This window comes from Petaurus breviceps, unplaced genomic scaffold (assembly GCF_028583685.1).
Source record: "Petaurus breviceps papuanus isolate PSGF00001 unplaced genomic scaffold, PetGlider_PUasm1.0 120, whole genome shotgun sequence".
Lineage (NCBI taxonomy): Eukaryota > Metazoa > Chordata > Mammalia > Diprotodontia > Petauridae > Petaurus > Petaurus breviceps.
This window is the reverse complement of record NW_027185627.1, coordinates 4,319,307-4,385,605: the sequence shown is the minus strand read 5'-3', so window position 1 is coordinate 4,385,605 and position 66,299 is coordinate 4,319,307. Positions and strand designations below refer to the sequence as shown.

At 39.8% G+C, this 66,299-nt stretch overlaps 2 protein-coding genes and 1 pseudogene across 3 annotated transcripts; 2 read left to right on the top strand and 1 right to left on the bottom strand.

Moving 5' to 3' along the window:
- The first annotated feature begins 5,564 nt into the window (after nt 1–5,564).
- On the top strand, nt 5,565–30,769 carry LOC138162758 (ectonucleotide pyrophosphatase/phosphodiesterase family member 7-like). Its single transcript, XM_069090168.1, has 5 exons — nt 5,565–5,628; nt 6,816–6,961; nt 19,141–19,767; nt 24,073–24,310; nt 30,561–30,769. The coding sequence occupies exons 1-5, from the start codon at nt 5,565–5,567 to the stop codon at nt 30,767–30,769; spliced, it is 1,284 nt and encodes a 427-aa protein (XP_068946269.1).
- An 843-nt stretch (nt 30,770–31,612) lies between these two features.
- On the top strand, nt 31,613–43,732 carry LOC138162566 (protein-lysine N-methyltransferase EEF2KMT-like). Of its 2 annotated transcripts, XM_069089869.1 has the most exons (9): nt 31,613–31,759; nt 33,860–33,922; nt 36,398–36,478; nt 36,884–36,985; nt 37,925–38,058; nt 38,157–38,449; nt 40,160–40,309; nt 41,481–41,557; nt 42,530–43,732. In XM_069089869.1, exons 1-9 carry the CDS (start codon nt 31,682–31,684, stop codon nt 42,710–42,712), a joined length of 1,161 nt encoding a protein of 386 aa, XP_068945970.1. In that variant the 5' UTR covers nt 31,613–31,681; the 3' UTR covers nt 42,713–43,732. The 2 variants fall into 2 exon arrangements, with proteins under 2 accessions (XP_068945970.1, XP_068945979.1); XM_069089878.1 differs by lacking the exon at nt 42,530–43,732 and having other exon boundaries at nt 41,481–42,104.
- Nucleotides 43,619–52,544, bottom strand: LOC138162750 (chitobiosyldiphosphodolichol beta-mannosyltransferase-like; annotated as a pseudogene).
- Nucleotides 52,545–66,299: the final 13,755 nt, after the last annotated feature.

The following is a 66,299-nucleotide window of genomic DNA, read 5'->3' as shown; positions in this document are numbered from 1 at the left end:
GAAAGATGTTCTGAGATAGCTGCAGGACACCTGCCTTCAGGCTTTTTACCCCTGAGGCTAAAAAAGCTACAGATTTCACACTTTTCAGGCAAAGTCAGTATAGACATTTAATCCCTTGACAAATGAGTAGTTATATAAATATATTTTAGATGAAACAGCTTTCCCTAAACCCTCTCATCATAGTAAATCCTTGTTGGCACTTAACCTCACAGTCTCCATTTGACAGGCATTTAAGATGACAGCAAAATCTGCGCACTTAGAGACTCTATCTCCCTGTGATTTCTGACCCCATTCTCCTCCCTCCCAAAGCACTCTGCAGCCACTCACCCTGATCAGGTTTGTTCACCACAGCCACAGAAACAGCAGGAATTTGGGGCTGCTTTTAAAGAAACAAGATAGTTACAAAAGTGCTCTTTATTTGCATCCCCTCTATACTTCCTTTTGTTTTCCTCAGTGCATTTTTAAAATATTTTTATTTTTGCCCTTTTTTCCTTTGCAATAGATAATACTACCCACTAATTCACCGACCCCTGGCGTCCAAATAAAAGTCATCCCTTATAACAAATTAGATGAGATTGAGATAGATGTAGAGAAGTAGGTATAGACTTAGATGTAAATGTAGAGGTGACTATAAATTAAACATAGATGATATAGATATAACCAATGTTTGTGAATGATTAAGGTCACAACTTTTTCTAAAAGACAAATACTGTTTTTAAAAAAGAGATATAAGTTCTGGAAACAAGAACCCCTATTCTAGGGTCCTAGCAACTAGTTTTGGAAATACCCATTTGTCTACTTAGATAGAATGAAGAATTAATTATGCTGGGAGAGTCTTAAAAGTGCTACTTTAATTAATTAGTTTAAACTGGGAACTCCCAGTATAAAGACTCTTTCCACCAACAGAGATCAGTAGCACATGTAAATGTAACAGAGTTGCCTAGGAATTGACAGGCTAGGTGACTGGCTCATTGTCACAGAGTTACTGTGTGTCAGAGGCAGGCCTGGAACATAGCTCTTCCTAAATCCAAGGTCAACCCTTCATCCCCTATACCACACTCTCTCCATTCATTTTATCATCTGAAAAGAAGAGGAAGAAGTCATAGGGTCAGAGCATATTAGAGATGGAAGGGCCCTTAAAGATAATTCAGTGCAACACCTATACTTTATAGATGATGGGCACAAAGACCCAGAGAAAGCAAAACTCCCACCCATACTGCTTGTATTGTCTGAGGATGGACAAATCATACAGGATTCCAGTTCATACAGTAAATTTGTCATCAAGTTGGGACTTAGCACAGGTTGAAAAATAACAACAAAAAATTAGCTAATTTGAAAGACTGAATTGCAGGGGAAAGGGTGTAGACAATCAGAGGGTATGTCCACACTTGTACTTACATTTGTACGAAAAGAACTAGAAATCTGTTCCTAAGGCCTGAATTGTTCATCCACAGAGTTCTCTCAGGTCCTTCTGGGTGGATGTGTTACTGACTTTTGGCTATTTTCTAGTAGAAGCAAGGTGGCAATATGTTAACTTACACTTGATGACTGCTACTGTAAATCTGAGTGAATAAAGGAGAAATAGTGAAGCCAAACTTCTTACATCACCTGCTGTGTAGATAACAAGATTTTAATAACAATTTAAAAGAAATGCAGTGAATATTTTCTAAAATATCAAAAGATGGAGATATTACTCCATGAAAAATGTTTTTCCTTGCTGTGAATGAAGTGTTAATCTTCCCAACTTTGAAGATCAAGAAATAAAAATTTCAGACAAGACTGAAAAAAAAAAAATGACGCAGAGAAACAGGACTTCTGCGGGGCTCCAGCTTCCACCTCCCCCAATTAATGTAAAAATTGACTCTGAACAAACTTTGGTGCTACAGAACCCACAAAACAACAGAGAGAAGCTAACCTTCCACTGAGAACAGCCTGGCAGGAATTGGCCGGGGCAGTGCCCTGGGAGCCAAGCCCAGCCCCATGGGAGCCGAGGTTTTAGCCCCAGGGAGGGCCTGATCAACCACCGGCTGGAGGGACTCCAGATTACCAGCAGCTGTGGCAGTTTCCAGAATTATCAGCACATAGATGCAAAGGACAAAGTGAGAGGTCAGTGCAGTGTGGATTTTGGGATCCAGTAGTTGGGAGTACATTGCCTTTTACCCCAGGGCATGAAGATGCTGAGGAGCCAAGACGATGCAGCCACCCCCACGTGGCAGCTTCAGCTACTGGCCTGCAGAGTGTAGGGGGACAAAGTGACCAGTCTGAAGGGTATTCACTCTTGCTTTAACCTGTTTGGATCTGGATTTCGGTCTACAGTAGAGGTGCTGGGGTGTGCAACCAGCTTGCCAGAGTGTGTGGAGGTCTCAGAGAGGTCACCCAACTAATACCTTCAGCAGCTGAGAAAACCCCAGCATTTGGTACGAAGCTCCCCTGTCTGGTGGCAGAGTCCTACTGTGGCAAAAAACCCAAAAGTCAGGTAATTGAGTGGCAACATGACCAGGGAAAGGAAGCAAAGCACACAGAAGAATCCAACATTAGACTCCTATTTTGGGGACAAAAAGGAGCAAAGCATGGAACAGGAGGAAGACAGTGAAGTTAGAACTCCTGCACCAAAAGCTTCAAAGGAAAATACAAGCTGGTTATAGGCCATAGAGGACCTTAAGAAGCAGATAAGAGAAGTGGAAGAAAAATTGGGAAGAGAAATGAGAACAATGCTAGAAAATTATGAAATGAGAGTCAACAGCCTGACTGAGGAAAAGAACAGCTTAAAAAATAGACTAACTCAAATGGCAAAAGAGGCTCAAAAAGGCAATGAGGAGAAGAATGCCTTAAAAAGCTGAATTTGCCAGATGGAAAAAGAATCTCAAAAGATCAATGAGGAGAATCATTCCTTCAGAATTAGATTGGAGCAAATGGAAGCTAGTGACTTTATGAGAAATCAAGATGCTGTTAAAAAGATCCAAACAAATGAAAGAATAGAAGGCAATGTGAAATATCTCATGGGAAAAACCACTGACTTGGAAAATAGATTCAGGAGAGATCATTTAAAAATTATTGGACTACCTGAAAGCCATGACCAAAGTAAGAACCTAGAAATCATCCTCCAAGAAATTCTCAAGGAAAACTGCCCTGATGTTTTAGAACCAGAGGGCAAAACAGAGGCTGAAAGGATCTACCAATCACCTCCTGAAAAAGATCCCAAAAAGAAAACTTCTAAGAATATTAAAGCCAGGTTCCAAAGTTCCCAGATCAAGGAGAGAATATTACAAGTAGCCAGAAAGAAACAATTTGAATATTGTGCACACACAATCAGGATAACCCAGGATCTGGCAGCTTCTACACTGAGGGATCGAAGGGCTTGGAATATGATATTCTGGAGGGCAAAGGAGCTGGGATTAAAACCAAGAATCACCTACCCAGCAAAACTGAGTATCCATCATGTTTCAGGGGAAAATATGGTCATTCAGTGGAATAGAGGACTTTCAAGTATTCTTGATGAAAAAAACAGAGTTGAATAGAAAATTTGACATTCAGATACAAGAAGCAAGAGAAGCATGAGAAGGTAAACAGGGAAAAGAAATCATAAGGAACTTATCAAAGTTGAACTATTTACATTGCTACATGGAAAATGATCATTGTAACTGATAAAACTTTTCTCAGTATGAAAATAGGTGAAGGGAATATATATATATGTCTATATAGGAAAGTATATATAGGGCATATGAATATATATGTGAATGTGTTTATATATGTTTACAGGTATGCATAGTTAGAGGGCACAGGACCAATTTAATAGGAAGGGATGATACTTAAAAGGAGAAATTAAGAAGTGAGAGAGGAATATAATGAGAGGAGATGGGGAGAGACAGAATGGGATAAACTTTCTCATATAGAAAAGGCAAGGGGAAATGGTTACAATGGAGGGGAAGAACAGGAAGGCAAAAAGGCAAAACCTTATTCTCATTGAATTTGGCTCAGGGAGGGAACGAAATATACACTAAATAGGGTATCTCACCCTGCAAGAGAGTAGGGGGGAAGGGAATGAGAGGGGGGATGATGGAAGGGAGGGCAGGCTGGGGGGGAGGGAAGCTGGAAGCACCCACTTTTGAAAAGGGATGGGATCAGAGTAGAGAACAGAACAAGTGGGAGGTGCGATAGGAGGGGGGGGAAATATAGTCAGTCTTTTACAATATATCTACTATGGTAATGTTTTGCATTAGCTACACTGGTACAACCTATACTGAATTGCTTATCTTCCCAGCAAGAGTGGGTGACAAGGGAAGAAGAGAATAAATCTGGAATTCAAAGTTTTAAAATCAAATATTTAAAAATATATAAATACTCTTATTAACACTATTTTACATGTAATTCGGAAATAAGATATACAGGCATTGGGGCATAGAGATCCACCATGCCCTACTGGAAAAGTCAAAGGGGGTATGGGAGAAAACATGGGAGAGAGCAGATTGGAGGAGGGGATATCCTGTGGGACTGCTATTTTGGGGCAGTGGGTAGAGGAAAACCAGGGAAGAAATCTGTAACTCAAAATCTAGCGGAATGAATGATGTAAACCAGAAGTTAATAAAGCATTTGAAAAAAAAAAAAGAAAGAAAAACATGACACAAAGGCAGGTTTACAAAAAGGCCTGTGCACCCCCAATATTCCTTTTTAAATTATTTTTCAAAATCTGTCATGATTTTTTGATGGTAGGATTATTGTTTTTCAAAGAATTAGTCAACCAATAATCAATAAGCATGTATTATTAAGTGCCTACTATGTGAAAGGAACTGTGCTAGGTCATGGAGATGCAAAAACAAGACAGTCCTTGGGAAGTTTGCATTCTTTCTGGGAAGAAAGCATGCACATATAAGTAAAAGGACACAAACAACTGGAGAGTATTGAGAAAGGCTTAAAGGAGATGATAGTGCTTGAGCTGAGAATTGAAGTAGACTAAGGAATCTATGAAGTGGAAGCGAGGAGAGAGACCACAGAGAAAGGCAATGAAATGCCATGTATGAAGAATAGCAAGAAGCCCACTTTGACCAGAGCATAAGAAATGTGACAGGAAATAAAATAATATGGACTAAGGCTGGAAAGGTATGTTGGGGCCGAGTTATAAAAGGCTTTAAATACCAAACAAAAGAGTTTATATTTGCTCCTATTACCAAAGAGTTATTTGTTGTTCAGTCATATCCAACTCCTCAGGACACCATTTGGGGTTTTGTTGGCAAATATACTAGAATTAGTTTGTCATTTCTTTCTCCATCTCATTTTACAGAAGAGGAAAATGAGGTAAACAGGCTTAAGAGGCTTGCCCAGGGTTGAACACTTAGTTAAATGTCTGAAGTCATATTTGAACTCAGGAAGATGAGTCTTCCTGACTCCAGGTCTGGCACTCCATCCACTGCACCACCTAGCTGCCCCAGAAGATTATCAAGTAGGAGTGTGACATCATCAGACTTACACTAGGAAAATCACTATGACAGCTATTTAGAGGATAGACTGGAGTAGAGAGAGTCTTGAAGCAGACAGACCAATATAGGAAGTTAGATCTTAAGTCCTAAATGTCCACAGTGCATCTCTGTGTCCCAACAGCACCTCAAAGTCAGCATGTCACTAACTCCAAAGGTGAGTTGGTTAGAAAGATATGTTCCAGGATGCTTCAGTTTCCTTCTCTGGAAACACAATCTCCCTCATAGAGAAAGAGATCTGGGAAGGAAGGGAGTCCCATGTTGTAGAAATGTTCCCTATGTTCCCATCTCTGTCCATCCTCAGACAATACTACCCACACTCATCTTCTGAAATAAAATACAAACTATTTTTTTTTCATTTGAAACCCTTCCCAATCGGATTCCCAGCCTATCTTTCCAGTCTGATTTCATGTCTCCCTTTCATAGAGTCTACACTGCAGCCAAACTGGTCTGCTTCCTGTTCCTGATATACAGATCCATCTTCTAACTCCCTGCCTTTTCACAGGCTGTCCCACATACCTCAAACACTCTTCTTCCTTGCTTCCATCTCATACAAACCTTTAGTTCCCTTCATGTCTCAGCTCATCTGCCATTTCCCTCCAGAGGCTTTTTTTGATTCTATTTGTTAATGGTTTTCCTCCAAATCACATTATAATTTATATATGCACCATGTGTATGTGTGTATATCCTGCGTTTATTTATCTATGGACATGTATCCACCCAATAGATGCTCCTTGAGGACAGGGACCATCTCATTTTTCCCCAGCCCCTGTACATAGATGGTTTGTATGTAAAGCACCATAAAAAGGTATCAAGGACATGTGTGACTAGAGGTGGACAACATGAAAGACAAACAGAATGAGTATAGATAGCTCTGCTGTCCACAAAGCATTCAGGCCTAGAGCAGGGGTTCTAACCTTACTGTGTGTCATGGACCCTATGGGAATCTGGTGATACCTACACATCACTTCTCAGAATGTTTTCACATATGGGAAGAAAATATTAAATTTCATTTAGAAGTTAGTGAAAATAAAGATCAGAATTTTTTTTCCCCCATCCAAGTTCACAAACCCACTGAAATCTTTCCACAGACCCCATATGGTTACAAACTTCTTGCCTACAAGAAAGCTTCTTATGCACTGGGTAGACTTGCCTCTGTGTTCCCAGTACTTAGCATAGTGTCTGGCACACAGTAGGAGCTTCATAAATGTCTGCTGCTTGAATGCTAGTAACAGAAAATCTTCTTAATTCCCTGCAGTCTCACGCCCAAGATGTATTCATCGCTCTCCTAAGACCTTGTCCTTCTCTGAAGTATCCCAGTACTTTCACTCCTTTATTCACCAGGTCGGTGGATCGAAGATCACGGAGTCATTCACAACATGATGTTTAACACAGAGACACTCTGGAAGTACTCCTTCAAAGACACACAGAAGAAGTCAGAGTGGTGGGACAATGGTGTGCTGCCTCTCTGGATCACCGCCCAGAGGCAGGTACTGTCCAAGTCTCTAGGAGAACTGCCAGAGACCTCACCTCGTATGTCCATGGCCAAGAAAACAGGCTGAGGGAGCAGTCAAGTGAGAACAATCCATTAACAGTCTGGTGACCATATGTCCCTGTTCCCTTGGGATTGACACCATGTTGACCCCTGATCCCAGAAATAAGTTCCAGTTTTGAGGAATAGCCTAGTGAACCTGGCCTCACATCACTAATCCCACTTGTTTCAGTGAACCCAAAGGCTAGACTTCAATATGACTGGCGTGTTCTGAAACTAATTTATCTTATGCAAATCAACAAGTACTTATTGAGTACAAGGTACTGCCCTAGCTAATGAAGGAACTATAAATATGAACAATGTGCAGTTCCCAACCTCAAAGGGCTTTAACTGTAGTTCTTAGAATCTGGGGTAGAGGGTGATGGGAGGGGAGAGAAAGACATATTTATATGTGTGTATGTATGTACTATACATATATGTGCATGTATTTGTGGTTGTGTATGTATATGTCTCTCTCTCTCTCTCTCTCTCTCTATATATATATATATATATATATATGTATATACATATGTGTGTGATTGTTAGACTTTACCTGAAATACACTTAGCCTCACAAGTATGTACATTATATTTGTATATGTAAGGAAAGAAGGTAGAATGTAGGTCCCATATGTGTAGTGAGGATCCATGTATAGCAAGGATATTGTCCTTCTGTGTGGCTCAAAGGGAGGCAGAACAGACATCTCTAGCCTTTCTCCCCACACCCTCCACTTTCTCCAAAGGAGACTTTCATTCCTACAAAGAAGGGAAGCAGTAGGTTGGAGCCAAAGGTCGCTCTGCTCTCTTCAGAGAGGGGGCATACTAGGCTACAAGTATGTCTATCTGTTCCCTTAAATCTTATTAGTCTAGGGGGTATGATCGGATTTTATTTAACTTCTGATCACTTTGCCATTTTGGGGGGAAGTAGGATCTCAATCTCTATATCCAAGGTTTGACTGCTTTCCCACCTAATACCAGTTCTAATACCAATAAACATACATAGCAAATAGCAAAGAAGTCCATTTATCCAAATAGTAGCAAAACAGAAATCAAAGAAAGTATGCATAGGAGAATATATACTAGACAATACAAAATGGAAGAGTTCTCCCATTGGGAGCAAGGTAATTTAGCTCAGGAAGTGTCCTGGATCTCACCCAAGGAGAAGCTCCCCAAAGTTTCTAAAGTGGCAAACTAGGAATCAGGGCATGATGAAGCCTGCTCACTCCTACCATGTGTTCCCCAACTCTTTTCCTTCAGCAACCTGAAGTGGGGTCAGCTTCTTCTTCTCTCTTGAAGTTGAAAAAGCCACAAGTATTTCAAGCAATTCACCACTTTCTGATTAAGACTCAAAGCTTGATGAGTCCCCAGAGAGGGCTGACCCTAAAGAGCCACAAAGGAAGATGCAAAGTAGACTGGTCTTGAAGAGTCTAGAAGAAGGACTCTGGCTTAAAGAGTCCCCAAGGGGCGGGGGGGAGTCAAGATGGTGGAGTAGAAGTAGGACCTCCCCACTGCTCCGGCTTCCACCTTCCCCAATCCATGTAAAAAGGGGACTCTGAACAAACTTTGGAGCTGCAGAACCCACAAAATGACACAGAGAAGCTAATCTCCCACTGAGGACAGCCCGGCAGGCCAGCAGGAATTGGCCAGCCCAGTGCTCTGAATGCCAAGCCCAGCCCCACTCCAAGGCTTTAGCCCCAGGGTGGGCCTGACCAGCCGCCAGCTGGAGGGACTCCAGATCAGCAGCAGCTGTGGCTGTTTCCAGATTTATCAACACATAGATGCGAAGGACAAAGTGAGAGGTCAGTGCAGTGTGGACTTTGGGACCCAGTAGGTGGGAGTACGTGGCTTTTGCCCCTGGGGCGAGAAGCCGCTGAGACTCCTGCGCAGCCAGCCCGAGCCACGTGACAGCTTCACCTCCTGGCCTGCAGAGTATAGAGGGACCAAGCACCAGTCTGAGGGGTAATCGCTCTTGCTTTAACCTGCTTCGATCTGGATTGCAGTCTAGGGTGGAGGTCCTGGGGTGTGTGTCCAGCTTGCCAGAGCGTGTGGAGACCTCAGAGAGGGCACCCATCTAATACCTCCGGCAGCTGAGAAAACTCCAGTGTTTGGGACAAAAGCTCCCCTGTCTGGTGGCAGAGTCCTACTGTGGCAAAAAACCCAGGGGTCAAGTGACTGAGGGGCAACATGACCAGGCAAAAGAAACAAAGCAGACAGAAGATTCCAACATTAGACTCCTATTTTGGGGACAAAAAGGAGCAAAGCATGGAACAGGAGGAAGACACTGAAGTTATAACTCCTGCACCAAAAGCTTCAAAGGAAAATACAAGCTGGTTACAGGCCATAGAGGACCTTAAGAAGCAGATAAGAGAAGTGGAGGAAAAATTGGGAAGAGAGATGAGAACAATGCAAGAAAATTATGAAATGAGAGTCAACAGCCTGACTGAGGAAAAGAACAGCTTAAAAAATAGACAAACTCAAATGGCAAAAGAGGCTCAAAAAGGCAATGAGGAGAAGAATGCCTTAAAAAGCTGAATTTGTCAGATGGAAAAAGAATCTCAAAAGCTCAATGAGGAGAATCATTCCTTCAGAATTAGATTGGAGCAAATGGAAGCTAATGACTTTATGAGAAATCAAGATGCTGTTAAACAGATCCAGACTAATGAAAGAATAGAAGGCAATGTGAAATATCTCATGGGAAAATCCATGACCTGGAGAATAGATCCAGGAGAGATAATTTAAAAATTATTGGACTACCTGAAAGCCATGATCAAAGTAAGAACCTAGAAACCATCCTCCAGGAAGTTCTCAAAGAAAAATGCCCTGATGTTTTAGAACCAGAGGGCAAAATAGAGGTTGAAAGAATCCACCAATCACCTCCTGAAAAAGATCCCCAAAAGAAAACTTCTAAGAATATTAAAGCCAGGTTCCAAAGTTCCCAGATCAAGGAGAGAATATTACAAGCAGCCAGGAAGAAACAATTTGAATATTGTGCAAACACAATCAGGATAACCCAGGATCTGGCAGCTTCTACACTGAGGGATAGAAGGGCTTGGAATATGATATTCCAGAGGGCAAAGGAGCTGCGATTAAAACCAAGAGTCACCTACCCAGCAAAACTGAGTATCATGTTTCAGGGGAAAATATGGTCATTCAGTGGAATAGAGGACTTTCAAGCATTCTTGCTGAAAAAACCAGAGTTGAATAGAAAATTTGACATTCAGATACAAGAAGCAAGAGAAGCTTGAGAAGGTAAACAGGGAAAAGAAATCATAAGGAACTTATCAGAGTTGAACTATTAACTTTCCTACATGGAAAAACAATAATTGTAACTTATGAAACTTTTCTCAGTAGTTGAAGGGAATGGAAATATACATACATATATATATATATATATATATATATATATATATATATATGTGTGTGTGTGTGTGTGTGTGTGTGTGTGTGTGTGTATATATGAGGGTATATGGGCATATAAATACATATGTGAATGTGTGTATATATGTTTACAGGTATACATAGATAGAGGGCACAGGACCAATTTAACAGGAAGGGATGATACTTAAAAGGTGAAATTAAGAGGTGAGAGAGGAATATAATGAGAGGAGATGGGGCGAGACAGAATGGGGTAAACTATCTCATATAGAAGAGGCAAGGGAAAATGGTTACAATGGAGGGGAAGAATAGGAAGGCAAAAGGGAATGGGTCAACCTTATTCCCATTGAATTTGGCTTGAGGAGGGAATGAAATACACACTAAATAGGGTATCTCACCCTCCAGGAGAGTAGGGGGAGAAGAAGATGAGAGGGGGAATGATGGAAGGGAGGGCAGGCTGTGGGGGAAAGAAGTTGGGAGCACCCACTTTTGAAAAGGGATGGGATCAAAGTAGAGAACAGAACAAGTAGGAGATGTGATAGGAGGGAGGGAAATATAGTCAGTCTTTTACAATATATCTACTATGTTATTGTTTTGCTTTAGCCACACATGTACAACCTATACTGAAGTGCTTATCTTCCCAATAAGGGTGGGTGACAAGGGAGGAAGGGAATGAATCTGGAATTCAAAGTTTTAAAATCAAATATTCAAATATATATATATGTATATATACTATTATTAATACTATTTTACATATAATTGGGAAATAAGAATACAAACACTGGGGCATAGAGATCCACTGGAGAAGTCAAAAGGGGTATGGGAGAGAGCAGATTGGACTGCTATTTTGGGGCAGTGGGTAGGGGAAAAACGAGGAGAAAATTTGTAACTCAAAATCTGGCGGAAATAAATGATGTAAATCAGAAGTTAATAAAGCATTTGAAAATTTTTTTTTAAATCAGAGCTATAAAAATAAAGGAAGAGAGTTAACTACCTAAAAAAAAAAGAATAATGAACTTCTGTTATAGGATTCAAGTCACCTGGTTGTTTCTTTTTGGGCATTCAATACACACTAAATTTTTGCAGGCCTCAGCAGCATGCATGCATTACTCAATTGCCCAATCTGTATCAATCAGTAAATCTGGGTTCCTCAAGGATTACCTTTCTGTAATTTCTGGTGGTAAGACCTTGATCCAAATAATGAGCATAAATTATATTTGTGTTAATAAATATGCATTCCTCAGACATTTGTTCAATACATCTTTGCTAACATATTGTTAGTTGAATTCTACATGAGGTGCCTTTTGTTTCCACCCTTGGATTTCATTATTTCATAACCTCTATCTGGAAATAAACTCTCGAGTCTATATTTGAAAAAAAAAAAAGAGTCCCGCACTCCTCATGCAGGGAAGGGCATTCATCACCCAATAAAAAAGAGTCCTACACCAATTGGCTAACAGGCTAGGACTGTGTAATTTTTCATCTTTGTATCTTCAATACCTACACATATGATGGTTTAGGGTGTATGTGGTATTCACAGAGGACTAGCGCCTCTGTCATTCAGCTGTCACCTGTGGCTTCAAAAAATAGCATATGCAGCGGTGTGCCTCACTAATATCATGGTCTAAGTTTAAACTTACTCCTCCCATGGATACTCTGTGTATTTATGGGAAGGAGTGAGCCAGGTTCTTTAGAGAATGTTTTATATTAACTGTCTTTACTATGTTACCTCAGAGTAGTAGTAACTGTCCAACATGCCAAATCCAGCAGAAGTTGGGGAATGCTGTCCTTTCTTTCCTTCTTTCTTTCTTTTCTTCCCTTCCTCCTTTCTTCTTCTCTCCCTTTTCCTTCTTCTTCTCCTCCTCCTCTTCCTCCTCCTTCTCTTTCTTCTCCTTCTTCTCCACCTCTGATCCAGCAATACCACTATGTCTTTATCCCAAAGAGGTTATAAAAAAGAAAAAAGGAGCCACATACACAAAAACATTTATGGCAGTTCTTTTTGTGGTGGCAAAGAAGTGGAATTTGAGGGAATGCCCATCAATTAGGGAAAGGCTAAACAAGCTGTGGTATGGGAATGTAATGGAATACTACTGTTCTATAAGAACTAATGAGCAGTCAGATTTCAGAAAAACCTGGAAAGACTTACATGTACTGATGCTGAGTGAAGTGAACAGAACCAGGAGAATTCAGTACAGAGTAACAGCAACATGGTGCAATGGCCAACTTTGATAGACTTAACTCTTCTCAGCAATGCAATGATCTAAGACAATTCCAAAAGACTCATGATGGAAAATGCTATACACATCCAGAGAAAAAACTATGGAATCTCAATGCAGATTGAAGCATACTATTTTCTCTTTTTTTAATATATTTTTTTCTTTCTCCTAATTCTTCCCTTTTGTTCTGATTCTTCTTTCACAACTTGACTAATGTGGAAATATGTTTAATATAATTGTAAATGTATAGCCTGTCTCAGATTGCTTGGGAAGGGGAGAGGGGAGGGAGGGAGAAAAAAAATTTGGAACTCAAAATCTTATAAAAGTGAATGTTGGGGCAGTTAGGTGGCACAGTGAATAGAGCACAGGCCCTGGAGTCACGAGGACCTGAGTTCAAATCCAGCCTCAGACACTTAACACTTACTAGCAGCATGACCTTGGACAAGTCACTTAACCCCAACTGCCCTGCCTTCTCCCCTCCAAAAAGGAAAAAAAAAAGTCAATGTTGAAAACTATCTTTACATGTAATTGGAAAAAATAAAATACTATTAAGTAGGGGAAAAAAACAAAAAGTTCTTAGCTTTCAAGCTAAAAGACTGTTTCCAGCTTAGAAGGAAAATCTAGGACTTGTCTCATGAATGATAATACCATAAGGATATCCAAGTAGTTATTCATCTGTGACCTAAAAAAGAAAGAATTCAGACCTGAGCAGGCTTTCCTCAGTCACTAACCCTTAGGTCCAAAATCTTTCATGTCACTACTAGTTATAGGATCAGAATTTTGACTATACACCATCCTTCAAGGGATACTGGTAAAGAAGACTTACTTTTGCTCTGTTCTTTCAGTCTAATGCTTTAGCTCTGACCTTTGAAAAACCACCATGAATTTTTACCCTAAAGGATGCTTTTCACTTTGGTATTTGTTGAACTGACCTCAGACAGTCGACATTTGAAGAGACTCTTAGGGGAGTTTTAGGTCCCAAAGATGAGTTTCTCTCTCTCTCTCTCCTCATATTCATGCCATCCCTACTTGTTAGATTCCTTCCTCTTGTACCCTTTCCCTCCATTTTTGAACTTAAAAGACAGAAAATTAAAAACAAATATTTTCTTCAAATAGATTAAATTATACCTAAAAACTCTAGTCCCAAAATTTTAAATATAGCATGACAGGCTTTCTTCATGGTGTAGTAGAAAGAATACCAAGTCAACAAGCTTTTATTAAGTGCCTACATGTGCTAGGTGCTGTGCAAAGCTCTGGGATAAAGGGAAAAGTAAAAAAAAGAAAACTGTCCCTGCCCTCAAGGAGCTAACAATCTGATGGGGAGGTGGAAGACAGTAAGTAAACAGCTACGTAAAAACAAGTTATATACCGGATAAATCACAGATAATTTCAGAAGGTAGTCACTAGCATTAAAGGGGATAGGGAAAGCCTTGTAGAAGTAAGAGTTAAACTGAGATTTGAAGGAAGCCATGAGGCAGAGAGAGAAGCGAGAGAATTCCAGGAGTGTGGGATAGCTAGTGAAAAAGCACAGAGCTGGGGTGGCTAGGTGGTGCAGTGAATAGAGCACCCAGCCCTGGAGTCAGGAGGACCTGAGTTCAAATCTGACCACAGACACTTAACACAAAAGCTAGCCGTGGGACCTTGAGCAAGTCACTTAACCCCAACTGCCCTACTTTCCCCCCTCCAAAAAGCAAAAAGAAAAAGCACAGAGCTGGAAGATCAATTGTCTTATACAAGGAACAGCAAGGGAGCCAGTGTCCCTAGATCAGAGAGTACATACATAGAGGGGAATAAGGAAAGGCAGAAAGGGTCCAGATTACGAAGGGCAAAAGCAAAAGAGAGGAATTTAAATTTGATCTTGGAGGTAATAGGGAGACACTGGATTTTGGTGAAAATGTGAATGACATCATCAGACCTAAGCTTTAAGATTACTTTAACAGCTGAATGGAGGCTGGAATGGAGCAGATAGAATGTGGAAGCAGAGAGACCAACCAGAAGAACAAGCATGAAGTCCTGCCCAGAGTGGTAGCAGTATCAGAGGAAAGAAGGGGGTATATGGGAGAGATGTTACTTGGTAAAATCAGAGGAGTCAGAGGAGCCAGATTCTATTCTTGACTCTACCACTCTAGAGAACTACGTGACCTTAAGTAAGACACTTCACCTCTTTCTGCTTCCATTTCCTTATATATAAAATGAGCTGATGGGACAGAAGATTTACAGCATGTTCCAATTCTAGCATTCTTTAATCCTCTGGACTCTTAAGTGGGACTTGAATAGTTTTCCTTAATTTACTATTCATATCCTTTGGCCTCTCTGTTCTCTTACTCCAGCATTGTTCTTTTGCTATCATTTGTCTTATTCATAGTGTTTGTCTTATTGACATCTGAGGAGTTCCAGTGCTTTTTTTTCCTTCTACACATCATTCATATGCTGAACTTTCTTCCTCTGTGCTGAATTTGTAAGTGGCTGTGCAGTAAGAATATCTGTTAGGAGAAGAATGGATTGACGACTTGCTATTCATTTGGAAGATGAATGTCAAATTGTTGAGTCTCGCTCAACTGTCTATGGACTCTGCCACAAAGCCAGGGCAGTTAGCCAGTTCCCTGAGGAGAAAAAGCAAAATCTGCCACAATTCGTGTGAACTCATGGCCATAGGTCAATCTCTTAAGAACAATGATCCTTCGTGTCCCAATTTGGCTTTTGAGAGCATGTCCACATTGTCAGGCAAGTCTCCACCATGGCTGCTGGGCTGAGGGTAGTTTGCATCATCTCTATCAACAGGAAATCCATCCCTTTACAGAACCTATTCCAGAAGAATTTTGTGAGACTGATACAGGAAACTTTGATATGGCTGAAATATTTTCCTTCTATGAGACTAATGTTGCAGGAGTCTATAAAGATGCATGGTAATTGATGGGCCCATGGCTTATGAAGCTTAAATAATGATTGAGTCCCCTGATTGCCTTTAGGAGTGGACATCCCATCATTCACAGCACACAAGTGAATCTATACTCTGGCAAGACCTTGCTAATGGTCAGGTACAAAGAATGAGAGCATTTCATTTGGAGCAGGCCCAGACTTTAAATGAAGGCACAATGAAAAGAATTTGATGAATGGCAGGGATATTTTACAAAGTTCTAAATTCCTGATCTTCAGAGAAACTCATCCAGCCATGCCTATGAGACTCAGAAACCATAAAGACATAAAGGAATGTTTCACCTGTGTCCAGAAGATTTATATGGAATGTTAATAGGGGAAAAGAGCAAAAGGAATAAGCTGAGTAATAGAATCACAGCTGATAAGTATCAGTAATAGGATGGCATTAGGTTACTACCAAGGGGGGATTTGAATCATGTGTGAAGTCTGACAGCCAGATTTTCATTTCCTAGCACTAACCAAATCTCCAAGAAAATCCCATCCTAACTCAGTGAAGCAGGGAAGCAAGAAGGAGCCAACAGCTCCAGCCTGGAAGAATGTTAATGCCTATATAATGCATCTCAATGTTGGCCAAAGTCCTTTCCTTATTGTGAATAATAAAGGCACTAAAAATAATGAGCTGACCTCTATTTAAAAAAATTTTTTGGAACCAATCCTTTAGATTCACTACTACCCATCCAATTTGAGAAGGCTGAAATTGAACCAACAGTCCAGAAAGAGGGTCTGCTAGATACAGTGGATGGAGTACTGACCTTGGAGTCAGAAAAGACCTAAATTCAAATCCTACTTCAGACACTTATTAGCTATGTAATCCTGGGCAAGTTATTTAACCTCTCTCAGTCTCACTTCCACATTATCAAGCTATTCTTAGGCCTTACTGAAAAAAATTCAGGCATTAAAAATAGTGCCACTTACCCTTGAAAAGGAGAGGTAGACAAAGTATAAAACCAATATGGAAACCTACTAACATATTTGCTCTGAATAATTTGACTCTATCAGGAGAGAATGCTGGAGCTTAGAAGTAAAAATCAGCAAAACTCATTTTAAAATAGCAGTATAAAGGAAGAGGAGGAGGAGAAATAGAATGAGGAGAAAGAAAAAGAGGAGGTAGGGAGGAATGGGAAGGAGGAGGAGGAGAAATGAAAGAAAAAGAAAAAAACTACTAGTGGTAGTCATTGTCTTCATCATCCTGGGAAAGTAAATTTATATTGACGATCACAATATACTAACCTTTAAAAATTGTAATCTTCTATACTTATTGCTAATTGATATGAATACCAATTACCTATTTGATGGCCTTGGAAACCCAAATAACCATATAAATTCTAACATCAGGAAGCATTTTCTGTGGTACCCATATAGGTTACACAGACCAACGCATTCAGAGGCCCAAAAGGAAGAATTTAAGTAACCACTGTCATCATTTTGATTAAAATGAAAATGAGATGTTTTGGAAGCAAAATATCTCTCACCAACAGGCAAGAGACTAACTCAGCTAAGGCGATGGGCACAAATAACTTCCAAACTGCTTTCCTTGCTTTTCCTCAAAATAAGAAAAGTTTTGATTTTGAACATTAGTCATAGTTTTCCACTTTCACTTACTGACCAAATTTTCAAGCACCCAATTCCTTCTAAATACACAATTCCCTGTTTCCTCAACTTTCCACACAAAGGTAACATTCTTATTCCCTTCTTCCTCTCAACATCTACCCCACCTTCAGTCCAATGAATACTTTTGGTTTGAGAATATTTTTCAACATTTTCAAATCCAAGGTGATGTAGAAAATGTTGCAGAAACGCTAAGTCCTTCAAGTTAATTTGGGGGGGCGGGGGGGATGGAATGACAAGACCTGTGACTTAAATTATAAATGTAAGGTACTTGTGGTATAGAAACATGCTCCACTGAAACAAATCAGAAACTCATCTTTAACTGCAAGTCTTAGAGAATTACTAGGGGCATTCATTGATGGGTTGGTTGCATGAATTGCTTATTGTCTCACAGCTACTAGAGATCAGTCGGGACTTCAACCTAGGTTTTCCTGATTTCAAGGCCATCCCTTTATCCATTCCCACTATACCACACTGCTTCTTCAAACTAATATTCTAGCTAAAACCAAAGAAAACTGTTCCTCTCCAAAAAAAAAAAAGAGTTGAAGTGATTGCTTTAAATCATTTATATTCAGGTGCAGTATTGGGATGATCAATGTATATCATGGAAGAAATTTGTGTTATGCCTTTGTTTATCACTGAAAATCAAGTAATGTTTAATTATCTCTTTTTTGGACAAGATAGGAAATTTCATTAGCATAAGGTGCCCCTGAGGAAGAAACTTCTTTGACCTATATGGATCAAGACCTTCTCTGTAACTTAAGCATCTTAAGAGAGTTTATTTGGGACTGAGAGATTAAGTGACTTACCCAGGATCATATAACCAGTGGAGAAGACTTAAACCCAGGTTTTTCTGACATCTTCCAACTCTGGGAATTTTCACTGACTATCACTCCTGTCTGGAACTCTGTACCTATTACTCTCTGCCTCCTGGCTTTCCTGGCTTCAAGTATCAACAAAAGCCCACCATCTGTAAGAAATCATACCCAGTTCTCCTTAGTCTTCCTTCCCTCTGAAAACACCTCCAATTTATCCTGTCCATATCTTTTTTGTACCTAGTCGTTTGCATGTTGTCTTCCCTATTAGACTGTGAGCTCCTTAAGAGCAGAGATTGGTTTTTTTCTTTCTTTGTATCCCCAATGCTTACCACAATGCCTGGCACATAGTAGGTGCTTGTTGACTTGACTCTGAGATCAGCTCTCTGGCCGCTATGCCGTGTTTACAAAAACTAACAACAACATATCTAGTTCTCTTCTAATGGCTAATGAAGGCAGTTAGATTAGATTAATCGTTTTCATAGTTCTATCATTCTGAAGCTCCATTTATCATTATTATTGACCAAAAGAGCAAAAGAAATTCAAAGCTATAGCCATATCATATGCCCTCAGTGAGTTTAGTACAATGGAGTATTCTGATACAGAAATTGGAGGTCTTAAAGAGTGACTGGTTATATTCAGAGGAATCGTAGACAGACAGATACCTAAGTTCAGGGTCTTAAATATAAGAAAGATCTTTGTGGCAATGATACAAGAAACAAGAATGAATGCCTAGAAGAAACAGTATTATTAAAAACAGGACAGAGCCCTCTCTGTCTAGCAAGTCAGATGCAGTTCTGCCTAGAAGCAAGACGAGTAATGAGATGACCTATTCAGGACCTTTCCCACATGAGAACTTTGTGAAACCTAAAAAACACTTCAATAAAGTAAGTTTTCATGGCTTAGGCAGACCAACCAAACTTTTGCAATGTAAATAGACTAGGGAGAGTTAAAGAATAGAAGGCCTATAAAGTCATATTCCATCTATAACTTGTCTGTGTATCCAGCTGTAGACATCATCTCAAGCAATGTTCCTAATGATGCCCAACTTTGTTTTGGGCTAATGACATGCTTGCACATTAAGCGAATTTATAGTGAAGGACCAATAATTTATATTTTGCTTCTTTTGAATATGACATCAAAAATGCTCCTGTCAAACCATGTTTAAAAATCATCTCTTATTTATAGGGAAGGAAAACTGCTTCATTCCACTTTCCAGGGGGAGGAGCAAACTACAGTGGGGAGGCTGTGCAGAGGTCTCTTTTGGAATCCTTTACCCATCCTGATGACAATGAGACTGAATGGAGGGAAAATATTGACATTGTCATGAACTGGTTCACCAAGGAGAATTTTGATTTTGTAACCCTTTACTATGGAGAACCTGACAATGTTGGACATATGATAGGCCCTGAGACAGAAAACAGAAGAATTATAATCCAGCAAATTGATAGGACTATTGGTTATCTAGTAGAAGCCATTGAAAAGAATGGCTTGAAGGACAACCTCAATGTCATCATTACATCAGATCATGGAATGACCACAGTGAAGAAGCAGCCTAATGTTACAGAGATCTTGCTGAAAAACTACATTAAATTCAGAGATTTGGTGAAATTTGATATACTGGATTATGGTGGTTTTGGTATGATTCTTCCCAAGCCAGGCAAAGAGGAAGACATTTACAATGCATTAAAAAATGCACATCCTCACTTAAAAGTATATAAGAAAGAAGAGTTTCCAGAGCATTTCCATTTTGCCAAACACAGCCGTATTCTACCCATCTTGGTTTATGGTGATCCTGGCTACAACATTAATGGGGTAAGTTCATTCTAAAATATGTAGGTTTGGGGGTAAATTTAACTCAATTTTAAAAATATTATTAAAGAGCTACTATATACTAGGCACAAAGATGTCTAAGAATGAGTCCTTGATATAAAAGAATTTGTTTTATAATGGGAGGAGCAGCCTGCTATGGTAAGGAGACAATGTGGTATAGTGAAAGGAACACCCACATGAAGAAGCCCCAGCAGCTAGAGATTTTGACTTGGAACTCAACAAACAAGAGGAAGGGCTGGAGATGCTGGTTTTGGGAATCTGCATAGATGATAGTGTAGGAAGTCATAAGAATTCATGAGATTGCCAAGAGAGAAAATAGAGAGACTAGAAAAGGCCCAGGGACAGAACTTTGGGGAACATCAGTCTTCAGACAAAAGATAGCCCTCCCCCTCAAGGCAGGTTTTTCAGTTAGCAAATGAAAAGAGTCTTTTATAAAATTTTAGTCTGGGGACCCTGAGACTTATGCAACTTACTTAAAGGAATCATATGATCCATTTTCAGTTTTGTACGGGAGTTCAGGAAACTCAATGATGTGCCTCTTGGCTCAATCATAAAGTGAGCTCTCTCATTACATCCCTACCCCTAATTTATAAAACACAGCCACCCTCGTTCACACCCACTCTCCAAAAGAAGATTACCTCTAGACCTGTGATTCTCTTCAGCACCCAGCAGAGTGCCTTGTATATGTAGGAGGCACTTAATAAATATTTGTTGAACTAAATTAATTGAATTTTCCAGTTTATAGGCACCTTCAAGAGATCAAAAGATCATTTTCCATCACTAGCTTTTACTAACAAGTGGGAGAAAAATTATCATCAAATAGTAGTGTTTTTAATTAGACATGAATATGCTTGAAGTCTGTTTTTTACTAAATAAAAATTCATGGTCCCAGAACTCCAATTTCATCTGTATGTAGAAATCCCAATGTGGAAATTCCCTTCACTGATGCAATGGCAACTAACTTGTAATGTACAGTCTTAAAAAGTTACCTGGAATACTGGAGTTACCTGACTATAAAATCACAGGACTTGTATTCCAGTTCTACCTCAGACACTGACTACCTATGTGACCCTATGCAAGTCCCCTTCATGTCAGGATGGCATACTAGATAGCATACTGCACTTGGAATCCAAAAGACCTGGGTTCAAATCCACCTTCTGTGGATACCTCTGTGACTCTGGACAAGTCACATAACATCTCCATAAAATTAAGGTGCTGGACATTAAGGCTTTATTTCCAGCTCAGAATTTATAATCTTATGATTTGTCAATTAGACAGAGATAATTTCCCCAGAGAAAATTAAACTCCTTATGGGCAGAGATTATTTCATCATTGTACCCAGTGTCACAGTACCTGGCACATAGTAGGCACTTACTATATTATTGGTTATTGAGTGATGGTAACCCAGTTCATACACGTCAGAGGCAGGGCTTAGATTCAGGTCTTCCTGATGTCAAAACTGGCCCTTTATCCAATATACTGCACTGCCTCTCATGCTAATTTCAGCCAGAAACAAAAGTATGAACAGAACTATGTTAGGACAAAAGTATGAGGTCTAAATTTGTTGTTAATGTGTATCATTGCATGTGTATAATGACTATACCTAAAGATGATTCTCTGGCTCTCACTTTCCTCATCTGTAACATGAAGATGTTGTGCTAAATGGTCTCTAGGATCCCTTCCTGTCCCTATAACTATTATCCTAAAAGCTCTGATCCTCAGGAGTAACAACTCATATTTGTAGAGTGCTTTACAGTTGCAAATTACAGCATCTCATTTGAGTCTCCCAAAAACCTTGAGGCGGAGGTGTTCTGATTTTTCTCATTTTACAGATAAGGAAACTGAGGCCAGGAGGTTCTATGACTTGCCCAGGGCCACACAACTAGTAAGTTTCTGAGGTAGGATTTAAACATTGGTCTTCCTAATATAAGTCTAATGTTCTATCTATCCACTGCCCAGACATCTGGCTGCCCTTGCAAATTGGTTGTCATGTTTACCATGTTTCTGAAATGAATTATTTTTAAAATAAGCTTAAATTTACTTCCATCACTGACTCTCCCTTGTGTTACAAAGGATTAGTTCACAGATAACTCAGAAAACTCTTGCCCACTGATCTAGATGTAAAGATAACATTGCAACTGCATTTATGGTCTAGCAATGTCTATCCACACATATGACAATCAGTTATTGCCAGGATTGAGAAGGCAGAGTGAAGCTGTTGCCTGGTCGTGCTGGTGGAAATGTGCCCAGGGTGTTCAATGATACATTCTAGAAGACACTTTCGGAGTCCATAAATTGTAGTCATTTTAATGCTATCCTTGATGATGTGCTGGACTTGGGAAATCATGATACTTAGTAGTCATTTAGCCAGTTTATCTGTTGTTGTTCAGTCATTTCAGTCAATTAAGGGACCTAATTAATTACATTTCTAAATAATCAGGAGAGGAATGGTGTCTTCTACTGCTCACTGTAATCATAGGGGGATATGACAAATGATTTCTAAGTTATATATAAGTTTAGAGGTGGAGGGAACATTAAAGACCATCTAGTCTAACCCCCCTCATTTTACAGATAAAGAAACTGAGACCTGAAGGAGTTTACCCAAGGTCACACAGAGAGTAAATAGCAGGGCTGGGATATGAACCCAGATGTTCCGACTCCAAAACTAATGTTCTTTCCACTGTGCCACAGAGTAAACATGATTGACCAAAATACTTGGTAAAATACAGTATTCTCATTAATGTAATTTTCTGGTTAGCTAAAGATTGGACTGAAAGCCCTTTCTCTTTGCCCCTTCTTGATAAAAAAAATCTATCTAAAATACATGTTGATTTCCTTGCTTACCATATAGGATAAATAGTTTCGTCCTTTCTTGAAAACTAAGGACCTCACATTGCCCCAGAACCATCAAAAACAACCATTTTCATGGACCATAGATATAAAAGTCAAGAGATTGGGTTGAATTCAATTAAATCTTCAACATCAATTTATTTTATTGTGAATCATTTCTTTTTCTAAATAGTGAAGCATATTTTAAAATTACAGTTAATTGATAGTTGAACAGGTTAGTAGGGTCTTGGAAAATCAAAATTCTACTGTACAATCCAGAAATCATCTTTGTTTAATAAGAAATAGTCTTTAACATTCTTTTAGCAATAGAATCTTCACAAAGAATCACTTCTCCTTCAATAGCTTCTAAAAATAATCAACCTTTTTGTATTTTATACCACGGTGTTTCACCACAAAGAAACCCAAGTTCCTTTTAACAACAATATTATGTGCTTATTAAATGCTTACTGTCTGCCAGGTGCAACAGTAGACACGGGGTGATACAAAGACAAAAATCATAATAGTCCCCTCAAGGAATTTGAATTCTATTGAAAAGTGAGAAGGGTCCAAGCTGGAATATCATGTACAAATAAAAATAATTCAAAATATATACGAAGCAATTTCCAGGGAGAATACATTACAAGAAGAAATCAATAATCTAGGAACTATAGGATAGGAAAAGTTCATAGGTTAGAGTAGCAAAGACCAACTCTGTAACACAAAAAGATTACTGACACAAAGCAAGACAAATCAAAGTAGATTTTTGGCCTTCTTTGAATCATCAAAACAACCCCTAAAGCACTAGTTGACTATGTTTGACCCATTATCACAGTGGGACTGCTTTTTGTTTTGTCATTGTAGTACTGCACCTTCCACAAAGTAGTTGCCTAAAAAATAGACAGCAAGTCTATAGTTTGGACTACATAGGTCTAGCCTTTCTGTATTCATCAAACCAGATTGTTTGTTATGATGTGCAGGGCACTGTACTTTCTGGACAGTGAAAAATTTATTAATTCTGGTAAGAGATGAACAGTCAGTGTTTCAGTGCTATTGGAAAATTATGATTTGGATTGCTTGCTGATGTGGGTAAAAAGAAACAGGAGAAAACTGAAACAATTAGCATCAATGACTGTCCTAAGCAGTGATTCTTGGCCTTCATATTACAGGAAGCATATTTTATTTCCCTAATCCCCTCTAGCTTTTTCAAATGAACAGGTACTCTTTACTCTCTATCCCAAAATTATGGGAAATTTTTGTTTCTGGATCCCACAAGAGTGATCTTTTTTCTGGATATCTCTCTGTCCCAGAGAGGAGGAAAGTCATTTTTGCATGATTTTTTTGCATTTGCAAAAATAACATTTGCATGATTCTCAAAAGTTGTAAGGTATTACACAATACCATAGATTAACAATAATATTTCATTTCATTGAACTGTAACCTCTATTGACTTTTTCTTAGAGGTTCATTCTATATGTCAACAAAGGGGATCACGGCTATGATAATGCAGCCATGGACATGAAAACAATATTCAGAGCATTTGGACCAAATTTCAAGAAGAATCATCTGGCAGAGCCTTTTGACAGCATTCACATTTACCCACTGATGTGTAAACTCCTGGGAGTGACACCAGAACCTCACAACGGGTCTCTGACAGTTACACAGGACATGCTTGTGGACACTTTCAATCAGGAGTCAGGTGAGATTTAAAACCAGCAGCTGAGTAAATCTGCAGAGAATCTACTTTAAAAAAAGTTAAGAACAATTGTGTTACCTAATATTTCTGCAGGATGACAGAGATTCTTCAACATTCATTAAGCTCATAATCCCTGCATGTTCCATTAGAGCTCAAGACACTCACTTTTGTAGGAGACATCTTTAAAACAAGAAGCCAGGCAATAATACTTGTCTATACCCCCTGAGCTACCTAGGGAGTAATGGAGAAAGGTAGACTACTCGATGATTTCTCTTCTAAAAAATCCATCTGCCTCCTGACAAATTCATGTGTCCAAAAGTTTGGTGGATGCTTACCATAATTAAAGAGTGGTTCTTTGAAGTGGAATCAGAAGCTTCATAATTTCATTCATTACTGAAAAACAGAACTCTAGAAATCCCTAAATCAAGGGTACTTACCCCGACTTCTGAACACAGATCTATGGATGATTTAAAAGAATCAAAGAATATTCTTCCTAGATGAGTAATATCTCCCTTGAATAGATACTACCAGGTTATTTTACACAGTAGGATAGTTATTTCTTCCCATTCAGGAGACAAGCCCTATAAAGATCCTACCATAGTGTGTTGCACATAATAAGCAACAGAAAGGGGGAATTTTAAAGAATCCATTACTTAGATTGTTTAGATTTAGGGTAGAATTATTTTCAATAATTAATATTAAATAATGACTGCATATTACTTTCCTGGAGCCCCTGGACAGGGGAAACAAACATTTCACAAACTAATTACAAAAAAAAACCTTTTCAAATTTGGTAACAGGAAATGAGACTTGGAGGAAAACCGCTTTGCAGAAAGCTGCTATTGGCTTAGGTGTCATTACAGGAGTGCTGCTCATCTTGTTTGTCTCTGGTGTGGGGTACACAGCTGTCAGAAGAAAAGAGGGGTAAGGACTTTGTGTTGCTCATGGTTCATCAACAAACACTGTCAATAAAACAGTTTTATTCAAGGGAGACATGTTATGGTGTGGTAGAAACAGCGATAGTCCTCTTGTCAGAGAACCTGGGTTCAGATCTTGCCACTGATGTTTACTACCTATGTGATCTTACCAAATCACTTAACGTCCCTGAGTCAGGCTCCTCATTTATAAAATGAAATTGTTTGAATTTAATAGCCTCTGATATCTGCCCTAGATTTATATTCCTATGGCTGCTGACGGGGATGAGTACTTTGATAGCATGGTGAAATGCTATTTCCAACAACTAAACCAATATTTAACTCAATTAATCAACAAGCATTTATTAAACATCTTTTCCTCTCACATGCTAGAAGTTATGGGTGTGTGTTACTATGTCCCATTTTAAGTAGCCTTCATCACTGTTGCACCACTACTGCCTATGTGGTTATAAATTGTCTAAAAAGTTGGAACTTTACTTAACCTTAAACTCCATTTCAAAATCCACATTTAAAGTAATTTATATTTGAACTATAAAAATTTGCTATAAGCTGAAACATGACCTATAAGGTCTCTAAACCCTAAAGCAACATTTGAGAAAAAAATCAATCAGTCGTTTTCCATAGAAACTATTAGCCAAAGGAGAGATAAAGGAAAAGTTCAATTTACTGATTCAACCTCCTATGCCTACAGCATAATTTTTTTAAAAAGCAGTCATTTCATAATGTTAACTTACATTGAATTTTTAATGAAATAAAGCATTGTATACTAACACTAAATCCTGAGTGTAATACATGTACACTTCTTACCAGATATGGTACAATGATCTCTTCTATATAAATATTTGAATTTGGGAAGTTGAAGGGAAACTGTTGGCCCAAACTTTTACTTAGACCTGAACACTGGACCTGTAAAGGTCCTTTAGAAACTATTACTTAAGTATACAAACTCTTCCCTGACTCAGCACATAGAGTTCAAAGTCTAAGGCTATTTCTACTACTACTACTAAGTTAGCATATACTGAAATCTTTATCTGCATGTCAAGACTAGAACCCACAAAAGAACCTCCCCAGGTCCAATCTCCAAGTCTCCAGAGCCAAGAGAGGCTAGAGGGCCTGGGATGTATTGTAATCAAATCAAAAGTGCCTTTATATAGCAATCACATATGTGCCTAATGCAGTTCTTTTGCCACCAAATTCAATTCAACATTTGTTGCATGTTACATGTAACATGCTATTACATGTATAAGATCAGAGGCAGTGTGGTGTATGTAGAGGTGAAATGCCAACATGATATTTACAGCACTGACAGCAACTATGAAAATGCCAGCATAGTTCTGAATCACAAAATATAACTGACTCTCCATATAGAAGACAGAAGCAAAACATTTATCCACACAGCAGAAAGTCGAATCCTAACACCAGAAAGCCAAATCCATCATAGCAACAAAGAAGTTAACAGACATTATCACTGCAGAGATCACCATCCCAAATCCTTCCCACACTCACAAGCCTACCTTTCTCCTTGCCTGCATCTTCTCTCTCCCTCCCCCCTAAATGCTCTGACTCCCATCTTCCTCTCAGTTCTGCTCCACCCATTCAGCAAACTCCTCCCACCACAGGTTCTATGTGATTACATTCGATCTATTGGGGATCAGGGAAGATCTTCTTCAAATTCCCATTACCATTATGAGAAGACAGAGGATAGAGGACTTGTCAGGAAGGCCTCAAGTCCTACCTATGACATTTAATGGCTATGAGATCATGGACAAATCACTTAATATCTCAGTGTTCCCACCAACTCTCTAAGACCACAAGTTCCAGTGGGGTTGCTATTCTGCATTCACTGAGTGGAGTTCCCATACCAAGAGTTCAGATCCTTCTACTTTCCTCCTGCCAAAAGTGCAAGCATCATGCTAAGTACTAAATACAACAATGAGACAGTCCCTGTCTTTAAGGCATTTATATCCTAGTACCAAGGCACATACTTGGTATTGTACACTCTACATGTACACAAATAAATTACTCCAAGATAATTTGAGGAGGAAAAAAGCACTAATAACTAGGAGGCTCCAGTGATAGGTTCCCTAGGGTCAAATACAAACTTCTCTGCATTTAAAGACTTTCACAATCTGACTCTAACATATCTTTCCAGTCTGTTATACATTTCTCGCTTTCAAGAACCCTTTAGTCCAGTCAAATTGGACTTCTTACTGCTCCTCATATGCAGCTTCCTCCCATGCCTAGAAAATACTCCCTCACTTCTGCTTCTTAGAATGCCTAACCTCCTTCAAAATTCAACTCAAATTCCATCTCCTCTATATGAGGTCTTTCCTGATCCCTCCAGCAGCTAGGGACTCTGCCACTCCCCAAAAAAAAAAATCCTCTTGAGTTTGTTTCCATATGCATTAGTGGTAAGAGAGATGAAGCATGTGTGGTCCATATGGAGAAGCCACTCAGCAAGCATTTATTAAGTACCTACAATGTGTCAGGCACTGTGCTGAGCACTGGGAACACAAGGAAAGGCAATAATAATAACAATTACTATTATTATTATTATCTCTGCACTCAAGGAGCTCACAGTCTATTGCAAACATGTGAGTAAACTAGGTAAAAGCAAACTACACATAGGATAGATTGGAGCTAATCTCAAGACAGAATGAACTAGAGTTAAGGTGGACTGGGAAAGACTTTTTTTTCTTTTTTTGCTGTTTGGAGGGGGGAAGGTAGGACAATTGGGGTTGAGTGACTTGCCCAAGGTCACACTGCTAGTTTTTGTGTTAAGTGCCTTAGGTCGCATTTGAACTCAGGTCCTCCTGATTCCAGGGCTGGAAAGACTTCTTGAAGAAGGTGAGATCTTAGTTGGAACTTGAAAAAAGTCAAGGAAACCAAGAGAAGCCAGGAGTCAAGGAGGGAAAGTATTCCAAGAGTGGGGAACAACACATGAAAATGCACAAAGTTGGGAGGTGAAGTATCTTGTGCAAAGAAGAGCAAGGAGGTCAGTGTCACAGGATCGAAGTGTACATGGAAGTGACTTAGGTTTAAGAAAACTAGAAAGGTTGGAAGGAGTCAAGTCATGAAACGCTTTGAACATCAGAGCATGTTATATTTGATACTGGAGGTAATAGGGAGCCAATGGAGATATTGAATAGGAAGTGACATAGCAAGATGTGTGCTTTAGGAAGAACATTTTGACAGCTGAGTGGACAATCAAGTGGAGTGGGGAAAGAATTGAGGCAGGGAGACAAATGAGAAGGCTATTACAATCATCTAGACTTGAGGTGTCTGCACCTGGTTGTGGAAGTCTCAAAGAGAAGGGAGTGTCCACAAAAAACCTTATTAAAGGTAGAATCCACAGGATTTGTCATTGATGGGATATGGGGCTAAAAAAGAGTAAGAAGTCCACCATGACACACAGGTCTAGAAGGATGATAGTACTAGGGCCAAGGCACATGTTGAGCTCCCTTGATCCTTTTTACAAATGTTTTATATATATTTAAGTGGGGAGGAGGGAGGGAGAAAGGAGAGGAGGGGGAGAGACAGAGAGAGAGAGAGAGAGGAGGAAGGAGAGAGAGAGAGAGAGAGAGAGAGAGAGAAAGGAGGGAGGGAGTCTCTCCCAATAGAAAATAAGTTCCCTGAGGACAGAAGCTGTTTCTTCTGTTTTTGTATCCTATCCCTTGGCAAAGTGCCTGGCTGCCTGGCAGATAGTAGACATTTAAATCCACTTAACTGATATACCAAGTACTATGATTTTCAGTGGATTTCAATAAACACATAGAAATGAAATTATATATTAAAAGTTTAACTAATCTGACCCTTTTACTTTCCTCCACAGGCAAAGAAGTAAAAAGCAAGAAAGCAACAAAGATTTACCTCTGACAGTTCAAAATGTGTATTTCTGAATTGAGATTCAGTCAAATCCTCTTTGCTCTACTTAATATATTTATTGAAGGATACTGAGTATTAATGTGTGTATGTGCTCTGAATTGTAACACAGTGTAGGTACCACCAGTTCAAAATCTTTACTTAAAGCAATAATGCCAAAGGGGGAAAAAAGGTGATTTTGTTAAATGGTGTAGTTTTAAATATGAGAAAAACAATTGCACTCAGTTAATTCCCTTTAATGATTTTTCTAAGTAAAATTTCACTTCTAAAAGTATTATAGGTCTTGAGCTGTTCCCTCATCAATCTTCTACCAGTATATTAACATATTTTTTTCTTTTTTACAAAATGTTTTCATCTTATTTTTTTAAAAAATTATTTGTCAATTACTAACAGAGTTTTCTCTTGTTAAAAAAAAGCATTTTAATAACAGCTCCCATTCATATTGTAATCTTTTTTTGCAAAGTGCTTTGTATAGCATCTCATTTGATCCTCACAAAAATCCTACGACAGAGAAGCTATGATTATCAAACCTATTATATAAATGAATAAACTTCAGTTTACTGAGATTTACAGAGAGGTGTCTTTCCCAGGGTCACACAGGTAGTATCAAATGCAGGAGCTCAGTTTTCCCTGATATCAAGCCCAGTACTCTATTCATTATGCTATGTTGCTCCTCAAGAAAAACTGGTTAAACCAACACTGGCCATGTCTGACAATGATGGGTCTCATCCTGACTTGTAGCTAATCCCTTTTCCTGCTTCAACATCAGGCCTCTGAAAGTCACTGAATTGTTCCGACTTCTGGTGCCTTTCAGTGTTGTTTCCCTTTATATTATTGTAGCTATTGTGCAACTTTTCTTTGCTCTGCTTATTTTGCTCTGCTTCACTTCACAAGTCTTGCCATGTTTCTCTTAATTCTTCATATATGTCATTTCTTATCAAAAAAATCACATTCCACTATTTTCAGCTGCCTTCCCCAATAAATGGGAACCCATTTCACTCCAATATCTTGGGTACCACAAAAGTACTGTGACACTATATTACTTCTGGATTTTGCTTATTTAGTGTTCTATCAATTAATATTTCAATTATTTAGCCAGTACCAGTTTTGTTGACTTTGCTGTTCAGTTGTTTCTCAGTTGTGTCCACCGCTTCGTGACCCCATTTGGGGTTTTCTTGGCAAAGATACTGGAGTGTTTTGCCATTTCCTGCTCCAGTTCATCTTACAGATGGGGAAACTGAGGCAAACAAGGTGAAATTATTTGCCCAGGGTCACACAGCTTAGTAAGTTTCTGAGGCCAAATTTGAACTGAGGAAAATGAGTCTTCCTGACCCGGCATAACACTATCTGTCCCAGTTATAATATGGTATTTATCCCTCCTTTTTACATCGTTTCCCTTGAGATTCCGCCCAATAATTGTGTTATTCTCCGTCTAGCCTCCCCCCAGCCTCTACTTTGCCCAGGAGCCTCCTCTGGAGCCTCACATTTTGGAATGGGGCTCCTCCAGAGCCTGGAACCTCTTTCCAGGACCCGTTCCCACAGCACATTGCCTGGCTTCTCTCCGGCCTCCTTTAGGTGGGTCTCTGGGTTACCTGTTTCTTCACGGGACTCGCACCTTCTTCACTACAAAGTGCCCCGCCTCTAGGGATAAAAGTCTGCCCCCAGGGCCCTCCTCCAATCAAATCCCCAATCACAGGTCCCTCCCCTAAAGCGAATGCCCCGCCTCAGAGTACCTATCCCAAGCCCTGCTTACCTCGGGCCCCGCCTTCAAAGCAAAAGTCTGCCCACAGTCCTGGCCCTCCCCCAGCCCCTCCTCAAAGGAAAATACCCACCTCCAACCGAAGCCTCCCAGGAAAGGGCCGACAAGTCCCGCCTCCAAATCCCTCCCTCACTGTCCCTACGGCCCCTCCTCCAAAGGCAAAGATCCGTCCCCAGGCTCCTCCTCCAAAACAAAACTACGGGGGGGGGGGGGGGGGGGAGAAGGGAGGAGGGGGAGAGTCGGGGAGGGGGCATGGGAGGGAGGGAGGGAGTGCGGCCCTCCTCCCACTCCCCCACTCCCCCCCACGTCGCTTTCTCAAATGCCCGCCTCTCAGACCCCGCCCCCAAAATCAACACCTCCCCAGGGCCAGAGGCCTCTTCAAAAGACACGTAAAACCACAAACCCTGCCTTTGAGGAAGTACTTCTCCTAGGCCCCGCCTCCAAACCAAATAATCTATCAGGCTCCACCTCTAAAGCAAATGCCCACCCCCCTGCCCGCCTGTAAAACAAGCACCACCCCCAGTCCCCACCCACAAGGAAAATGTCCGCCCTACAAGCCCCGCCTCCAAACCAAATACCCTATCAGACGCCTCTAAAGCAAACGCCCGCCCCCATGCCTGCCTCAAAGACAAACTCGCCCCCACAGCCCCTTCCTATAAGGTAAATGTGGACGCCCACAGACCCCTCCTCCAAAGCCAACCACTGTTCCCAGACTGTTAGGCCCTCCCTAACCCCGCCCCGGTCTGCGAAGGCCCGCACTGCGCAGCTGCCTCCAGCACGCTGGCGGGGGAAGAGAGCATGTCCTCGGCCGGCTTGATCGAGGGTTTCGAGCGCCGCTTCCTGGCGGCGCGGCCTCTGCCATCCTTCCCCTGGCTGGTGAGGGAGCGGGGGGGGGGGGGGGGCAAGAGGAGGTCTTCGGGCCCTCGGGGCGTCCGGCAGTCCCCCTAAGGGGAGGCCGCGGCCCGGAGGCCCTGGCCGGGCAGAGAGAGGGGGCCCGGACCCAGGTGGGGTAGGGGGCGGCTTGTGGCCAGGCCGGGGGCCGGGGATAGAACTGGGGCCGGAGATGCGGGGTGCGGGATGCCGGGAGGGAAGGCGCGAGGAGCCGGGCGGGCTGGGCGATGGTGCTGCGGGCTCGGGCTTGGCCCCGGCACGGGAGGAAGGGCTGCGAGCCGCAATCCAGGGCCCGAACCGCTGTGCCGGCCTCCTCCGCGCGCCCTTCCCGCTGCTGACCATTGACAGTCAGTCAACAAGCGCATATTTAGCGCCTCCTATGTGCCAGGCGACACAGTAAGAAACAAAAGCACTTCCCTGCCTCCCGGAGCATACATTCCGTACAAACAGCTGTGCCCACCAGATAGTGTAGGCGAGAGGAAATCTCAGAAGACATGTTGTGGTTGTTCAGTCGTGTCTGGGACTCCGTGAGCCATACCGTTCTTGGCAGAGATCCTGGAGTGGTTTGCCATTTCCTTCTCTAGTGGATTAAGACAGACACAGGTTAAGTGACTTGCCCAGGGTCAGCTCTTCCTGACTCCAGGCTCAGCCCGCTGTCTACCAAGCCACCTAGCTGCCTCTGAAGGCACATAGTAAAGTCCTTATTAAGACCCTGTTGAATGCATGAATGCCTCAAAGAACAGCTTAGCACACTCATAGAAAAATAAGCCGTTCACCTTGACCTCCCAAGGATCCCCTACTTGACTTGGAGTCACAAGACCTAAGTTCAAATTCTTTCTTAGACTGCAGCTGCCTATATACTGGGCAAATCACTTAACCTCTGTCTGCCTTGGTTTCCTCAACTTTAAAATGGAGATAATTAATAATAGTGCCTTCCAGCATTGTCCTGTGGATAAAATAAGGTATTTGTAAAGCACTTCACAAACCCGAAAGCATTATATAAATGCTAGCCAGCTGCTATTATAATTATCATGAACAACACTTCATGATAGATTTGGCTGTTTTTTAAACAAAGCCAATTATACCCCTCATTGAAAAAGGAGCATATTACTACTCCCATACTAAGATTTTCAAAACTGCTAGGAGGTGGCAGCAAGTAAGAAAGACATAAAATAGCCTTCCCACATATGGCAAAATGATACCCCGAAACATAGGGAAGAAGTGGAAATTAGGAGAGAGAACCCTGTCTTAAGGACTTAGTACATTTAATACTGCTCTGGCAGCACATTTTCATTCTGCCAGTATTATAATTATGATGTAAAGTGTTTTCACTTATAATTACTTTGATGTGGACTGAACTAACTGTGGCTATACCTTCTGAATATTACAGGTTGGTTTATACCTCGTAAAGTATTTCATTGCCCATTGTAGATATTTATGTTATCTCAGTAACTTTAGTATCGTGGTAAACAATATTGTGAACATTAGTCATTCAGAAGATAACATAGAAATTGTTATTGCCCTGATTCAGCCATAAGATATAGCCAAGGTACATCCTCTTTAACCTTGAGTAACCTGTGAGAGGAGTCAAGAATCTGGTGAATGTAGAAGCGCTTGGTGTTCTTGTGTTTATAAAGACTTCTTATCCAGGACCTAAACAGGCCTATTGAAAATAGCTTTCTTTGGTTAGGCATAAGTTAACAGCTAATTAATATGGAAAGATGTTTCCATATTAATTGATATGAGGAGCCTGTCTTTCTCACCTATAAATAAAAAAAGGAGTTGAACTCTATGATCACTATCATCTCTTCTTCTGGCTCTAAAAGTTTGGTTTTGAATGAGCTGTATGAAAACCAGTGATTTGGGGTTGACTTTTTTTGTTTGTTTGTTTCCTCTCCTTTTCTTCATGGATAATGTCTAACATATCGAGGTCATGCTTTCTGGTTATGGTTTCCACTTCCTCTTAGCCCAGGGTCTCTAGTGAATCATAACATTCTTTAGCAAAATGTGCCATTTTAAAAGTTTAATGTTCCTCTGAAAATGTCCTTGACATTTTTCTTCATGTTTTTTCTCTCCTATGAATAGAGCCTTGAAGAAAAATTAAAGAATTCATTGGATTCTGAGCTGCTGCTGAATATTTTGCAGAAGGTAAAAAACAAAGAAACAGATTTTAATGCCATCTCACTTTGAGACATTCAGGCAAACTGAGTCTCTGCAAAGATGTGTTGCCACCTGTATTAGAGTATCAGCACAATAAACAGTTTAGGATGCTTTGTTTCCATGGATGAAGCTATCAGACTATATAAAAATATACTTGAGGGAAGGGAATTTAATGCATTTTTTAAGACCATCTGCATCACAGAGATGGCAGGTGCTATATAGTCTTGTAGCTTTTAATAACTGCTTAATAGATTTTTAAATTTTACCTAGAAACTTAGGGGACAAAGACTATACATGAGTGTAATAGTACACTTTACTCAAGTGTAAAGAGATCTGCCTTGGCCCTGTAAATTCTAATTTTGGTCCAGACCTATGATGCCATTTGTTTAGGGTACTCAGGCATGGAAACTCTTTACCTCCTGGCAACCCATCTAGAATTTGTAGTCTCAGAAAACTGCCTGAGTCAAAAAGTTGATTAAAGGGATGGTTTTAGAGAAAACTGGAAACACTTGTATGAACACTAATGAAGAATAAAGTGAGTAAAAGCAAGAGTACGATTTATATTCTAACAACATTTTAGAAATGAACAGTTTGGAAAGACATCTTTTGTTAATGCAATGATCAACCATAATGCAGTGCTCAGTCCAGAAGATGAGTAGGGGAAAATGCTGCTCACCTCCTGGCAGAAAAAGACATTTTTGTGTATGCACAATATAACAATTTGTTTTGTTTGATTATGTATATTTGTTACCAGGATTTAGAGGAGGAAATTTTTCCAGGGAAGAAAAGAAAAGGGGTAAGAAGGAGGGAGGAGAAAAAAACCTTGTTAATTGGAAAAAAAGTTGTCTGGGCCACTGAGGCTGTGACTTGTCCACATTTGTAGAGATAGTATGTGTCAGAGGATGGACTAGAACTCAAGTTTTCTTGCTTCTGAGACCTGCTCTCTATTTAGGTTTCTTGTGTGAGCTGCTATATACGAGGCAGTCACTCTACCTTTGCTTAACTTGCACTTAAGAGCTTACCCTTGTTTGCATAATGGAAGTATAAATCACATATACTTATACAGACTTTGCTTTTTATTTTAGCAACACAAGATTAACAGTATGAAAAAGACTTAGAAAGAATGAGAAAAGAGGAAAAAGATAAAAATAACTAACAGGGAAAAACAGAAATTGGGCCCAACAATTTCCCTCAGAAGAAAAATAGAGCAGTACTACACTTTTGATTTCTACTTTGAGTTCTCCACACACAGAAGAGGCATTTGTGTAAAGGAAAATAAATGAAAAGTGGTGAAAAGCTTACCATGAGCCAAGCACTGGGTATATAAATAGGAAAATGGAGATGTCCTCTCTTCTCAAGGAACCCACATTCTAATTGGAAAGAAACAACATAAAAGGAAGTTCAACTATAAGGCAGATGGAAAAAGCTAACAGGGTGGGTGGCAAGGTTCAGGCATTCTTAGTTTTCATCAAAAAATCAGGTGCAGTATGGGGACAGAGGGTAAGGCCTTGATGGTCTTCTCTCTTACCAGAAGAAATAGACTTGGTGACTCTCATTTCATCCAAGTGAAGTGAAGAGTCAAGCAAGCTAGAAGGGCTCTGGGCAGCCAAAGCAAAGAAGAGGGAAGAAGGTACAAGAAAGTAAAGGGAATCAGTTTCCCTGGTGCTGGCTCCAAAGAGAATAATACCTTAACCACAGCTGCTTTAAAATAGAACATTGTCTGAAAGTTTAAGCCAATAGAAAATAGGGTACATTCTAATTGCAATTATATTGTTTCACATTATCTACCAAATAAGATAATTTGTTAGAACTATAATCTCTTAATTATACATACCTGTAGATTTGCTCAGTTGCAGGTTTTCTTCATAATAATCCAGTGTTATTTTGTTTCGCTTATTGGCAGCTCAAAGGAAATCTGGACCGAGTCAATGTGCTTTCGGCTCCTACCAGAGGTCAGGGTCTTTCTCTGGATGTAGAAGCACTTCTCTCAGCATTCCTTTCTCCAGTGAAACATATTTCTTGTGATATCACTTTTGAATTCTGAGTCAACCTTCTGAGCATATCAAGTATGGTTATGGTTATAAACATATGTGCCCACCCTCCATTCTCCTCCGAAACAATAATCAATCTATAAGAATGAAGGGGTGGCTAGGTGGCGCAGTGAATAAAGCGCCGGCCCTGGAGCCGTGTAACCTTGGGCAAGTTACTTAACCCCAATTGCCCTCCAGAAGGCCAAAAGAAAAATCTACAAGAATGTATTAAATTCCTACTATATTGTCAGATACTTTGCTAAACACTAGAAATACAAATATAAAAGACAGGCCCTGCCTTCAAGATCTCATTACTTTAAGTTTATCAACCTAGTTTGGGGTTCTGCCTCTAAATTAAAGCTTGCAAAACTAAGGAATAATAAAATAGATTAAAAGACTAGTTTCATTAACAACATCTTGTTTGTTGTCACAGACTGTCCTGCATCCACTGTGTGTGAAACATCCACCATCAGTGAAATATACTCGGTGCTTCCTCTCTGAGCTAATTAAAAAGGTAAAGAACTTACATTAACTCTCCCTGATGGAGAATTTCCTGAACCAGAGCAGTGTGTGCTCTGAAGGTGAACAGAGTTTCTGGAACCTTCCTGATCTTCCCTGAAAACATGGATTGGATTTTTAGGAAGAGGCCAAACTTCCTTCTTCGCTACCGGCAAATAGGCTTCAAGATGATGATTATATGTTGGCTGATGCAGAATCTAAGCTCACAAACACACCTTTATCTTCCAGTGTAAGCTTCCAGGATGGGAACTCAGAGACAATAGACCTACCATAGCTGGGTGGACAGGAGAGGCTGTCAGTCACACCATTCTTTACTACCTAACAAAGAAACAATTAATAATTGTCATTTAATCCTCTTAGCTGAATCCTTGAATTCCTGCTCCCTCTTGTATATCCACAGCATGAGGCTGCTCACACAGAGCCTTTGGATGAACTCTATGAAGCATTAGCTGAAATTCTTTGTGCTGAGGAATCCACCCAGTGCCACCGGAATTATTTGCTGGTAGGACAGTTTCACCTACTTTCCTTACACTTTGACTCAGGAACCAGCCCTGCCTTTCCCACATTATTCCCCTTCATGTACACAGTGTCCAAAATGGGCCAACAATCCATCACATTTAACACTCCACATCCCAGCTCCATGCCTGTGCATTGGTTGTCCCCCCGTGCTTGGAATGCATTCTCTCCTCACCTCCGTCCCTTAGACTTTCCTCATTTCCATCAAAGTGAAACTCAGATGACATCTGTATATGAAGCAGTTCTGATCTCCCCAGTTGCTAGTGCAACCCCCTCACCTCCTCCAATTACTTTGTAGTTATTGTGTACATAAGTGTAAGTAGCATGTGTCAACATATGCAGATGCCCACACAACACACTCACATTGTCTCTGACCAGATTATAAATTCTTACGGGCAGGAACCAGTTCACTTTTTCTCCACATCCTGAGCAATTAGAAGAGTTTCTGCCACAGGGTAGGGAGGCACTGAAGAAATGCTTTTTACTTGGTAAGCAAAAGTGTCTCATCTCTAGTGGCACAAATGTCATCTCACAGGACACTAATTCCAGAAAGTGTCATTAGTCCATGTGAGATATATGATATACGTATACACTTCAAGAACAAGCAGAAACAACTCATCAAATTATTCAATTAATTTTCCTGAAAACATAAAGATTCTGTGACTGAATGCCATACATAGTCTTAACCAACAATCCAAATAGTGTTCTTGGCGCTATATATGGGGAACCACAAAGGTAAGACAATGTGAATGTTCCCCTTCCAGTTGTTTAGTTTATAAAAGCCTTAATGGCCAGAGGGACATGTCATGGGTAATTCAGGGAGTCAAAGAAGACTCTAACTGCGATTTGTGATGATTTGCTGTTCATTTCATATTTAAAGAAGCAAGTGGTTTTATTTTATTAAAGAACTTTCTCTCTCTACCAGCCCTCTGGAAATTCAGTCTCACTCTCTGAAAGTACAGCAATCATTTCTCAGGGGACCACAGGCCTGGTCACATGGGATGCTGCTCTCTACCTTGCTGAATGGGCCATAGAAAACCCAGCAGCCTTCACTAACAGGTAACAGATGGGACAGGAGCTGAGGCAAACAGGGGGAAAAGTAGGTCAATACTTGCAGAAATACTAATTTGCTGCCTTTCTTCACTTCTCACACCTAGAACAGTCTTGGAACTTGGAAGTGGAATTGGTTTTACAGGCCTGGCTATTTGCAAGATGTGCTCTCCCAAAGCATATATCTTCAGTGACTGTCACAGTCAGGTTCTTCAGCAACTCAAAGGAAATATCCTCCTAAATGGCTTCTTGCTAAAGCCAGATTCCACAGCACCCCTGCAACATTCAGTCAGTACATTGGCCTCACCAAAACCCACTGTGATGGCTGTTCAGTTGGACTGGGACCTAGTTACTACAGAACAACTCTCTGTCTTCCAACCAGATGTCATCATTGCAGCAGGTATTGACCAAGACACATCAAGTTAGAGATGAGAAATTCAGCTTGATCTACCCCCCAGGCTAAGAGAGAAGGGGTACAGTGGTGGAAACTATTAAGAACAAGAAAACTTGATTGAATGTTTGGGAAATTATTCTTCATTCCCCAGAGTGAAGTAAATACAAGGGATTGTTACCATTGGAAACCATGAGTTACTAGATGCATAACATCCTAATTTTAGATTAAGCTATTCAGATTCATTTCATGTATGAATCAGGTGAATGATCTCTGGTTTTGCCCACTAAGAGAATGAACAGTTATGTCCCAGATACCAGTTTGAGGTGAAATTCCCCAGGACTCCTAGCAGAAAGTCTGACCCTTTAAACAGGTTACAGTTAACTAGAGAGATTTTTATTTCATCATTTCAGCAGAGGTGTTTCTTGCTCTGCACCTTACTTTGAGAGTATTAGCAATTCACTACTTAGGACTCTTAGAAGGCCCTACTGAAAACATCTCTGCTGAGATTTGGGGGCATTTTTGGCTACCTGCCTCCATAGCCTATCTTGTCCAGAGAACATGAGAAACATGTTCTCTTCCCTTCAATGCTATTGGGATAAATAGTGTATTATTAACCTCTGAGTCATGGTTTACTCATTGGTAAAATGAGAGTCTGACTTACTCATGGTCACACAGCTAGTAATTCTTCTAACTCCCAGCCCAGTGACCTTTCTACCTTAACACCCTGCTTCTTAAACAACTTATATTCATATTGCACCTTCTGTTGCCAAAACACTTTACAGACATCCCTACTTGGGTAACAAGACTTGAAGATAGCTTCAAAGACAAGGACCATTTTAAGAAATACTCATGGAGAAAAGCAATGTTGTTCACTGATCATATTAGGAGGCCACAATACACTGGCCTCAATAGTCTAGTTCTTCTCATCTTTTGTTCACACAGGACCTGGTTTGCATCTCTGACTGAAGTCTCTTGAGGGTCTACCTGCCAACTCTAAAATTCTGTGATTCTTTATTTCTGTTGTATAGGCTGGTTGATTCTCCCATTTCGTTGTGAGGCCTTCAGCCACCCCAGTGTAGGAACAGGGCATTTCATCCAGTTGTTTTTAAAGAATTTTTTTTTTTTAAAGTCTTCTTTCCTCCCAGTCATGGGCTGTAGTCATTCTAGTAAACTAGAACTGAAAAATCATCAGAACATAGTATCATAAATAAAAGCTGGAAGGGGCCTCAAACTGCTTCTTCATTTTTATCTATCAGGGTAAGAGAGGTTAATGAGTTGTTGCCATGTTATAGAATGGTAAGCAGCAGAGTAGGATTCAAAGTCAGGTCCTACACAGGTCCAAACCTAGGGGTCTTTTTCACCATATTGATCTTAGAATATAGAAATGATTAAGGATAACAGTCAAGTTTTGTTTCACTAGGCATCTTTTATATTGGCCAGTCATCTAAAAAGATTATATAAATATATTTATAGGTACAAGTCATTAACTGTGATTTTTATTTTTTGATAGTACCTTTTAAGAGTTTGAAAATGAACTTTTCTCCTAAAATTCCTTTTTAATCTGAGTAATTTTCCTTCACCTTAATGAAGCATAAAACAAATGTTGAAATGTCTCCAGGCTCTAGCTTTGCTTCCTAAGTCAAGAAGGTACGTAACACTTCTATTTTTAAGTAATAAAATTAAAAGGAATTTTATAATCTGAGTTTCTCATTGTAGATGTGCTATATGATCCAGAGATCATCCTCTCCCTCATTGGAGTGCTGCAGAAGCTCTCTGCTTGCCAGGCAGATCAGAGATCTCCAGAGGTGTACATTGCTTTCACTATACGGAACCCAGACACTTACCAGCTGTTCAAAACGGAACTCGGTAAGTACATTGATGTGGAGCTGAGAATACCTTTAGTCTCGTTGCTTTCCTCAAGAAGACAGATCTAGCCTGTACTAAATATGTACAAAGTGGAATTGGAGAAGGTAAAGCAAGGAGGCCAGAAGAGTGGAGAGAAAAAGAATGATATGGCTCCAGTGACCCCTATTAGAAATTATTATTGATGGCAATTGCTCTGGCAACAAGAATTAACTCCCAGAATAGATGTATCTAGTGCTAAAGCAAAGAATGATTCAAGGTCTGCTACCAAGAATCAAACAGAGAAATCTTGTAGGTATTTGAGTTCTGTCTCATAGATTTTTATTACTTACACAACTAAAACGACTTCTAGCCTCCAATAATGACTTAAGCATATTACTTTTATTTAAATCCCTTACCCTTTTCCTTAATTTCTTCCTTCCCTTAAGCCCTAAAGCTAAATGTAAATTTATTATTCAACACAATATTCCCCAGACCTCTCTCTACCCTTCCAGTGTATCTGATGGTACAACAGCCAAAAAAGAATTACTGTTAAGGAACAGAGCTCTTATAAGTTCAGTTTCCATCCTACAGCTAACAGCAGGAAGCAATTAGCACACTTAGTGGGGGTTTTTTTTATCCTATTCTTACAAGTAATTAAGTGCTTCTACTGTCATTGCAGCCATTAGTAAATAAAAATATGTTTGCATTTCACAAGTATCTTATTAGAAATCAAGTTTAACAAACACTTTTATGTGCTAACACCCTCTTCTTAAGGTAGAAGGCCTTATAGAAATAATGACCCAGGACAACATAAACATAATGAATTCTGTAATGGTTCTTCTCTACTGTGGATTTTAGCTAAAACCCAATAGCAATGGGAAATTGGTACATTATCCCTAAAGTGACATTTCTACTCTTAATATTTTTTTATTCTCATCAAAGTATTGATATATGGTATTACATAAATCACATTTCATATCATTTTGTTCATTAGGAACAAAAAATAATCAAAAAATCTTTGCAAGGGTCAGAATCTGATGTTCTCACAGGTTAAGGAAAACAGTAATTTTGAACAGAAGTGTTAATACATAGTATGGATGGCAAGTACAAAGCACACAGCTCTATACTGACAGCCTTTCTCTAATGCCTCCCTCTAAACCACTGTACTAAGACATTTTCTGTTTGTTTCTAGGTAAAGTTGGGATTGAATGGCAGAAACTTCCTAGTCACAACCAGAAATTGTTTCCATATGAAAAACATTCAGAGATGGTAATTCTAAAATTATTGGTATAGATTGTGCAAATATTTCAAGGCTATAGTAAAGATTTAGGAAAAAGTTCTATTTTGGAGCTCTTGCATAAAACTTGAATCAATGGACCAATTATTTCCTTATAAGGAAAAAGGAAATGTAACATGTACGTATTGCTCTGTGAGCAACTCCCTGTAAATCTAGGGACTAAAAATGAGTAAAAATACAAGTATTTTACCTATAAAGATAAAACTATCAGAATGGGGCTTTTTCCCCCCATTTTAACATTAGCACACATTTCATTTCAACCTCTAATATTTTTATCTCTGAACTTCCCTTCTCTATATAGCCTCCCTCCCTCATTCAGATTGAATTTAACTCCTGGGCCCTCGGCTCTCCTTGCTACCCTCAAAAGCCTTTTCTCAGCCATTTAAAACATGCTCTCACTAGCATCCTGGTACCTATTGACCTTTCACTTTCCTCCATTTGCCACCTCTAACCTTAGATAAGTGCCAGTAGGTTATTTCAGCTTCTGGGCTATCAAGTGTTAGAAGAGACAATTCTAAATATGCTAACATGTTGTATTTGTATTATCTGGCCTCATATGGGCCCTTGGTGATTCCTTCATTCATCAGTTTATCACCTATCATTTTCTCCATTCTGGACATTTCAGACTTTTCTAATGTCCCCAAACACCTAATCTCACCCCTTAACTCTTTGTTCCCTCATGGCCTTTCCTATTTTCCTGAGATAGTCAAGGTCATCTGATATTAACTACCTCAGCGTCCTTCTTTTCCATCTGGAAGAATTTCTTTCTTCCCATCATTTCTTCTCTGACTTAAATTATAAGGAAGAATTATAGCATTTTAGAGTCGGAAGGGACCTGAAAGATAAAGTCTAAACCCCTCATTTTTTTCTTAAAGTTTCCCTTCTAAATATGAATATTCCCCTAAGGTTTTCTCCTCAGGCTTTTCATTTTATGCTTGTACCAGAATCACATACTCACCGCTTCAGCTATCACTTCTACAAAGAAGATTCCCAAATCTACATCTCCATGTCCTCAAGCTTTCTACAACCAAATTTCTAACTGCCTCCTGCAAAGCACTTCAAAGTCAACAAGTCTAAAACTAAACTCATTATGCCCCCAAGACATCAAAGAAATAATAGCTAAATAACAGCTAGCATTTCTATAGTGCTTTCCAGTTTGCAAAGTCTTTCATATGTTAAATTCTTTGAACTTAATAATAACAATGGAAGGTAGGTGATATTATTATCACCATTTTTACAGATGAGGAAACTGAGACACAGAGAGATTAAGTGATTAACCAAGGGTCCCCTAACTAAGGAGTGTCTGAGGCAGAATTTAAAGTCAGGTCTTCCTGTCTCCAAGTCCAGTGCTCCATCTATGGTACCATTCATATTTAGCTGGCATACACACACACACATCACTTTAAGGATTACAAAGCACTTTGTAAATATTTTCTCATTTAATCCTCAAAACAACCCTGGGAGGTAAGTGCTGTTATTATTCCTGTTTTACAGATAAGGAAACTAAGGTGGTAGTTAAGTAACTTGCTCAGGGGGACACAGCGGGGGAAATGTTTGAAGCTAGAATTGAACTCAGGTCTTCCTGACTCCAGGTCTAGTACTCTATCTAAAAAAAAAATATTATAACTTTTTTTTTTTGTAAAAAAAAAAAAAAAAAGAGCTGCCAATCTCCTGGGGAAGAGCCAAACAAATTATGGCATGTGAATGGAATAGAAGGTTATTGCATCAAAAAGAAAAAAAACCAAATGGACATTTCAGACAGAACTTGGAAGACCTGTAACAACTGATACAGATTGAAATGAGTAGAACTAGGAAAAGAATTTATATAATAGCATTATAAAAGCAAGGTTTAAAGACTTGAGAACTCCCATCAATGCAATGACAAGCTACAATTCCAGAGAACCTACCTATGATGAAGCATGCTACCACCTCTAACAAGATGATGGACACAAGATGTAGAAAAAGGCATAATTTTCTTGGACATGGCCAATGCAAGAATTTGATTTATGTGGCTATGTATATTTGTTGTGAAAGTTTTTAAAATTGTTTTTGTTTATTTGGGGGTAGGAGAAGGATGAGAGGGAGAGAAAATAAATGCTTTTTTAAAAAAATTTTTTAACAAATTAAACTTTTGTTCCACAAAAAAACCTACTTCTCCTTTTTTTCTCTACATATGAACAATTTTATTATCTTCCCTAGCTTAAAACATCTCTGTCATCTCTGAAATAATCTTTTCACTTCCCAAAATAACAATTAGTTTCCATAGTTTCCATTCCAACAACTGCTTTCCATTGCTACTGCTCTGGCCCAGACCCTGACTACCTCTTATCCTGCTGATTGTTGCTTTGCCTTTGGAAAACTTCAAGTGTTACGTGAATGTAAGGTACTGTTATTTTTCATAGCCTAGTTTAGATATTTCTCCCATGAAGTTTTTCATAATCCCCTCCACAAAAATTAGTTCCTCTCTGAATCTCAAGACGTTCTTTTACCTCTTCTATATAATCATTTTCTAATATATTATACTTCATGGACATGTTTCTTCCCTCTGTAAAACTATATATAACTTAAAAAAATGTAATTTTTTCAACTTTATCTACATCACCTTAGCATGGTGTGTTGCACAGCAAGTTCTTACTTAAAAGATATTTATTGAATTTAAGTCTTTGGCCAAATCCCTCAAGTGTGAGTAAACAATGGGAACAGAGCCCCCTCCCAAATCTCATCCCAGCAAAGCTGCTTTGATTCCTTAAGGTTTTTTTTCTGAAATGGTTCGGTCTATTATTAGGACTGGAAAATTCTAAGAAGAACATCTACAAAAGAGAAACAAAAGATGAGGGCCTGAAGAGCATCTAAAAACAAAAAACAAAACATGAAGGCTCTACCACACTGTGCCTCTTCTCCCTCCCCTCATCAGGCAGTGAGACCCCAGAAACCTAGCTTTCTTTTACCATTTCCCCCAAGGACAACATTAGCAAATGAGACTAGACAACATGAGAATCAGGGTAGAAGGCAATGGAGTTGAAGACTCCAAGCCCAACCTTCAGCTGATCTGCAAGCTCCTCAGAGTCCATAAAGACCATGTGATTTTCTCTGTGTATCACAAGTTTGTGTAAACTGCAAAAAAGAATCATGAAAAAACTGAAATCAGCCTTGGAAGAAGAAACAAAGGATCACTCTACTACCCTGTAATGATCTTCTACTTCTAAAGACAAATGGAATGAAAAAAATCTTTTTTATTTGTTCATTATAGTATGGATCTGATAAATAGAGGTCCTCAAAGACAGGATCAGCCACACTAGTGATTACACTCCATAGAGGGCACATTGCCTGTGAAACAGTGACAGGCTCAGACTGCACGTAGAGTTCAGTTCACCTACAGAAGCTCTAAATACATGGAAAAGGTTTAGGTACTGTACAAGGTAACTTTGACAAACCCTTCCCCTTTGTTTTAAAATATACAAATTCTAAAATCCTTACCACTGAAAATGTATTGAACAAACTGGTAAGCAGCATCCAAACATATCCACCAGCTTCATGGGAAGATCCAAGTACTGAAGGATTTATGGAGGCAGGCACCAAGATCTGCTGATCTTGCCAAAAGAAAAATAAACCAATCTATTAAACAGTCCTAAATGGGGCTTTGGAGGCTAGAACTACTGGGTCTATAGGCAACAGCTGGGATGTGGGTTAAAGTATCAAAATCTCCAACCATCTTACTTAAAAGGACCCCAAAGGGAGTGTTCAAAATTGACATAAGCCACTAGAAAAACATGCTGGTAAGCACAGACTATAGGAAGCTGAAATTTACAAAGAGATAAAATAATTCTAAGGATCTCCACTAAAGAGAAAGATTTATTTCAAAGGCAAGACAAATTTATGTTTTCTTAAAGATGCTAAGCATTATTTAATTAATAACTCTCTCCCTGACAGATTTGTGGCCAAAACAGAGAATTCAAATTTTCTTGGAAGTTAGGTGATAGATAATTCAGGTCTTAAAAAGCAGGATAGGAGTAAAATCCTACTGTGCCAGACAGAGCCCTTCAGACAATAATAAATGAGTAGGAGATTCAGGGAGAAGAGAGAACATATTCTGCAGACTGCAAAGGAATTTCAGGGAATGGGGGAGAGGAGAGACAGTGGCACCTCAGTCTAGGGAGCCCCATCTGGGACATAAAGAAGCCTCCTTTTACTTAAGTTCAGTCATTTGTACCCACCCATCAGGCACCTCTTCCAAAACTTTTTTTAAAAGGGTCTCTTTCACTCAACAGAGTCTTGGCATATCTCTGTTAGCCTTTTGCTTGGTAACTCACAAGTCCATAATCTCTTAAGTGTCATTCCATTTAGAGGACAAGCCTATTCTCCATAGGCTGCTCTTACCTAGAAGCAAAGGATAATCTTCAGCTTCCAGCCATGGTGTGCAGATCTGAATGTGCTTGAGGCACATCTGGATGATGATTTGGCCATAATGCTCTTTAAGAGGCCCTTTCCCTTTGGTGAATAGGAAAACACAGTTATGGTTCTTCAATCTCCCCCTGTGTCTTGCAAACATATCCCAAAACTTGAGCAATTTTCATCCCTCATTTAGCAATCCTACATTGGAAATAGATAGTCCCTCTCGTGGAAACTTATTACTCTGTGGGCCTTAGTTTAGCATTCCAAGTCAGGATTCTTTCTTGCTCCCATTCATAAATAAGATCAAAAGCCCAAAAGACCTTAAGAAATTCAGAAGACTGGGGAGAGTGGGGGGTGGCACAGCCAAGATGGCAGAATAAAAGCAGAAACTTGCTTGAATTCATCCTCCATTTACCTCCAACACCAGTAAAAAATGACTAAACAAATTTTAGAGCTACAGAACCCACAAAATGACAGAGTGAAACAAATCTCCCACTGAAGGCAGCCTGGCAGGCCAACAGAAAGAGCCCATCGCACCAGGCTGGGAGCCAAGCACAGTCCTGCGTGGGATGTGCTGGCACAGACCAATGGCACAAATGGCCAGAGCAGACCTCAAGGGACTGAATCACTGGCAGCTATGACAGTTTCCAGACTTCTCAACCCACAGACACCAAAGAGTAAGTAAAAGGTCTGTGGAGAAACTCTGTTGGACCTGAGTAAGAGAAGAATGTGGTTGGGCCCCTGTCTCTGGAGCAGTGGAGATGGTGTCTGCCTGTTGCAACAGCAGTAGCAACAGCAACAGCAGCTTCTGCTTCTCGAGCTCCAGGCCCACAGATGGTGGGGGGACCAAGCAGCTGATCAGAGGGCAACTGCAAGAATCTCTTTGCTGGCACTGAGGCAGGATTCTCCTGCTTTGCCCTGCTTGGATCTGGGTCGCAGTCTTGGGTAGCAGTCCTAAGGTGAGTAAGAGCATTGGCATGGCAAAGCTTGTAGTGGATGTGGAGAGGCAGTCCTCACATTTCTGAGGCAGGTGCCTAGAAGTAGCTCTGACAACAGCAGCACTAAACCCCAAAAATTTGGGACACAGCACTCTCACTCTGGAAGCAGAGTTCCACTGTAGCAAAGAACTCAAAAGTCAAGTAATAGACCAGGAAAATGAGCAAACATACTAGAGAATCCTTCTTTGGTGACAAAGAAGATCAAAACATAGAACCAGAAGAAGACAACAAAGTCAGCAGCTTCAAAGAAAAATATGAATTGGTCACAGGCCATGGAGGAGCTCAAAAAGGGTTTTAAAAATCAAGTAAGAGAGGTAAAGGAAAAATTGGGAAGAGAAATGAGAGTGACGCAAGAAAATCATGAAAAACGAGTCAACAGCTTGCTAAAGGAGACCCCCCCCCAAAAAAAAATGCTGAAGAAAAAAAACACATTAAAAAATAGACTAACTAAAATGGCAAAAGAGGTCCAAAAAGTCAATGAGGAGAAAAATGCCTTAGAAAAGCTGAATTGGCCAGATGAAAAGGAAGTTCAAAAGTTCACTGAAGAAAATAATTCCTTCAAAGTTAGAATGGAGCAAATGGAAATTAATAACTTTATGAGAAATCAAGATATTATAAAAACAGATCCAAAAGAATGAAATAATAGAAGACAATGTGAAATATCTCATTGGGAAAATCACTGACCTGGAAAATAGATCTAAGAGAGAGAATTTTAAAATTATTGAACTACCTGAAAGCCACGATCAAAAAAAAAAAAAGCCTAGACATCATCTTTCAAGAAATTATTAAGGGAAACTGCCTTGATATTCTAGAACAACAGGGCAAAATAAAAATTGAAAGAATCCACCAATTGCCTCTTTAAAAAGATCCCAAAAAGAAAAATCCTAGGAATATTATAGCCAAATTCCACAGTTCTCAGGTCAAGGAGAAAATATTACAAGCAATCAGGAAGAAACAATTTGAGTATTGTGGAAACACAATCAGGATAACACAAGATCTAGCAGCTTCTACATCGAGGGATCGAAGGGTTTGGAATATGATATTCCAGAGGTCAAAGGTGCTAGGATCACCTACCCAGCAAAACTGAGTATAATACTTCAAGGGAAAATAAGGACATTCAATGACATAGAGGACTTTCAAGCATTCTTAATGAAAAGAGCAGAGCTGAACAGAAAATTTGACTTTCAAATACAAGAAACAAGAGAAGCATGAAAAGGTAAACAGGAAAGAGAAATCATAAGGAACTTATTAAAGTTGAACTGTGTACATTCCTACATGAAAAGATGATATTTATAACTCATGAGACTTTTCTCAGTATTAGGATAGTTGAATGGAATATATATATATATATATATGTATTATGCATGTCTGTGTGAAGATGTATATGTATGTATGTGTATGTATATGTACATATGTATTTATAGGTGTATATATGTGTGTATATGTATATATAGAGGGCACAAGATGAGTTGTGTATGAAGGAATGATATCTAAAAAATAAAATAGAGAGGACTATATTGGGATAAGGAGAAAGGGAGAGAGATAGAATAGGGTAAATTGTCTCACATAAAAGAGGCAAGAGAAAGCTGTTACAATGGAGGGGACAAGCAGGGAGGTGAAAGGGAATGAGTTAACCTTACTTTCATTGGATTTGACTTAAGGAGGGAATAACATACACATTCAATTGGGTATCTTACCCTATAGGAAAGTAGGGGGGAAGAGTATTAGAAGGGAGAGCAGATTGGGGGAGGGAATAGCAAGAAGCAAACACTTTTGAAAAGGGACAGGGTCAAAGGAGAAAATAGAATAAATGGGAGGTGGGATAGGATGGAGGGAAATACAGCTAGTCTTTCACAATATGACTACTATGGAAATGTTTTGTGTAACTACACATGTATAACCTATATTGAACTGCTTGTCTTCTCAATGTGGGGGGTGAGAAGAGAATAAGGGAAAGAATCTGGAACTCAAAGTTTTAAAAACAAATGTTAAAAAATTGTTTTTAAATGCAACTGGGAAATAAGACATACAGGCAATGGGGTATAGAAATCCATCTTGCCCTACAAGAAAGCAAGGGATAAGGAAGCAAGGGGTGGGGGGGGATGAGAGGGATGTAAGAGAAGGCAGACTGGGGGAAGAGGTAATCAGTATGCTTGCTGTCTTGGGGCGGGGGGGGGGGGAGGGGGGAAAAATTTGGAACTCAAAATCTTTTGGAGATGAATGTTGTAAAAAAAAAAAATAAAAAACTTAGGGGGGGGGGAGGCAAAAAGGAAATTCAGGAGGCTAACTCACTAGTAAAGCTAACTTCCTCTTCCCCCCATCTCACTCCAAACAGTCAATAGGAGGCAGGTTACAGATGGTTCAGGAATCCCACCAAGCAAACAACTAATCTCTTTTAAATGCCCATAAGATGAACTTTTTAAAATAGAATCCAAGATAGTTTCCCTGTCTGTCTCTTAAGCAATTTTAAATACTTCCTGACTGACATTCACTATGTACAGTAATAAAGACACAAGGAAACACAGGGCACTGGTTGTCACACAGACTAGAGATGGGAAGTTTGCTCCATCAATGATCCATTGTTCAAACCCTAAAGGATCAACAAGGATACTAATCAAGAAGTAGAGAACATTATGAAATGCAAAATGGATAATTTTGATTACATTAAATTAAAAAGGTTTTGCACAAGCAAAACCAATGCAGCCGAGATTAGAATGAAAGCAGAAAACTGGGAAACAATTTTTAAGGCCAGTGTTTCTGATAAAGGTCTCATTTCTCAAATATTTAGAAAACTGAGTCAAATTTATAGGAATAAAAGTCATTCCCCAGTTGATAAATGTTTCATTCCCCAGTTGATAAATGTTCAAAGGCAGTTTTCAGATGAGGAAATCAAAGGCATAGTAATATGAAAAAAATCACTATTGATAAGAGAAATGCAAATTAAAGGAACTCTGAGGTACCACCTCAAACCTATCCAATTGACTAATATGACAGAAAGGGAAAGTCACAAATGTCGGAAAAGATGTGGGAAAATTGGAACACTAATGCATTGTTGTCTAGATCCAACCATTCTAGAGTGGAATTTGGAACTATGCCCAAAGTTCAACTAAACTGTGCATACCCTTTGATCCAGCAATACCACTACTAGGTCTGTATTCCAAAAAGATCATAGAAAAGGGGAAAGGACCCACATGTACAAAAATATTTATAGCAATTTGTTTGGTGTTTTTTTTTTTCGTGGTGGCAAAGAATTGGAGATTGAAGAGATACCCATCAATTGGGGAATGGCTGAACAAGTTATGGTATCAGAATGTAATGGAATACTATTGTGCTGTAATAAATGATGAGCAAGTGTATTTCAAAAAAACCTGGAAAGACTTCCAACTACTAATGCAGAATGAAGTGAACAGGACCAGGAGAACACTGTACACAGTTACAGCAACATTGTGTGATGATCATCTATAATAGACTTAGCTCTTCTCAGCAATACAGTGATCCAAGACAATTCCAAAAGACTTAAGATGGAAAATGCTATCCATAGTGAGAGAAAAAACTATGGAATCTGAATGCAAACTGAAATATACTATTTTCACTTTGTTTTTTGGTTTTTTTTTTTATCATGGTTTTTCTCTTTTGTTCTGATTCTTCTTTCACAACATGACTAATGTAGAAATGTCTAACATGATTGTATGTGTAGAACCTATATGAGATTGCTTATTGTCTTCAGGGGTAAGGGAGAGATAAAAATTTAGAACTCAAAATCTCATAAAAATGAATGTTAAACTTATCTTTACATGAATTGGAAAAAAATACTAAGTTGTAAAATTTAAAAATATTACTTATGTTCACATATGAAATAGTAAAATAGGAAGTAGCAAGAAAAAAAGAGCCCTCAGTATAACAGGCCTTTAGAGACAATACTGTAATGCCCAAAGTGTCCAGTTCAAAGAGGCCTCAGGACCTCTCCAGCTCATGCTGCTGACCAGCAAAGCTGGCTTCCCATCAAGTTGTATCAGCCTCCTGCTCCTAGGATTGAGCTCAGTGAATGCAGTTCTCTCAAAGACTGGGTCCAAGGCTTATGTGCTATACAGAAACAGAGATAAGGACATTATCAAATGGTAGAGATCAAACCAGCATCTCCTTGATGTGGATGAAGTCCCTGAGAAACCAGTGTGGTTCACCTCCTTGTACCAGTGTAACCAGAGCAGTTTCCCACACAGAGATCCTGGACCAGGGACTCAAGACAAAGAGTCTTATTTATCCTTATGAGATCTCAGAGGTGACATATACCCACAGACTTTCTTGTCATCAAATTCCCAAAGATAATGGGTGAGAAATGTCAACACTACTCTTATCCTATCTGAATTCTCTTAAACTGTGGCAAAGATTATAGAAAGAACAACCTAACCACTTGGGTTATAGGAGACATACCTTGCTCTGAATGGGGAGTAAGTGTGGCCCAATTTCATGAATAGCTGATGTTGTGTCTCTGGGGGAATATTTGTAAAAAATGAGGCTGGCTTGTCATAGATGGTCACAGCTCTGCAACAAAATCATTGAGAAGCTTTAGAAAGAAGACCAGGGGTAGAAAGTTAGGAAGGACCAGGGAAGTGTAGAGACCAAGAGGATAGACGCAGGGCCCAAGAAAATTACATTCCCTTTTTCCTTCCAACTCAGGAGCGGTCAGAGCTCAGAATCTTACAAGAAACCTCCAGAGTTGTTTCAAGATAAATAGAACCATCTGAATGGATGAGAAAAGGTTTTACTTACCCTGCTCTTTCTGCATACTAATATAGTTAGTAAACATATCCTTGTGCCTGGTGTTTTCAAAATCCTTTGCAAACATTCCTAAGCATATAGTTCCCCACACAGTGAACCTTTCCCCCTTCTTCCACTCCTAATTGTCTGTCCAAGGGCCTTGCATACCTTATATTCCAGTTCTTTGCCAGGATCTTCTCTCATTGCATTGGTCACACGCAAGTTCAGATCTGACAGGCGCCCACAGAGCTTTTCATACCTGGGAAGGATACATTTGTCCAACTCCTATGCCAGGGCCTGCTCCATCACTGCCATGACTACTTATGGTCAGCCAGTGACTAAGTATTCAAGCTTTGTAATTAACTATCTCAGGGCACTGGGCAATGAATTGCCAAGAGTGGGCTTATCCAAATGACTTGTGGAAAATAGTCCAGGTCTGTGCAGATACTGTCCTGGGGCTCTACTCCAGGGGATTTTTTGGTTCCTCATCTAACAGCTCCCTACACACCTACAAAAACACAACAAGCTGACTTTGCCATGCCTCTCTGCACTACTGCACCTTCCTTAGTCCTCCTCCAGCTGTGTCCAAAGTGACCAGTTTATCACTAAGTCTCAAGACCCCCTCCTTACCATTTAGCCAGCTGTACAAGAGGGTGGGCAAAGCCATGTGTCAGACCCAAGATGGTATAGCTATAGTTGTGCTAGTCAATGACAGCTTGCTCCCATGTAGACAACATACAACCCAGCACACAGCAATGCTGGGCAGGCCAGATGGATTCTGTGAAATCAAAAGCAAGAAACTTTGAAGCATAGGACCAGGAAATCAAAGGCACATAACCCAAACTCTATTTAAAATGATCCCATGGATCTACTTCCAGGAACCAAGATGGTGGAGTAAGCTATAAATCACCATAACCCATATTCACCTCCCAACAAGCATAAAATAACACCCCAAAACAAAACCTAGAATAGCAGAACCAGCAAAAAGATGAGGTGAAACTATTTTTGAGTCCAAGAAACTTGGAAGATTAGCAAGAAAGTTCTGTCTCTAGTAAAAGTGGAGCACATTCCTGGACAGGAAGCATCCCAGCAAGCCAGCAGCAAGCCCCACCTCAACAAACCAGTGGGAGATTCTAAGCCCCAGTGCAGAGGAGCAGGCAAATACCAAAACCAGTACACCCTCCACATACTTCAGCATGGCCAGGGGACCAAAAAGACTACAGGTCTGAGAACCACCATGGTCCTGAGGCTCTAAGCTTCAGTTTCAAGCCTGGCAAACAGGCAACCTCCAGTGGTAAGACCTCCATGTGTTTCAACATACCCCCAGCCAAACAGACAGCCTCCAATGGCCAGACCTCCACATGCTTCCGGATAGTCCTGGGCAAACAAGTAGAGCCAACCCTACAGATGCCTAAGCAAACAGGCAGCAGCCAGCAGCAAGACAGCCATGTACTCCAGTATAGAGCCCTGGAGAAATGCAGAGACACCCCAATGGCCTCAGAACACACAAGACACCAGCACTAGGACCTTGGCTTAGCATCAAGTAAGCTGCTAGACCCCTACAGCCTCCAGTAGTGCCAGCCCCCACCCACCCCATGCCCTCAGTTCAGCCCCAGAGAGCAGGATCACCCATGGGCCTCAAAACACCAGTGCAGCACTAAGTAAGCAGCCAGGGCCTACAGCCCTGGCACAAGAAGCCTGAGACAGTGCCCCTTCTACCCCAAGAGCAGGGTTCAAATTTAAAAGAGAGTAAAAAGACCCAAAAAGATGAGCACAAACAACAAAATAATCTGACCGTTGAAACTTATCATGGTGATAAGGAAGATCAAGATAAAAACTCAGAAGAGGACAACAGTGTCAAAATGCCCATGGGCAAAGCCCCAAAGTAAAATGGGAAGTGGTCTCAAGCCCATAAAGAATTCATGGAAGAGCTCAAAAAGAAGCTTTAAAATAATATGAGAGGGGCATCTAGGTGGCACAGTGAACAGAGCACCAACCCTGGAGTGAGGAGGACCTGACTTCAAATCCAACCTCAGACACTTAACACTCACTAGCTGTGTGACCTTGGGCAACTCAACCCCAATTGTCCTGCCTTCTCTCCTCCAAAAAGAAAAAAAAATCATATGAGAGAAGTAGGAGAAAAATTGGAAAAAGAAATGAGAGTAATACAAGAGAATTATGGGGGGGGAAAGAGTCAATAGCTTAGAAAGAGAAAACAACTTAAAAAGTAGAATGGGTCAAATGGAAAAGGAAATACAAAAATCCACTGAAGAAAACAACTCCTTAAAAAGTACAATTGGTCAAACAGAAGCAAAAGCTAACTGAGGAAAACAACTTTTTAAAAGTTAAACTGGACTCCCCCCCCTCCAAAAAGAAAAAAAAAGTTAAACTGGACAAGTGGAAGCTTATGACTCTATGAGACATCAAGAATCGATCAAAGAAATTCAAAAGAATGAAAAAATAGAAGAAAATGTAAAATACTTCATTGGAAAAAAAAAACAACTGACCTGGAAAACAGATCCAGGAAAGACAGTGTCAGAACCATCGGACTAACTGAAAGCCATAATCAAAAGGAGGTCCTGGATAGTATCTTTCTAGAAATTATCAAGGAAAACTGACCTGATATCCTGGAACCAGAAGGCAAAAGAGACATTAGAAGAATCCACCAATCACCTCAGGAAAGAGATTCCAAAATAAAAACTCCAAGGAACATTATAGCCAAATTACAGAACTATCAGGTCAAGGAAAACATACCGCGAGTGACCAGAAAGAAACAATTCAAATGTCAGAGAGCCACAATCAGGATTACACAGGACTTAGCAGCAACAACATTAAAAGATCAGAGGTCATGGAACATGATATTTTGTAAGGCAAAGGAGCTAGGAGGACGACCAAGAATCACCGACCCAGTGAAATTAAGCATAATACTCCAAGGGGAAAATGGTCATTCAGTGAAATAGAAGGATTTCAAGTTTACATAAGAAGATCAGAATTGAACAAAAAAAAGTTGATCTCCAATATCAAGACCCAAAAGAAGCAGAAAAAGAGAAAAGAATACAGAAGGAATTCAGTAGAGCTCAAATGTTTACATCCCCACACAGGAAGATGATACTTATAATTCTTGAAAAATGTGCCACTAATAGTACAGATAGAAGGAATGTACATAGAGGGTACAGGTATAAGGTGAGTTTGAGGGAATGACATAAAAAATAACTAAGGGATGAGAAAAGAAGTACCCTGGGTACAGAAGGAAAATGGGATAAATTATTTCACATGAAAAACCTATTACAAGGGAGGGCGGGCAGTGCGCATCTCTTGAACCTTACTATCATCAGTGTTGACTCAAAGAAGGAATCATATACATGATCACTTGAATATAGAAATCTGTCTTACCCAACAAGAAAGTAGGAGGGGAGGAGATTAAGGGGAAAGGGAAGAGACTGACAGAAGAGAGGGCAGACCCAGGGGGAGGCAGTAGACAGAAGCAAACACTGTCAAGGAGGGAGAGGGTGAAAGGAGAGAGAGGACAAACAGCAGAAAAAATAGGATAGGGGTAGCTAGGTGGTGTAGTGAATAGAGCACCAGCCCTGGAGTCAGGAGGACCTGACTCCAAATCTGGCCTCAGACACTTGACACACTGTCCGTGTGAGCAAAAAAGAAAAAGAAAAAACAGGATGAAGGAAAATAGACAGTAAGCATAACTGTGAATGTAAATGGTAGGAATTCTCCCACAAAACGAAAACAGATAGCAGAGTGGAACAAAAACCAGAATCCTATAATATGTTGTTTACAAGAAACACACTTGAAGCAGAAAGACATACATAGAGTAAAGGTAAGGGTCTGGAGCAGAATCTATCATGCTTCAGCTCAAGTGTAAATAAAAAAAAACACAAGGATAGCATTTCTGATCACAGACAAAGCTAAAGCAAAAATAGACCAAATTAAATGAGATAAGGAAGGAAAGTGCATCTTACTAAAAAGTACCATAGGCTATGTAGTAATATCAATACTAAACATATATGCACCAAGTGGTATAGCATCCAAATTCTTAAAGGAGTGGTTAAGTGAGTTATAGGTTCATAATCAAACAAGAGATAGAGAACATTGTGAAATGTAAAATAGAAAATTTTGATTATATTAAATAAAAAAGCTTTTGCACAAACAAAACCAATACAACCAAGATTAGAAGGAAAGCAGAAAGCAATCTTTAAAGTGTGTCTCTAATAAAGGCCTCATTTCTCAAATACATAGAGACTTGAATTTATAAGAATACAAGCCATTCCTCAATTGATAAATGGCCAAAGGATATGAACAGGCAGTTTTCAGATGAAGAAATCAAAGCTATTGGCATATGAAGAAGTGTTCTAAATCACTTTTGATTAGAGAAATGAAAATTAAAACAACTCAGATACTACCTCACACTTATCAGATTGACTAATGTGACAAAAAAGGAAAATGATAAATGTTGGAGATGATGTGGGAATATTTGGATACTAATGCAATGTTGGTGGAGTTGTGAACTGATCCAGCCATTCTGGAGAACAATTTGGATGCCCAAAGGATAACCAAACTGTGCATACCCTTTGATCCAGCAATACCACTACAAGGTCTATATTCCAAAGAGACCATATAAAAGGGAAAAGGACCTATATGTGCAAAAATATTTATAGCAACCCTTTTTGTGGTGACAAAATATTGGAAATTGAGGGGATGCCCATCAATTGGGGATTGGCTGAACAACTTGTGGTATAGAATGTAATGAAATTCTATCATACAATAAGAAATGAGGAACAGGCAAATTTCAGAAAAACCTGGAAAGACTTGGACAAACTGATTCAAAGTGAAATGAGCAGAACCAGGAAAACATTGTACATAGTATCAGCAATACTAAACTCTGAATACAGATCAAAGCATACTTTTTTCACTGACTTGATTTTTTTGTGTTTTTTTCTTTTGATCTGTTTCTTCTTTCACAACAGTTACTAATATGAAAATATGTTTTGCATGATAACACATGTATAACCTATATAAAATTGCCTACCATTTTAGGAAGAGGGGATGGGAAAGAGGGAGGGGGAAAAATTTGGAATTCAAAATCTTGTAAAAAATGAATGTAAAAATTGGTTTTCACATGTAATTGGGGAAAAATAAAATACTATTAAAATTTTTTAAATTAATTTAAAACATTTTTAAATGATCCTATGATCTAGGAACAAGCTACCCTAACAACAGCTGCTGTGACTACAGAGAAAAATTTCCCAACATCTTTCCTAGTCTTGGAACTTTATGGGGAAGATGCATGGGACGTCACAATTAGTCCCAAAAGGCTCTCCTCTAACAAGGGGTCAAGTCATACAGAAGTTGTTTGGGTTTTTTTGTTGTTATTGTTCTTGTTGTTTTGCTTTTTGGAGGCAGGAAGACAAGGTAATTGGGGTTGAGTGACTTGCCCAAGGTCACACAGCTAGTAAGTGTTAAGTGTCTGAGGCTGGAGTTGAACTTGGGTCCTCTTGACTCCAAAGCTAGTGCCCTATGCACTGCGCCATCTAGCCACCCAACTCATGCAGAAGTTAAAGTCCTACAAGATTCCTTGAAAGATGTCACAATAGAAGTACCTATGTTAAGTAATCCTCTGATTAAAGTTTTAAAAAGCCTAAAGTAGGGAGATATGTATTCAATAAAGATGTTAGTTACTGTCATGGAGAGTGTCCAATCAATCAAACAAAAGCAATTATTGAGGGCCTACTATGTGCCCAGCACTGGGGATACTAAGGCAAAAATGAAGTCTCTGACCTCCACTTACAGCACTGAATCCAAATAGAATTGGGGTTTGTTCAGCTCTGCAGAGACAACTAAATGAAATAATTAATCACCAAAAAGAATTCAGCCCAACTATACGTAAGGGGAGGAGGGGGGAAAGTCCAACTGATGTCCCAACACTGATCTGAAGTTAGATGGACACCCCATAGAATTGGTCCATTAGTCCATATATCTTGAAAAAAAAACATTGTGTGCAAATGGATAAGGAACTAGACGCAGAACTGAGCAAGAAAAAAGAGAAGAATTGATTGATCAAGAGCAAATTGCATTTGGGAAATTGTTCATTGTCTTAAATGATCCCCAACTTCTCTCTGAAAAAAGATCCATCTTATTAACATCAATATTATTACAGTGATTCAATATGGCCATAAGTCATGGACAATCACTCATCTCCTTAGAATTGATGTTGCAGGTGACCCAAAAGGCAATGAAGAGGCACACAGTAAATTTGAGTGGGCTGCAACATATTATCAAGGAAGAAATGCCCAGCAGAAGCAGTGTTGATATCATCAGAGAAATGTAAGCCAGAAAAAGAAGGTATATATACTGAAAATAAACAATAAACAAAGGACAGACCACATGCTGGGAATTATTTTACATAGATTTCATACTTAATTTTCTATGTACAAGTTGTTCCTCCCCCACCTAGCCAAAGAAAATGTAAGATTCTTAAAGATTAAGATCTACTCAATTGCCATGGCTCCACTTCAACTACACACAGGGACGGTCTTACCTTTGATCTTGTCATCATTAACAGGTATTGTACTTTCAAGGTCATGAACTCCAACATTCCTTTTGATCATAATATTTTATCATTCCATCTTACCCTCTTCCTTAGACCCCCAACCTTGTGCTTCATCGTCATCATGACCTCTAATCCCTCCATCCTCAGTTCTTTCCCAGGTCATCACTTCTAAACTGGCTATAATCCCCCTTCCCTATACTCATTCCTTGGTGAACCAGTTCAACACTGTACTATAAACTCAAGTCCCTGGCCCCCTTGTCCTTTTACCTATCAGGACTCCCAAACCCCAACCTCAGATTATTCCTACCATCCACTGTCTTTGTTCTTTTCATGTGCAACTGAATTGAACTAGGAAAAATCATGAAACCATTCTCATTGGATCCACTACAAATTTATGTTACATGATCTCACCTGGACCCTCATTATGCAAGGCAATCCTTTTACACCTCCCTAATCAAGTGCTGCTCCACTCATCACAGCAGCTATTCCAAATCTATTATCCCTCCCTCAAGCCTCCTACTGCCCTTCCTCTGCCCACCCTCTGAGCTGAAGACCTTGCCTCACTTCACTGAAAAAATGAAAGCCATTCTCTTAGAGCTTCCTCTTACTCATCTCACATGATTTAGATGTCTTTCCCCACTATTGTATTACTTCTTTCACCCATCTCTCACAAAGAGGTGGTTCTTGAAGTAAATTCCTCTATGTGCACAAGTGATCCCATTCCATCATGTCTTCTCAGGTTGTTCCATCATCCCCAGTCTCTGACTAATCATCTCTTTCTCCCTATTTACTTCCTGCTTTCCTGCTTCCTCCAAATGCACTCATGCCTCCTCCATTCTTAAAAAAACTTCCTTTGATTCAACCAGCCCCTATAGCATTTTTTATCACTCTATCTCCATTCCCCTTCATGACTAAACTCTCTGAGAAGATGATCTACAATCCTCTCCTCTCACTCACTTCTAGATCCTCTGTAATCTGCCTTTGGATCTCATCATTCAACAGAAACTACTGTCTTCAAAGTTACCAGTGATCTCTTAATCCTCTTCCTTCTTGACCTCTGCAACCTTTGACACTGCTGATAGCCATCTTCTCCTTGATATTCTCTACTCTCTAGGTTTTCACAACATTGATCTCTCCTGGTTCTCCTCCAATCTGTGTGACGACTCCTCCTCTGTCTCTTTTGCTATATCTTCATCCAGGTTCCCTCCACTAACTATGGGTGTCTCACCAAGAGTTTGCCCTAGGCTCTTTCTCTTCTATCTGTATACTATCTCTCTTCAGGACATCATCAGATTCCTTGGATTCAATTATCTTCTTGATGCACTCTATGTATTCTCAGATCTATTTATCCATCTTTAACTTCTCTCCTGACCTTCAGTCTTACATCACCAATTGCCCCTTAGATATTCCTAACTGGATGACTCATAGGCAAATCAAATTCAATATGTGCACAGTAGAATTCATTATCCTTCTCCCCAAACTCTCCTCTTTTCCTAATTTCCTTATTATTGTCAAGGGCACCATCATATTCCCAATCATCCAGGCCCATAACTCAACTCTTCACTCACAATCACCTTCATATAATCACCTCCACCACATCTCTTGGATACATCCTCCTCTCTCCTCACTCGGACACCAGCCTGGTACAGTCTCACATCACCTAACATCTGTACTATTATAACAGTCCTCTGGTTGGTCTCTATGCCTCAAGTCTCTTCCCATTCCAATCTGTTCTCCACTCAGCTGCTAAAGTCCTCTTCCTAAAGGGTAAATCTGACCATCACTCACACACACACACACACACACACACACACACACACACACAGTAAACTCCAGTGGTTCTCTGTTACCTCCAAGATTAAACATAAAATTGTCTGTTTAGCTTTTTATAGCTCTGACCCCTTCTTACCATTCCAGTTTTCTTACATTTTACTCCTTCCACATACAATCTAAGGACACTGGCCTTCTTGCTGTTCCCTGCACTGACACTCCATCTTTAGACTCTGTGCCTTTTATTTATTTATCCATGCCTCATGCCTGGAACGTTCTTCCCTCCTCACATCTGCCTTTGAGGCTGCCTTCCTGACTCAGCTCAAACCTCACCTACTGTAGGATGCCTCATTCACTCCTCCCCATTGCCAGTGCCTTCCCTCTCCTTAATTTTTCACATGTTCATTTTTTCACATGTTTTCTCCACTATCAGAATGGGAGCTGCTTGAGGGCAGAGTTTGTGTTTTTGCCTTTGTATCCCCAGTGCTGCCACAGTGAGTAAATTATTGTTTTTGTACTCCCAGCACCTACCACAGTGACTGGCACATAGCAGGGGGGTTAATAAATACTCATCGATGAGAAACTGGACATGTGATTTCATTGGTATACAGGGAGCTCCTACTTGAGGAAAGTCCCTCTACCAATGTAGGTATTCAAATTTCCAGCAACTTACAGTGCCTAAAGCACTGAGAAGTCAGCTACACAAAGTGGGCCTCAAAAAAAACAAAACCAAATCTGTCTGACTTCAAGGCCAGCTCTCTATCACTGTGCCATGCTGCCCCATGTTATTTACACCAGCTCCAGAGATCCAAAGAAAGACTCCCAGAACATTAATCTGAGCCCTTGCTGAGGATGCATAGGAAAATGTGAGCAAGTCAAACAAGATGAGAAAGCATAGAGGGGCTGTAATGAAGTATACAACTTGATGAGATCACAAACCCAAGTAACTCTGGAAGAAATATCCTGTCATTCCAAGAGCTCTCCAGTCTAGTACTAATTGAGCTTTCCAGTCTTCCCCAGCTACCTAGCCTTCACACACTACAAAACAAACCAAAATGGATGATTCAGTCTTTCATTCTACTTCTGCCTTGAGCTTTTGTACAGTTTCCAATGTCTAGAACAGTTTCTTCCCCACTCCACTCCACCCCTTACTCTATTTCCACCTATCAACATTCGTCACCTTCTCCAAAATCCAGCACAACTAATTCCTCCTCCATGAAGATTTTCCTGTTGACTTGCCCCACATCCAGTATTCAAGTCCCTCAGTCTACTCTTTCTGACTTGTCCAAACTCAATCATTTTTAACTTGTATTATTGTTGTTTATGTACCTCATTCATCTCTCCTAGCTCTTTAAGGGCAGAAGCTATGTTGTTTGAATCCCCAGTATCTAAAAAAGTGGTCTATAAACAGTAGGACCAAAATAAACATTTGTCCTGTTGTAGTTGGTATGTGTGCAAGGAGGTTGAGAAGTTAGCATAGATCACCTTCATAGAAGTCACTCTGGAGAAGTCATCCTCCTAGATGTCTATCATTTCTAATCTGCTTCTAAGTGAAGTAGAGATGGTAAAAAAAAATGGCAAGACCTTTGCCCTTGGGGAGCACCAAGCTGACAAAACAGCCCCAATAATGTGAAATACACAAATGAGAATCCTCAGCCAGAGTAGTAACAGGAATCTACTTTGGGCAATGGAGGGGGGACCTGCCTGTTGATTTTGAGATGTCAGGGGAGAAGTCTAAATGGCAATGTGGGGGTGGATATCAGGAGACAAGGAATGGATAGATACATAGATTTGGAAATCATTTGTGTAAAGTTGATGATTGAACACATAGGAATATATAAGATCACTTTGGCAAAGGGAAGGCCTGTCTGGGAGCTAGCTACAGGTATGAAAGATTAAAAGATTTAGAGCTGGAAAGGATCCTAGAAATCATCCAATCAGAATGGTTTAGTCTAAAAACTATGAATATTAGGAAGAAAAATAAGCCTCATCACCCCCCCACACACACTCTCCCTTCATCAGGCTGTGCCTAAGCATTTCCAAACCTAAACCAGTACAAAATGAATGTTCTCCTTGAAACCTATTTGACCATATCTCTACAGTAGTAGAAGTCTTTGCTCCTTCTTTTGACCAGTGAAAAGGAAAGGAGGGAATGAGGGAGGGGAGTATGTACCTAGTACAGGAGCTGCTTAGAACCGCTTCACTGAGAGGAAGGGACTGGACATCTACCCACTGGAGCTGCTGCTGTCCAGGCTGCTGTTCCTGTTGCTACCCCTGTGTCTCCAACAACCCCTCAGAGAGCAAGGTTGCCATAGGAAAAAGGATTGCTCCTGACCTGAAAAAGTCATCTCCTTCATGGAGAAAAGATTCAAGGAGATTACCGTGGATGGCATGACAGGCTTCCTGATCCTGGAAGAGAGTGTGACCTACCCTCTTTCACGGGGTGCCTAATCCAATTTTTTTTTTCAGATATTTCAATTGATTGGTTAAATAGATAATCATCTGGAGATGGAACTTTTTCCTTTGGAAACTTGGTAAGAGTGCACATTTCTTCCTCATTTGATGTCCCTGGTCTTATAGCTTATACAGTGAAAATACAGCAAAGGAGACAGAGGAGTTGTCACACAGATTGGAGGAGAACCAGGAGAGATCAATGTTGTGAAAACCTAGAGAGTAGAGAATATCAAGGAGAAGATGACTATCAAAAGTGTCAAAGGTTGCAGAGGTCAAGAAGGAAGAGGATTAAGAGATCACTGGTAATTTTGAAGACAGTAGTTTCTGTTGAATGATGAGATCCAAAGGCAGATTACAGAGGATCTAGAAGTGAGGGAGAGATTGTAGTAGTGAGGATTGTAGATCATCTCAGAGAGTTTAGTCATGAAGGGGAATGAAGATAGAGTGATAAAACAATGCTATAGGGGATGGCTGAATCAGAGGAAGGTTTTTTTAAGGATAGAGGAGACATGAGTGCATTTGGAGGCAGCAGGCAAGTAGGGAATTAATAGGGAGAAATGGAAGATTAGTTAGAGAATGGGAATGATAGGAGTAATCTGAGGAGACATGATAGAATGGGATCACTTGTGCAAATAGAGGAATTTGCTTCTAGAAGAGCCACCTGTTTTTGTAAGATGGGTGAAAGTAGTAATACAGTAGTGGGGAAAGACATCTAAATGATTTATTTTAAGAAACAGTGAAAAAAATTGAAATTACAACTCCCTAAGATAATGCTGCAGGTTATCTATTCAGATCAAAGCTAGAAGTCTCTGTGGATCTTTTTCAACTAACATAGGAGAAGAAAACACAAATATTCTGGAAAATTATTTCATTCTTGACCCCAGGAGGAAAGAGGGAGTTCTTTCAGTTAGCAATATCTCTACCCCCCTGGACTAATTTAAGATCTTACTGAGAAAAGTGAGAAGGTGGGAGATATTTCTTGAACGTCTTTAATGACTTTCTAAGAGTAGAGAAAGGAAAAACAGCAGCTCCAGAAAATGTTTGGCTCTATTTGTCTTACTCCTCTGAAACACACAGTATCCATTATACTAGGCCCAATGACCATTTTTGCAGCTTTAGACAGAACTAAGTTGAGTCTTTCAACTGTGGTTATTTCATTCTTCAAATGACTATTGATCCAACCCCTCAAATTTATAAAAGTCAGTACACCTAAGTTTCCTAGTTGATTTACATTCATTCTCACAGTACTTCTGTGAAGACAAAAAGGGATTTGTCTTTCAGGAAAATCATTAGGAGTGGAGAAGGGGACTTGCCTTGTGTCATAGCAGAGAAAATTAGGAACTGAGGTTTGCCTGATTCCAGTTCCCTAGAACAGAGGTGCCAAACATGCATCCAGCATGCCTCACGTGGCCCACAACACTCTCCATCAGTCAGAAACTGATTAAAATATAATTGGGAAATATTTAAGAAAATAAATGTATTAAGACCCTATACCCTCTTACCTTCAGATCATTAGGTGGAGAATGGTATCCTTCCAAGTGGAATTAGAACAATGATAGTTAGATTTCAGAGGCAACAGCTTCTGCCTACATAAGGATAAATAGGAATGAGATTGAGAAACATTGTCCAAATCAAGAGAGTCAAAGCATTCCATTGGTTCACAAGCTTGCCATGTTTCTTCAAAATGCAACTAAAAGGTATTCTCTGGAAAAATGTACTGGACTCTGGAATCTGGACTCTGCCCTGAAGCCCCTGTGTCTGAAAGAGGAGAAGATAGTAAAGAAGTTATTACCACTCATCAACAGAGCCACAGTATACCTCAAGTTCAATTATGGCAAATACTTAAAAGATAAGCTGGGAAAAGGCAAAATGTCCACAGTACCATGGAATCTGAAAGAATTATTCAAATCTGAAGGGCTATTTCCCAGAGAAATTAGTCTAGTCTTCCATGCCTGAATGATCATGGCAGACCTGTGGGGCTGAGTGGATACCTTGCCATCTAGCCTCCTTACAGTTCCCAGAACCACAGTACTTGAGTAAGAGGAAGTTGCAGAAAGCCTCTCATTTCACAGGTCCTTCAGATATTAAAATCTTCTTCTAGAAGCTCTAGGGTTCTTGACCTAAAGAAATGGTCCTACATTGTAGACCTAGCCTTAAATGATATCATAATATATGTCATCCTGGATAGACACTCTTTGGACAGATTTTGTAAGATCTCTTGTTTTCTAACCTAATCAGATGTACCTGCTTTAGACCTTATCCCTGAATAATGAGCTTTCCTGGGGCTCAATGTGCCTAGCAGGAGCTTGTTACTGTTGATAAGAATGTATTTCTTGACTGGCCTCAGCCCCAGTTCTCAAATGGCTGGTAAAGTTCACAAGCCCATAATCCTATGGGTTAAGTATGTCTGGGGCATCAGTGTGTGTTAATTAAAGTTTATATAAAATCATTCTCTTACTGTGTCACTAACCAATTTCACTCTTTAACTCTGACAGAATTCCAAGAGACTCTATAGCCATAGTTTTAGAAGTGCCCTCATTTGTGGAGTCACACAAACATCCCCACCACCGACTCCAAATTTGACAACTCAGATTCTTTTTCAGAAGAATCCTGATTGAAAAACCTGGAAAGACTTACACGAGCTGATGGTGAGTGAAGTGAGCAGAACCAGAAGAATATTGTACACAGTAACAGCAACATTATACAATGATCAGCCGATGATCTGCTCTGATAGACTTCATTCTTCTCAGCAATACAGTAATCCAAGATAATTCCAAAAGACTCATGATGGAAAATGCAATCCACATCCAGAGCAAGAACTGATGGAGGCTGAATGCAGATCAAAGTATACACTGTTTTTGCTTTCTTTTTTGTGAATTTTTACCCCTTTTGTTCTGTTTCTTCTCTCACAACATGATTAATGTGGAAGTATGTTTAACATGATTGCATGTGTGTAACCTATATCATATTGTTTGCCATCTTGGGGAGGGGGAGGGAAAAAAGTTTGGAACTCAAAATTATAAAATATTAATGTTGAAAACTATCTTTACATGAAACTTATATGTAAAATTACATGGTTTTTTTTTTTGCTTTTTGGAGGGGGGAAGGCAGTGCAATTGGGGTTAAGTGACTTGCCCAAGGTCACATGACTAGTAAGTGTTAAGTGTCTGAGGCCGCATTTGAACTCAGGTCCTCCTGACTCCAGGGCTGGTATTCTATTCACTGCACAACCTAGCCACCCCAAAATTACATGTAATTTGAAAAAATTATGAAAAAAATATTATTTACATAAAAAAGAAGAATCCTGATTCATGCTTGATGCTCTTACTAGGAAGTGGGTTTTGTTGTCCTTTGTCCTATCGTCCATTTTCTTTTTTCCCTGGATAAAAAAGAAGTACTAGCAGCCACCTCCCCCCCCCCCCCATACAGATACTTCTCACAGCAGCTATTTCCATTTCTATACACCATTCAGGTCTACGCCCAGTTCCTCTAAGGGCAACATGGACATGTGCCAGTACGGCCAGGTCTACAGCTCCCTTGAACATGAATTCATTCATTTCTTTCTCCAAATGGCAGGACTACTTGCTCCCCAAGGAGAAGGACATTCAGCCCTGCATTGTCATTGACCTTGATGGGGATTTCATGACCAAAGCTGGGTGTATAGGCTATATACTTTCAGAGCAGCTTATCCACTTCTTTTTAAAAAATGTTATTACTTTGGAGGTAGGGAGGGGGTAGAATATCACCTCAATCAAATGATATACATTTATACATTATGTT

Coding starts and splice junctions, on each gene's coding strand:
- LOC138162566 (XM_069089869.1), top strand. CDS start 31,682: ATGTCCTCGGCCGGCTTGATCGAGGGTTTCGAGCGCCGCTTCCTGGCG. Junction 31,760..33,859: donor TGCCATCCTTCCCCTGGCTG/GTGAGGGAGCGG, acceptor TCCTATGAATAG/AGCCTTGAAGAAAAATTAAA. Junction 36,986..37,924: donor GCCACCGGAATTATTTGCTG/GTAGGACAGTTT, acceptor TCTCTCTACCAG/CCCTCTGGAAATTCAGTCTC.
- LOC138162758 (XM_069090168.1), top strand. CDS start 5,565: ATGTCCACAGTGCATCTCTGTGTCCCAACAGCACCTCAAAGTCAGCAT. Junction 5,629..6,815: donor GCATGTCACTAACTCCAAAG/GTGAGTTGGTTA, acceptor TTTATTCACCAG/GTCGGTGGATCGAAGATCAC. Junction 19,768..24,072: donor CTGGCTACAACATTAATGGG/GTAAGTTCATTC, acceptor ACTTTTTCTTAG/AGGTTCATTCTATATGTCAA.